At 47.4% G+C, this 70,216-nt stretch overlaps 1 protein-coding gene and 1 non-coding gene across 3 annotated transcripts; one reads left to right on the top strand and one right to left on the bottom strand.

Moving 5' to 3' along the window:
* The first annotated feature begins 20,858 nt into the window (after positions 1 to 20,858).
* On the top strand, positions 20,859 to 65,292 carry PKIB (cAMP-dependent protein kinase inhibitor beta). Of its 2 annotated transcripts, none has more exons than XM_038740871.1 (4): positions 20,859 to 20,959; positions 42,875 to 42,958; positions 57,965 to 58,139; positions 64,678 to 65,292. In XM_038740871.1, the coding sequence occupies exons 3-4, from the start codon at positions 57,992 to 57,994 to the stop codon at positions 64,761 to 64,763; spliced, it is 234 nt and encodes a 77-aa protein (XP_038596799.1). In that variant the 5' UTR covers positions 20,859 to 20,959; positions 42,875 to 42,958; positions 57,965 to 57,991; the 3' UTR covers positions 64,764 to 65,292. The 2 variants fall into 2 exon arrangements, with proteins under 2 accessions (XP_038596799.1, XP_038596800.1); XM_038740872.1 differs by having other exon boundaries at positions 20,874 to 20,911.
* A 1,306-nt stretch (positions 65,293 to 66,598) lies between these two features.
* Positions 66,599 to 66,736, bottom strand: LOC119923633. Its single transcript, XR_005448916.1, has one exon. It is a non-coding gene; the product is annotated as a small nucleolar RNA SNORA7 (small nucleolar RNA).
* Between the last annotated feature and the right edge of the window lie 3,480 nt (positions 66,737 to 70,216).

Here is a 70,216-nt window from a genome sequence, read left to right as displayed (position 1 = left end):
TACTTATTTAATGGGGTCATAATAATAATAATGATGGCATTTGTTAAGCACTTACTATGTGCAAAGCACTGTTCTAAGCCCTGGGGAGGATACAAGGTGATCAGGTTGTCCCACGTGGGGCTCACACTCTTAATCCCCATTTTACAGAAGAGGGAACTGAGGCCCAGAGAAGTGAAGTGACTTGCCCAAAGTCACACAGCTGACAAGTGGCGGAGCTGGGATTTGAACCCATGACCTCTGGCTCCCAAGCCCGGGCTCTTTCCACTGAGCCACACTGCTTCTCTATCTCCCTCTAGACTATAAGCTCCTCGTGAGCAGGGAACATGCAGAGAAGCAGCATCACTCAGTGGAAAGAGCCCGGGCTTTGGAGTCAGAGGTCATGGGTTCAAATCCCGGCTCCCCCACTTGTCAGCTGGGTGACTTTGGGCAAGTCACTTCACTTCTCTGCGCCTCAGTGACCTCATCTGTAAAATGGGGATTAAGACTCTGAGCCCCCCGCGGGACAACCTGATCACCTTGTAACCTCCCCAGCGCTTAGAACAGTGCTTTGCACATAGTAAGTGCTTAACAAATACCATCATTATTATTATTAATTCTGTTATAATTGCACTCTCCCAAGCCCTCAGTACAGTACTGTACTGTGAGCCCTCCATGGGACAACCTAATCCCCTTGTAACCTCCCCAGTGCTTAGAACAGTGCTTGGCACATAGTAAGTGCTTAATAAATGCTATCATTATTATTATTATTAGTAGTAGTAGTAAGCACTCAATAAATGAGAAGCAGCAGGTATTCTAATGCCCGTTTCCCCCACTCAAGACTGTAAGCTCGATGCAGGAAGGGAATGTGTCTGTTTCTAGTTCTGCTGTACTCTCCCAAGTGCTTAGTATATTCATTCATTCATTCAATCATATTTATTGAGCACTTACTGTGTACAGAGCACTGTACTAAGCGCTTGGGAAGTACAAGTTGGCAACATACAGAGACGGTCCCTACCCAACAGCAGGCCGTGCACACGTAAGCCCTCAGTAAGTCCGACTGACTGACTTACTGAATGATAGTTACCCTCCTCCGGGCTCGATTTGTACCAGAAAAGTGCTGAGACTCCCAGCAGCAGCAGGGCAATGCTCCAGGAACACACCACTAAATACCAAGGCGGAGAAGCTGCGTGGCCTAGTGGATAGAGAATGGGATATTTTATTTTGTTAATATGTTTGGTTTTGTTCTCTGTCTCTATATGTTGCCACCTTGTACTTCCCAAGCGCTTAGTACAGTGCTCTGCACACAGTAAGCGCTCAATAAATATGATTGACGATTGATTGATTCTGGACTGTGAGCCCACTGTTGGGTAGGGACCGTCGCTATATGTTGCCAACTTGTACTTCCCAAGCACTTAGTACAGTGCTCTGCACACAGTAAGCGCTCAATCAATACAATTGATTGATTGATTGATTGACTGGGAGTCAGTAGGATCTGGATTCTAATCCTGGTTATACCACTTGTCTGCTACGTGACCTCAGGCAAGTTGCTTCACTCCTCTGTGCCTCAGTTCCCTCATCTGCAAAATGGGGAATAAGAGTGTGAGCCTCATGGGGGACAGGGACTGTGTCCAACATGCTCCTCCTCCCCTTCCCATTGCCCCAATTCCCTCCCTTTTCTCTACTCCCCTCCCCACCCCACAGCACTTGTGTATATATGTACATATTTATTATTCTATTTATTTTCTTAATGATGAGCATATATCTATAATTCTATTTATACTGATGCTATTGATAATAATAATAATAACGATAATAATGATGGTATTTGTTAAGCACTTACTATGTGCAAAGCACTGTTCTAAGCGCTGGGGAGGTTACAAGGTGATCAGTTTGTCCCACGGGGGGCTCACAGTCTTCATCCCCATTTTACAGATGAGGGAACTGGGACACAGAGAAGTGAAGTGACTTGCCCAAAGTCACACAGCTGACAATTGTAAAATGGGGGTTAAGATTGTGAGCCCCACGTGGGACAACCTGATCACCTTGTATCCCCCCAGCGCTTAGAACAGTGCTTTGCACATAGTAAGCACTTAACAAATGCCATTATTATTACTATTATTATTATTATTATTATTAATTGGCAGAGCCGGAATTTGAACCCATGACCTCTGACTCCAAAGCCCATGCTCTTTCCGCTGAGTCACGCTGCTTCTCTACTTTTTTTGTTGTTGTTGTCTGTCTCCCCCTCTATACTGCGAACCCGTTTTTGGGTAGGGATTGTCTCTGTTGCCGGATTGTACTTTCCAACTGCTTAGTACAGCGCTCTGCACACAGTGAGCACTCAATAAATACGACTGAATGAATGAACTTGTTTCTTCCCCCTTGCTTAGTTCAGGCACATCAGCACATCATAAGCACTTAACAAATACCCCCTCTAGACTGTAAGCTTGCTGTGGGCAGGGAATGTGTCTGTTTATTGTTGTATTGTGCTCTCCCAAGTGCTCCACACACAGTAAGCGCTCAATAAATATGACTGACTGACTGACTGAATGAAATACTGTCAGAAAAAACGGTGGTAGGGCTACGAGCTGTCATGCCAGAGAGGCTGGATCTGAATCCTAGTAAGCCTGGCGGGAGCGAAGCACCACCCAGAGCATCAGACTTTGATTAATTCCACTACTGAGTTAGTTCCAGAAGTAGGTCTTCCTGTGGCTCAGTCAGCCTGCCAGTGTTCATTCATTTATTTATTCATTCAATCGTATTTATTGAGTGCTTACTGTGTGCAGAGCACTGTACTAAGCACTTGGGAAGTCCAAGTTGGCAACATCTAGAGACGGTCCCTACCCAACAGCGGGCTCACAGTCTAGAAGGGGGAGACAGACGAGAAAACAAAACATATTAACAGAATTATAGCTATATGCACATCATTAACAGAATAGAGTAGTAAGCATGTACAAGTAAAATAAATAGAGTCATAAATCTGTATAAATATACTCAAGCGCTGTGGGGAGGGGGGGCGATGGGGAGAGGATCAATCAATCAATCAATCAATCATATTTATTGAGCACTTACTGTGTGCAGAGCACTGTACTAAGCACTTGGGAAGTACAAGTTGGCAACATATAAAGTCCCTACCCAACACAGTCTCACAGTAGGCTCACAGTCTACAAGGGGGAGACGGAGAACAAAACCAAACATACTAACAAAATAAAATAAATAGGATATGTACAAGTAAAATAAATAAATAAATAAATAGAGTAATAAATAAGTACAAACATATATACATATAAACAGGTGCTGTGGGGAAGGGAAGGAGGTAAAATGGGGGGATGGAGAGGGGGACGAGGGGGAGAGGATGGAAGGGGCTCAGTCTGGGAAGGCCTCCTGGAGGAGGTGACCTCTCAGTAGGGCTTTGAAGGGAGGAAGAGAGCTAGCTTGGCGGCTGAGTAATAATAATAATAATGATGGCATTTATTAAGCCCTTACTAGGTGCAAAGCACTGTCCTAAGCATTGGGGAGGTTACAAGGTGATCAGGTTCTCCCACGGGGGGCTCACAGTTTTAATCCCCATATTCCAGATGAGGGAACTGAGGCACAGAGAAGTTAAGAGGCTTGCCCGAAGTCACACAGCTGGCAAGTGGTGGAGGCCGTCTGGGGTGCCTGCTTTCTAGGGGAGTGGAGGATCTATGTGGGATCTGGAGCAACTAAATAATAATAATATATGAGGTATTTGTAAAGTGCTTACCATGTGCCAAGCACTTTTCTAAATACTGGGGTAGATACGAGGTACTCTGGTTAGACACAGTCCCTGTCCCACGTGGGGCTCACACTCTTAGAACAGCAGCGTGACTCAGTGGATAGAGTCCGGACTTGGGAGTCAGAGGGCATGGGTTCAAATCCCGGCTCCGCCGCTTGTTAACTGTGTGACCTTGGGCAAGTCACTTCACTTCTCTGTGCTTCAGTTCCCTCATCTGTAAAATGGGGATTAAGATTGTGAGCCCCACATGGGACAACCTGATCACCTTGTATCCTCCCCAGCGCTTAGAACCGTGCTTTGCACATGGTAAGTGCTTAACAAATGCCAAAATTATTATTGTTACTGTTATTGAAAAGTAGGGTGCAAAATAGATTAATCAGTGTAAATCGGCCACAGGGCTTGAGTACCCAAGGTGGTGACGCAGATAGGAAAAATGACTCAGAGACATGAGTTCAGATAGAGCAGTTGGAAAGTGGCTACGTGCCTGTTCACCTCCCAAGAGAGGTACGAGTGGCAAGCAGCCCCGATCCCAGCCACTTCTTCCTCTTTTCAATCAATCAATCAATCAATCAATCAATCAATCGTATTTATTGAGCGCTTACTGTGTGCAGAGCACTGTACCAAGTTCTTGGGAAGTACAAGTTGGCAACATATAGAGACGGTCCCTACCCAACAGTGGGCTCACAGTCTAAAAGGGGGAGACAGAGAACAAAACCAAACATACTAACAAAATAAAATAAATAGAATAGATATGTACAAGTAAAATAAATCAATCAATAAATAGAGTAATAAATATGTACAAATATATATACATATATACAGGTGTTGTGGGGAAGGGAAGGAGGTAAGATGAGGGGGATGGAGAAGGGGATGAGGGGGAGAGGAAGGAAGGGGCTCAGTCAGGGAAGGCCTCCAAAGGATCTACACAAAGGATTCCCGAGTAGTGCCGCACGTGAGGCCTTGGCATTCCTAGACCCTAAGTTAAAGTACAACCGTTTGTTTGTCATGGTTTGGTCAGTGTTAAAAATCCCTTTTTACAAGATGTTATCAGGAGATAACGGTCAACACAGGCTGGGGACATTCCAGACAGAGAGAAGTCACTTTGGTTAATGTTACTTTGCACACTGTGCCCAAAATAAAGGGTTACTGTTGGTACGCACAAGATGGAGTCAGTCAGGCCAAGTTCGCTGGCGGACAGCAATTATTATTGTTATTATTATTATCTCCATTTTACAGGTGAGGCCCAGAGAAATGGTCCCACAGCAGATGAGTGGTGGAGCCAGGATTAGAACCTAGGTCCACCTGATTCCCAGGCCCGTGCTCTAGCCACTACGTCATGATGCTTCTTAATATGACAAGAGAGTGGGGCGTGCTTAACAATAATAATAATAATGATGGCATTTATTAAGCGCTTACTGTGTAAGGGAAGCAGCGTGGCTCAGTGGCAAGAGCCATTCCCCTTTCAGTGGCTCCCCTTTCTAGACTGTGAGCCCACTGTTGGGTAGGGACTGTCTCTATATGTTGCCAACTTGTACTTCCCAAGTGCTTAGTACAGTGCTCTGCACACGGTAAGTGCTCAATAAATACGATTGAATGAATGAATGAACAGCCCGGATTTGGGAGTCAGAGGTCATGAGTTCCAATCCCGGCTCCGCCACATGTCTGGTGCGTGACCTTGAGCAAGTCACTTAACTTCTCTGAGCCTCAGTTCCCTCATCTGTAAAATGGAGATGGAGACTGTGAGCCCCCCGTGGGGCAACCTGATCACCTTGTATCCCCCTGGTGCTTAGGACAGTGCTTGGCACATAGTAAGTGCTTAACAAATGCCATTATTATTATTATTACTATATGCAAAGCACTGTTCTAAGCACTGGGGAAGTTACAAGGTGATCATGTTGTCCCATGGGGGCTCACAGTCTTAATCCCCATTTTACAGATGAGGTAACTGAGGCACAGAGAAGTTAGTGACTTGCCCAAAGTCACATGGCTGACAATTGGCGGAGCCGGGATTTGAGCCCATGACCTCTGACTCCAAAGCCCCTGCTTCTCTAGATAATAATAGTATTTGTTAAGCGTTTACTATGTGCCAAGCACTGTTCTAAGCATTGGGGTTGATGCAAGGTGATCAGGTTGTCCCACATGGGGATGTCAGTCTTAATCCCCATTTTACAGATGAGGGAACTGAGGCACAGAGAAGTGAAGTCATACAGCAGATAAGTGGCGGAGCCAGGATTAGCACTCATGATGATGATGATGGCATTTGTTAAGTGCTTCCTATGTGCAAAACACTGTTTTAAGCACTGGGGGAGATACAAAGGCATCAGGTTGTCCCACGTGCCTGGAAAATAGTAAACACTCAACAAATAGCACAATTACTATTATTGTTACGAACACGCATTTTTTAAAGCAAACCACTCAGTGCTCTTATGTACAGCCTGTGGGAAAATGGGGAGCTGTGGAACACTAGAGGAAATGCAAGTAAATTCCTTTTGAAAACACAAATTAGGCTCAGTCTTTTTTACAATTTCCCTCTAGAGGATGCAACCTTACCTCTAATAAAGGAGCCCAGTGAATGCTAACTAATAGGAAAATCTACACACCTTGTTTAGAGTACAAAACAGGTACGGGCTCAGTGAGCATCGCTGGATTCTGAAAAAGAGAAATTATCCCAGACCGAATGAACTCTTTAAACAGGAGCAGTCGTTAGCACACAGCATCATCATTTCATTAAGGATCTGACAGCCGGCCTCATGAATTTTCGAAAACCTCATTCGGATCGCCTCAGCGAGGAGGGCTGGTCGGAGAACCGAAGCAGCCCGGATGAGAACTTGCCAGGGAAGCCACTATTTTATTTTAAGGAGCTGTTTTGAGGTTATTCCTTACTTTGACCTGGTTGGGTAGGGACCGTCTCTATATGTTGCCAACTTGTACTTCCCAAGCGCTTAGTACAGTGCTCTGCACACAGTAAGCGCTCAATAAATACGACTGAATGAAGCAAGAAGCAGCATGGCCTAGTGGCAAGAGTCCGGGCTTGGGACTCAGAGGTCATGGGTTCTAATCCCGGCTCTACCACTTGTCTGTTGTGTGACCTTGGGGAGGTCACTTCACTTCTCTGTGCCTCAGTGACCTCATCTGTAAAATGGGGATGAAGACTGTGAGCCCCACGTGGGACATTACTTTATTTATTTATTTATTACTCCATTTATTTATTTATTTTACTTGTACATATCTATTCTATTTATTTTATTTTGTTAGTATGTTTGGTTTTGTTACCTGTCTCCCCCTTTTAGACTGTGAGCCCACTGTTGGGTAGGGACTCTCTCTAAGTGTTGCCAACTTGTACTTCCCAAGCGCTTAGTACAGTGCTCTGCACACAGTAAGCACTCAATAAATACGATTGATTGATTGATTGATTGATTGACAACCTGATGACATTGTATCTACCCCAGTGTTTAGAACAGTGCTTGGCACATAGTGTTTAACAAATACTGTGATTATTATCATTATTATTATTATTATCAGCCAATTGATAGTATTCATTGACTGCCTATTGTTCATGGAGTACTGTTCTACAAGTTTGGGAGAGCACAGTAGTATCAGTGGACCTGACCCATGTTCTCAAAGTCGCAATGGCATTATTTATTGAGCACTCATTGCGGGCAGAGCCCTGTTTTAAGCACCGGGGAGAGTACAATATATCAGAATTGTTAAACCCATTCCCGACCCACAAGGAGTTTTCAGCCTAGAAATATTGGAATATTGGAAATACTGGAAAATTGGAATTGGGAGAAGGCGGTGAGATCATTTTCACCTTTCGCTCTGGAACTTCGCTTCTCTTTGGTATCCAGTCAATAATAATAATAATAATAATAATGGCATTTGTTAAGCACTTACTACGTGGCAAGCACTGTTCTAAGCGCTGGGGGGGGATACAGGGTGATGAGGTTGTCCCCCGTGGGGCTCAAAGTCTTAATCCCCATTTTACAGATGAGGGAACTGAGGCACAGAGAAGTGAAGTGACTTGCCCAAAGTCACACAGCTGACAAGTGGTGGGGCCAAGATTAGAACCCACGACCTCTGACTCTGAAGCTGCTGGTATTTACTGAGCACCTTCTGTAGGCAGAACACTGTCCTGAGAACTTGATGGAGTCCAGAAGAAGCAAAAGATTTATTCCCCCTCCTCAGGGATTTTACACGCTAATATGAGGAGACAGGAAGACGCAGATTATTTACAGTTTTGTACACGGCCGTAATTTATTTACATTGATGTCTGTCTTCCCCTCTAAATTGTAAACTTCTTGTGCGGCAGGGGACCTGACAACCTGCTTCATTAAAGAGCATCTCCCGAGGGCTTAGTATAGTGGTCTTCACACAATAAATCCGATTGATCGATTGATTGACAAAGAGTGGGATCAGGATGGTGAACAAAAATTTCACGGGTAAAAGGCTATAGAAGAAGGGTATAGAAGAATGAAATAGAGGGACAAAGGAGGGAATAAATAAAATGGTGTTCATGCCGCTGATTCATCTACAAAAATCTATGTGTGGATTTTTATATATACAATGTATGTATGTGTATTCATGTTATGATTATGCATTATTTATTCATTATGTATTGTATATTATTTATGTATTATTTATTTATATTATATGTAAATACATATACACACACACTGTGAGGATAGATGTACATGCATAATTGCTAAGAGAGCTTGGTGTAATTGAAGGTCTTGGGTGTCTGGGAATTGATCAAGGAAGCCTGTCTGTATATGGGATTTTAAATGAGCTTTGGAGATGGGATGAGTTATCATCTGGCTGATTTAAAGGGGGCCGGGAGAAAGGACAGTGCTCCCCTTTATCTGTTTACAGTTTTCTCCCCAGTTATATTTCCAGCATCCTGTTGGCAAACATCTCTCTCTTTCTCTCTCTCTCTCTCACTTGGCTCCTCTCTTCATCTCCAGTGATGACTCCTGGTAATTTCATTTCCAGGCAAAGCTGAACAACAGACATCTAATTGGACACGAGGAGCTATGGAGATTTGAGAACCTTCGGGGGAACTTCAAAAGACCGTGGAAAAAAAGATGCCAAGAAAACATGAAACCTAGATGACTCTTGATAGAGGGACTGTTTTGGAGGGATTTTTTCCAACTCTTTTATCTCAAAGGAGACTCCCTGAACAAAGCGAGGAGCAGAAGGGTGGTATGTTTGCTACAGGCAACAGGCAAACCAAACTAGATTCATTCAATCGTATTTATTGAGCACTTACTCTGTGCAGAGCACTGTACTAAGCGCTTAGACAGTAGTATTAGACCCCCACTTTTTCTTTCTCTTCTTATGGTATTTGTTAAGCACTTAATATGTGACAAGCACTGTACTAAGTGGTGGGGTAGATACAAGCGAATCATTCATTCGATTGATTCATTCAATCGTATTTACTGAGCGCTTACTGTGTGCAGAGAACTGTATTAAGCGCTTGGGAGAGTATAATATGACAAAAAACAGACACATTCCCTGCCCACAACGAATTTACAGTCTAGAGCGGGGGAGACAGACATTAATATAGAGAAGCAGTGTGGCTCAGTGGAAAGAGCACGGACTTTGGAGTCAGAGGTCATGGGTTCAAATCCCGACTTCGCCAATTGCCAGCTGTGTGACTTTGGGCAAGTCACTTAACTTCTCTGTGCCTCAGTTACTTCATCTGGAAAATGGGGATTAAGACTATGAGCCCCCCCGCCCCCCGTGGGACATCCTGATCACCCAGTAACCTCCCCAGCACATAGAACAGTGCTTTGTACATAGTAAGCACTTAATAAATGCTTTCATTATTATTATTACTGTAAATAAGTCAATGACAGATCCGTACATAAGTGCTGTGGGGCTGTAACGGGGGAAGAACAAAAGGAGCAAATCAAGCTGACACAGAAGGGAGTGGGGGAAGAGGAAAAAGGGCAGTTTAGTCAGGGAAGGCCTCCTGGAGGAGATGTGCCTTCAATACGCTTGTACTTCCCAAGCGCTTAGTACAGTGCTCTGCACACAGTAAGTGCTCAATAAATACGATTGAATGAATGAGTGAATAAGGCTTTGAAGGAGGGGGAGAGTCATTGTCTGTTGGATTAGAGGATGTTCCAGGCCAGAGGCATCAGTTTGGACACAGTCCCTGTCCCACATGGGGCTCACAGCCTTAATCTCCATTTTACAGATGAGGGAACTGAGGCCCAGAGAAGTGAAGTGACTTGCCCAAGGTCACCCAGCAGACAAGTAGCGCAGACTGCGATTAGAACCCAAAGCCCTTCTGACTCTATGTGTTGCCAACTCGTGCTTCCCAAGCGCTTAGTACAGTGCTCTGTACACAGTAAGTACTCAATAAATACGACTGAATGAATGAATGACTCCCAAAGCTGTGTTGTATCCACTAAACCACCTTAAAAGCCACTGTCTATTGAAAAAAGTTTCCCCACCCATGCACTTGGGAGGAAACTATATTTTTCCAGGACTGTAGTCAGATTTTCCTGGACACATTATTTTGAGAACAGTCTACCAGCTCTCTTGGATTGTACTCTCCCAAGTGCTTAGTACAGGGCTCTGCACGCAGTGAGCGCTCAATAAATACAATTGATTGATTGAGTGCTCAATAAATACCATTGATTGACTGGAGAGGAGGCTAGAGGTTTGCCCTTCTTTTGTTGATTCTGCAACTCCAGGATTGTAATTCAAACAAGTATCGAATTCCAGCAGAGTCTCTCTTCAAGAAAATACTGCTTTTCTCCTTCCTGGAACAGATGTAGGGTGATTTTAGGGCCGCACGGTTAGGATAAAATCGGTTTTGTGAGCTTGGATTTTCCCCTGATCCACAGTACTCTGGCATGGCAGTTTCTCAACGCAAACTTCGAAACACTTTGAAAAGAATTTGTTCTTGTCAAGGCTTCCCAACCCAGAATCGAGCTCAGAGGCCTCTGGATCAGCTGTCGGGCCCTGAGCTGGAAACCTTGGGAGTTACCCGCAGGTCACGGCTCAAAGGGAAAAAGAGACCTGAGTACTTAGAAACTAATCTCTGAACTGTTTACTCTGGAAATCCTGCTTTGTTAGGGCTAGAAAAAGGATTAGGGTTAGGGTGGTTAGGGTTAGGGAAGCAGCGTGGCCCAGTGGACAGAGCCCGGGCTTTGGAGTCAGAGGTCACGGGTTCAAATCCCCACTCCGCCAATTGCCAGCTGGGTGACTTTGAGCAAGTCACTTCACTTCTCTGGGCCTCAGTTCCCTCATCTGTAAAATGGGGGTGAAGACAGTGAGCCCCACGTGGGACAACCTGCTCACCCTGTAAACTCCCCAGAGCTTAGAACATTAATTCAATCGTATTTATTGAGCAACTACTGTGTGCAGAGCACTGTACTAAGCGCTTGGGAAGTACAATTTGGCAACATATAGAGACGGTCAGTGCTTGGCACATAGTAAGGGCTGTCAGCGTGGCTCAGCGGAAAGAGCCCAGGCTTTGAAGTCAGAGGTCATCGGTTCAAATCCCGGCTCTGCCACTGGTCAGCTGTGCGACTTTGGGCAGCTCACTTCACTTCTCTAGGCCTCAGTTACCTCCTCTGTAAAATGGGGATTAAGACTGTGAGGCCCACGTGGGACAACCTGATCACCTTGTAAATTCCCCAGCGCTTAGAACAGTGCTTTGCACATAGTAAGCGCTTAATAAATGCCATCATTATTATTATTATTATCGACAGGTAGGGGGCAAAATAAGTAAACCGGTGTAAATCGGCCGCAGGATTCGAGAACCCAAGGCGGTGACGCAGATAGGAAAAACGACTCGGAGATATGAGTTCAGATCCAGCGCTTAGAACAGTGCTTTGCATATAGTAAGCGCTTAATAAATGCCATCACTATTATAAAGCTGTAGAGGTAGGAAAGCTGACCGCTCTCCCGTTCACCTCCCGAGAGGTCCGAGGGACCAACAGCTCCGATTCCAGCTGCTTCATCCCTTTTCAATCAATCAATCAATCAATCTTATTTATTGAGCGCTTACTGTGTGCAGAGCACTGTACTAAGCGCTTGGGAAGTACAAGTTGGCAACATATAGAGACAGTCCCTACAGTGGGCCTCACAGCCCCTTTTCTTTGGTTCCCCATCAGAGCTACACAAAGGATTCCCAAGCGTGCGAAATTTTGGCACCCTGTTGTGAGATGTTAGCAGGAGACATCGCCCACACAGGATGGGGTCGTTTTAGACAGGGTGTAACCGCTTGGATCAGTGTCAGCCCTCCTCGATTACAGACTCTTCTGCTAGGCCTGCGCCTATTCCTCACAAATCGTGTTGCTAAACCTTGCATACAATGGAGTCGGTTATGCTAAGCCTTTAGGGAAAATGCAGTCAATGCCCCTTCTCCTGGAGTGTGCGGCTAGGGTGGACAACAGCGCTTAATAGATGCTATCATTATTAGTATTATTATTAGGGTTGGGCTGAGGGTAAGGATTAGGAAAAAGGAAAAAGACCGAAGTATCATCAATCGTATTTATTGAGCGCTTACTGTGTGCAGAGCACTGTACTAAGCGCTTGGGAAGTACAATTTGGCAACATGTAGAGACAGTCCCTACCCAATAGTGGGCTCAAAGTATCCAATTCCAGCACATCTCCCTGGCTTTCCCAGGCATTTAAAGGGACAGTAAAACACTGATGATTTCATTCAGAAGCTATTTTTGGAGTTAAAAGAGGAGTTTGGAAGCAAAGGCAGGAAAAGAAGATGGAGGGGGAAAGAATATGAGGATAGCGAACATAGGCCTGCGTGCCTGGAAAGATGGAAGAGTCGTGTCCTTTGCTTCCTAGGAGCCAGTGGGGCTTGGACTGTGTAACAATAATAATAATGATGATGGCATTTATTAAGCGCTTACTATGTGCAAAGCACTGTTCTAAGCGCTGTGTAGAATGAGCCAGGCTGGATCTGGCATGGAATCTGGCAGTAGGGCCCAGCTACCAGGAATAACAGGAATGATAATAATGATAATCGTCTTGTCTTATGCCGTGGAGTCGTCTCCGACCCATAGCGACGCCACGGACACATCTCTCCCACCTCTGTCTGCCATCTTTCTGCTAGAGGATCCAGAGGGTTTTCTTGGTAAAAAATCTGGAAGTGGTTTATGTTACCGAAAGTCTGGGGCAAAACCGGTGTAAATCGACCGCAGGGTTCGAGAAACCAGGGTGGTGACGCAGATGGGAAAAATGACGCTGATGACTTTATTCTGATGACTTGACACCTGCCCACATGTTTTGTTTTGTTGTCTGTCTCCCCCCTCTAGACTGTGAGCCCGTTGTTGGGTAGGGACCGTCTCTATATGTTGCCAACTTGTACTTCCCAAGAGCTTAGTACAGTGCTCTGCACACAGTAAGCGCTCAATAAATACGATTGAATGAATTAATTGAGCGCTTAATGTGTGCAGAGCACTGTACTAAGCGCTTGGGAAGTACAATTTGGCACAGTAAATACGATTGAATGAACGAATGAACAGCCCCGATCCTAGCCGCTTCTTCCCTTTTTATTTGGTTCCCCATCGAGCCACACAAGGAATTCCCCTGCGCACGAAACTTTGGCACCCTGTTATGAGGAGATGTTATCAGGAGACGTGGCCCACACAGGATGGGGTCGTCTCAGACAGGGCGTAGCCGCTTTGATCAGTGTCAGCCCTCCCTGATGACAGGATCTTTGGCGAGGCCGGCGCCTAGGCCTCACACATCCTCTTGTCAAGCCCTGCACACAATGGAGTCGGTTATGCTAAGCCTTTAGGGAAAATGCAGTCCATGCCGCTTCTGCAAACTGGGGTATGCGGCTAAAGTGGACAACAGTTTACCATTGCCTCCTTCGGTCCTCCGTCCCCTACATTCTACAGAAACTGCCCTTCCAAAGGTCACCAATGACCTCCTGTTTGCCAAGTCCAACGGCTCCTACCCTAACCTAATCCTCCTCGACCTCTCAGCTGCCTTCGACACTGTGGATCAGCCCCATCTCCTCAACACGCTAACCGACCTTGGCTTCACAGACTCCGTCATCTCCTGGTTCTCCTCTTATCTCTCCGGTCGTTCATTCTCAGTCTCTTTTGAGGCTCCTCCTCCCCCTCCCATCCCCTTAGTGTAGGGGTTCCTCGAGGTTCAGTTCTGGGTCCCCTTCTGTTCTCGATCTACACTCACTCCCTTGGTGACCTCATTCGCTCCCACGGCTTCAACTATCATCTCTACACTGATGACACCCAGGTCTACATCTCTGCCCCTGCTCTCTCCCCCTCCCTCCAGGCTCGCATCTCCTCCTGCCTTCAGGACATCTCCATCTGGATGTCCGCCCGCCACCTAAAGCTCAACATGTCGAAGACTGAGCTCCTTGTCTTCCCTCCCAAACCTTGTCCTCTCCCTGACTTTCCCATCTCTGTTGACGGCACTACCATCCTTCCCGTCTCACAAGCCCGCAACCTTGGTGTCATCCTCGACTCCGCTCTCTCATTCACCCCTCACATCCAAGCCGTCACCAAAACCTGCCGGTCTCAGCTCCGCAACATCGCCAAGATCCGCCCTTTCCTCTCCATCCATACCGCTACCCTGCTCGTTCAAGCTCTCGTCCTATCCTGTCTGGACTACTGCATCAGCCTTCTCTCTGATCTCCCATTCTCGTGTCTCTCCCCACTTCAATCCATACTTCATGCCGCTGCCCGGATTGTCTTTATCCAGAAATGCTCTGGACATATTACTCCCCTTCTCAAAAATCTCCAGTGGCTACCAATCAATCTGCGCATGAGGCAGAAACTCCTCACCCTGGGCTTCTGGGCTGTCCATCCCCTCGCCCCCTCCTACCTCACCTCCCTTCTCTCCTTCTCCAGCCCAGCCCGCACCCTCCGCTCCTCCACCACTAATCTCCTCACTGTACCTCGCTCTCGCCTGTCCCGCCATCGACCCCCGGCCCACGTCATCCCCCGGGTCCTGGAATGTCCTCCCTCTGCCCATCCGCCAAGCTAGCTCTCTTCCTCTCTTCAAGGCCCTACTGAGAGCTCACCTCCTCCAGGAGGCCTTCCCACACTGAGCCCCCTCCTTCCTCTCCCCCTTGTCCCCCTTTTCATTCCCCCCCATCTTACCTCCTTCCCTTCCCCACAACACCTGTATATATGTTTGTACATATTTATTACTCTATTTATTGATTTATTTTACTTGTACATATCTATTCTATTTATTTTATTAATATGTTTGGTTTTGTTCTCTGTCTCCCCCTTCTAGACTGTGAGCCCACTGCTGGGTAGGGACCGTCTCTATATGTTGCCAACTTGTACTTCCCAAGCGCTTAGTACAGTGCTCTGCACACAGTAAGTACTCAATAATGCGATTGATTGATTCATTCATTCATTCAATCGTATTTATTGAGCACTTACAGAGACAATCCCTACCCAACAATGGGCTCACAGCCTAGAAGTGGGGAGACAGACAACAAAATATATTAACAAAATAAAATAAATAGAATAAAAATATGGAATGCTTCACGAATTTGCATGTCATCCTTGACACTGGCCAAGCTAGGAACAGAACGGACAGGCCTCTGCTTGACTCTCCCTCCCATAGTTGAGACTGGTAGAGGACTGGAAACTCTCCAGGTTCGAATCTGAGAGGGAATAATTACAATGACAATAATAATAATGGTGGTATTTGTTAAGTGCATACTATGTGTTAAGCAGTGTTCTAAGCACTGGGGTAGATGCAAGCAGATCAGGTTGTCCCCCATGGGGCTCACAGTCTTCATCCCTATTTTTCAGATGAGGTATCCAAGGCAGAGAATGATAGTAATAATAGTAATAATGATGGTATTTGTTAAATGCTTACTATGTGCCAGGCACTGTGATAATGATGGCATTTATTAAGCGCTTACTATGTGCAAAGCACTGTTCTAAGCACTGGGGAGGTTACAAGGTGATCAGGTTGTCCCACTGGGGGCTCACAGCCTTCATCCCCATTTGACAGATGAGGGAACTGAGGCCCAGAGAAGTGAAGTGACTTGCCCAAAGTCACACAGCTAAGTGGCGGAGTCGGAATTCGAACCCATGACCTCTGACTCCAAAGCCCAGGCTCTTTCCACTGAGTCACGCTGCTTCTCAACTAAGTAGTGGGGTTGATACAAGCAGATCGGGTTAGACACAGTCCCTGCCCCGCGTTGGGTTCACGGTCTTCATCCCCATTTTTCAGATGAGATAACCACAGCGCAGAGAATGATAATAATGATAATAATAATTCTGGTATTTGTTAAGTGCTTACGGCAGATACAAACAAATCGGGTTGGACACAGTCCCTGTCCCACATGGGGCTCACAGTCTCAATCCCCATTTTACAGAGGAGGTAACGGAGGCACAGAGAATCATCAGAATAATAATTATGGTATTAAATGCTTACTATGTGCGCTAAGCAGCGTGGCTCAGTGGAAAGAACACGGGCTTGGAGTCAGAGGTCATGGGTTCTAATCCTAGTTCCGTCACTTAGCTGTGTGACTTTGGGCAAGTCACTTCACTTCTCTGGGCCTCAGTTTCCTCATCTGTAAAATGGGGATGAAGACTGTGAGTCCCCCGTGGGACAACCTGATTACCTTGTAACTACCCCAGTGCTTAGAACAGTGCTTTGCACATAGTAAGCACTTAACAAATACCAATATTATTATTATTCTCTGGGCCTCAGTTTCCTCATCTGTAAAATGGGGATTAAGACGGTGAGCCCCATGTGGGACAACCTGATTACCTTGTGTCTAACCCAGAGTTTATAACAGTGCTTGGCACATAGTAAGTGCTTAACAAATATCATCATTATTATTATTACATTGTGCTTTCTCCGCGCCCTAAGTGCTGGGGTGGATACAAGCAAATGGGGTGGGACACAGTCCCTGTCCCACGTGGGGCTCACGGTCTCAATCCCCATTTTATAGATGAGGAAACTGAGGCCCAGCGAATAATAATGATGATGGTATTTGTTCCACGCTTACTATGGGAGAACAGCATGGCTCAGTGGAAAGAGCCCGGGCTTGGGAGTCAGATGAAGTGGGTTCTAATCCCGCCTCTGCCACCGGTCTGCTGTGTGACCTTGGGGAAGTGACTTCACTTCTCTGGGCCTCAATTCCCTCATCTGTAAAATGGGGATTACGACTGTGAGCCCCTCGTGGGACAACCTCATCACCGTGTAACCTCCCCAGCGCTTAGAACAGTGCTTTGCACATAGTAAGCGCTTAATAAATGCTAACAAATGCTACCATTATTATTATTATTATTAAACCCACAACCTCCCATGGGAGCCACGCCCACAACAAGCCACACCATCACCTGGAGGTCACGCCCACAAACCACAAACGAGAAGCAGCGTGGCTCCGTGGAAAGAGCCCGGGCTTTGGGGCCAGAGGTCATGGGTTCAAATTCCGGCTCCCCCACTTATCAGCTGTGTGACCTGAGGCAAGTCACTTCACTTCTCTGCGCCTCACTTCCCTCATCTGTCAAATGGGGATGAAGACGGTGAGCCCCCCGTGGGACAACCTCATCACCGTAAGCCGTAAGAACAGTGCTTTGCACATAGTAAGCGCTTAATAAATGCCATCATTATTATTATTCTGTGGGCCTCAGTGACCTCATTTGGAAAACGGGGATGAAGACTGTGAGCCCCCCGTGGGACAACCTGATCACCTTGTAACCTCCCCAGCGCTTAGAACAGTGCTTTGCACATAGTAAGCGCTTAACAAATGCCATTATTATCATTATTATTACTATTATTATTAAACCCAGGCCCTCCCACGGGAGCCACGGCCATAGCAAGCCACCCCATCACCTGGAGGTCACGCCCACAAGCCATGCCCCCAGACCACCAGGTAGCCACACCTCCCCGATAGCCACACTCCCATTTATTAATAATCATGAATTATTAACAATAATTATCAATCATTATTATAATCATTATATAATATTAATTATATTTATATTATATTATATCATAGTATATCATAATAATTATAATTATATATTATGTATATAATTACATATAATTATAATTATAATAATATGTTATATACTGTATAATTATACTATATTAATATGATATAATTATAATTAATAATTATTATCTATTAATTATTGATAATTATTATAATAATGATGGCATTTGTTAAGCGCTTACTATGTGCAAAGCACTGTTCTAAGCGCTGTGGAGGATATCAGGTGATTAAGTTGTCCCACGGGGGGCTCACAGTCTTCATCCCCATTTTCCAGATGAGGGAACTGAGGCCCAGAGAAGTGAAGTGAGTTGGCCAAAGTCACCCAGCTGACGAGCGGCGGAGTCGGGATTTGAACCCATGACCTCTGACTCCCAAGCCCGGGCTCTTTCCACTGAGCCACGCTGCTTCTCTAAGCATTAAGTCACGCCTCCAGGTAGCCACCCTTCCCTATAACCACGTCCACCTGGTAGCCACGCTCCCAGACAGCCTCGTCCCCAGGCAGAGGGAAGAGCTTCAGAGCTGAGGATGGGGGGGGGGGGTGGGAGGAGACTCAATCAGTGCTATTTATTGAGCACCTACTGTGTATAGACCACTGTACTAAGCTCTTGGGAGAGTACGACACAACAGAGCTGATGGACAGATTACATGCCCACGAGGAGCTTACAGTCTAGAGGTGGGAGGCAGAGGTCAGTGAGAGCAAACAGTGGTATTTAGAGTGTACTTACTATGTGCAGAGCACTGTACTAGGTGCTTGGGAGCATACAAGCAATCAATCAATTGTATTTATTGAGCGCTTACTGTGTGCACAGCACTGTACTAAGCGCTTGGGAAGTACAAGTTGGCAACATATAGAGACGGTCCCTACCCAACAGTGGGCTCACAGTCTAGAAGGGGGAGACAGAGAACAAAACCAAAAACATATTAACAAGATAAAATAAATAGAATAGATATGTACAAGTAAAATAAATAGAGTAATAAATACATACAAACGTATATACATATATACAGGTGCTGTGGGGAAGAGAAGGAGGTAAGGCGGGGGGATGGAGAGGGGAGCAACAAGCAGCAGAGAAGCAGCGTGGCTCAGTGGAAAAAGCTCGGGCTTTGGAGTCAGAGGTCATGGGTTCAAAACCCCGCTCTGCCAACTGTCAGCTGTGTGACTTTGGGCAAGTCACTTCACTTATCTGGGCCTCAGTTACCTCAGATGTAAAATGGGGATTAAGACGGTGAACCCCTTGTGGGACAACCTAATCACCGTGTAATAATAATAATGATAGCATTTATTAAGCACTTACTATGTGCAAAGCACTGTTCTAAGCGCTGGAGAGATTACAACTTCCCCAGCACTTAGAACAGTGCTTTGCCCTTAATAAATGCTATTATTATTATTATTATTATTATGGACTGTGAGCCCGCTGTTGAGTAGGGACCGTCTCTATATGTTGCCGACTTGTACTTCCCAAGCGCTTAGTACAGTGCTCTGCACACAAGCGAAGCGACTTGCCCTAGGTCACAGAGCAGACAAGTGGCGGAGCAGGATTAGAACCCATGACCAGTGGCCAGGATTAGAGCAGTGCTTTCAACATAGTAGGCGCTTAACAAATGCCATCATTATTATTATTATTACGTCCCACACAGCCACGCTCCGGGATAGCTTCGCCTCTCAGAAGCCATGCCCCCAAGTAATAAAAATAATAATGATGCCATTTATTAAACGCTTACTACGTGCAAAGCACTGTTCTAAACACTGGGGAGGTTACAAGGTGATCAGGTTGTCCCACGGGGGGCTCACAGTCTTACTCTTGTGTTTATCTTTATCACAGTCTTGTGAGGCAGCGTGGCTCAGTGGAAAGAACCCGGGCTTTGGAGTCAGAGGTCATGGGTTCAAATTCCGGCTCTGCCAATTGCCAACTGTATGACTTTGGGCCAGTCACCTCGCTTCTAGGGGGCCTCAGTTCCCTCATCTGTAAAATGGGGATGAAGACTGTGAGCCCCTCGTGGGACAACCTGATCACCTTGTAACCTCCCCAGCGCTTAGAACAGTGCTTTGCACACAGTAAGCGCTTAATAAATGCTATCGTTATTATTAATCCCCATTTTACAGATGACTGAAGCACAGAGAAGTTGTGACGCCCAAAGTCACACAGCTGACAATTGGCGGAGTCGGGATTAGAACCCATGACCTTTGACTCCAAAGCCGCACATCCCCGATAGCCACCCCACCTGGAAGCCACGCCCCTAGACAACCATGGCCCCAGATAATAATAAAATAATAACAATAATAATAATAATAATGGCATTTGTTAAGCGCTTACTGTGTGCCAAGCACTGTTCTAAGCGCTGGGGAAGATACAAGGCGATCAGGCTGTCCCACGTGGGGCTCACAATCTTAATCCCCATTTTCCAGACGAGGTAACTGAGGCACCGAGAAGTTAAGCGACTTGCCCAAAGTCACACAGCTGACAGTCGGCGGAGCTGGGATGTCCACACTTCCCCCATAGCCACCCCCCTGATAGCCACCCCCCGCCCCCCAAGATCCTCATTCATCCATTCACGTGGCTCAGTGGAAAGAGCCCGGGCTTTGGAGTCCGAGGTCGTGGGTTCGAATCCCGGCTCCGCCACTTGGCAGCTGGGCGACTTTGGGCCGGTCACTTCACGGCCTCAGTTCCCTCATCTGGAAAATGGGGATGAAGACTGTGAGCCCCCCGTGGGGCAACCTGATCACCTGGTATCTACCCCAGTGCTTGGCACATAGTAAGCGCTTAACAAATACCAGCTTTACTATTATTCAATCGTATTTATTGGGCGCTTGCCCCCAGATCCCCACGCCTTAGACTGTGAGCCCACTGTTGGGTAGGGACTGCCTCTATGTGTTGCCAATTTGTACTTCCCAAGCGCTTAGTACAGTGCTCTGCACATAGTAAGCGCTCAATAAATACGATTGATTGATTGATTCTCGGTAGCCACGCCTCCAAATAATAAGTCCTCCTGCTAGCCACTTCTTCGGAAAGCCACGCCTCCAGGTAGCCACGTCCCCCAGATGGTAACACCTCCCAAATAGCCACCTCCCCCCCGCCCCCCAGAGAGCCATTTCCCCGGGGTCCTGCAGGGTGCCGGCTGTAGGCGTCCTGTACATAGCCCCTTAGGCCCTGCTCCGCTGCGGTCCGGTCCTGTCTGCGGTCCTGCCCCGGCGGGTAAGGGGGACGCTGGAGGGGGGCGCTTACTACAGTGCTCGGCACACGGTAAGCGCTTAACGGATACCGTCATCATCATCATCATCATTATATCCCCCTCTCCATCCCCCCATCTTACCTCCTTCCCTTCCCCACAGCACCTGTATATATGTATATATGGTTGTACATATTTATTACTCTATTTATTTATTTATTTATTTATTTTACTTGTACATTTCTATCCTATTTATTTTATTTTGTTGCTATGTTTGGTTCTGTTCTCTGTCTCCCCCTTTTAGACTGTGAGCCCACTGTTGGGTAGGGACTGTCTCTATGTGTTGCCAATTTGTACTTCCCAAGCGCTTAGTACAGTGCTCTGCACATAGTAAGCGCTCAATAAATACGATTGATTGATTGATTGATTGATATATTATCATTCAGTCAATCAATCGTATTTATTGAGCGCTTACCGTGAACTATTATTATCATTCATCCATTCCATCAACCGTGTTTCTTGAGCGCTCACCGGGTGCCGAGCACTGTACTAAGCGCTTGGGACGTCCAAGTCGGCAGCAGATAGAGACGGTCCCCACCCAACCACGGGCTCACCGTCTAGAAGGGAGGAGACAGACAATAAAATAATGATAATAATAATAATAATAATGGCATTTGTTAAGCGCTTACTAAGTGCAAAGCACAGTAAAACAAAACATGGAGACAGGTGGCAAAATTGTCAATTAGAATTAGAGCTCTATGCACATCACGAACAAAATAAATGGGATAGTAAATATGTACAAATAAAATAGGGTAATAAGTGTACAAATAGATATATAAAAGTGCTGTGGGGAGGGGATGGAGGTAGGGGTGGGGAGGAGGGGAGGAAAAAGGGGGCTCAGTCCGGGAAGGCCTCCTGGAGGGGGTGAGCTCTCAGTAGGGCTTCGAAGGGAGGATGGGTAAAAATATAATAATAATGGCATTTATTAAGCGCTTAGTAGGTGCAAAGCACTGTACTAAACTCTGTGGAGGTTACAAGGTGATCAGGTTGTCCCACCGGGAGCTCACAGTCGTCATCCCCATTTTCCAGATGAGGGAACTGAGGCCCAGAGAAGTGAAGTGACTTGCCCAAAGTCACGCAGCTGACAAGTGGTGGAGGCGGGATTAGAACCCATGACCTCTGACTCCCAAGCCCGGGCTCTTTCTACTGAGTCACGAATTGGTGGATCCCTGTCCTCTCCCCTCATCCCAGCTCCCTCCCCTGCTTTACCCCTAATCCGGCCCCGGCGCCCCTTCCCCGACTCATCACTGTGGTGTTGGGTAAGCGCTTACTATGTGCCGGGCACCGTACTAAGCGCTGGGGTGGCTACGAGCCCATCGGACCGGACCCAATCCCTGTCCCCACGTGGGCTCCGGGTCTCAATCCCCATTTTCCAGATGAGGTCACTGAGGCTCAGAGGAGTGAAGTGACTTTCCCAAGGTCACACAGCAGGCAAGACCCTCGACCTACCTGCGCCTGGGAAGGACGCCTCTTCTCTTCCTCTCCCTTTTCCCCTTCCCCTCCGCCCGGGGACAACTCGCCCCCAGAATAGCGTGGAAAATCTTATTTTGGGGGGCAAAGGGGGGTCTGTGCCTGCTCTGCCACCTGTCAGCTGTGTGACTTTGGGCAAGTCACTTAGCTTCTCTGTGCCTCAGTTACCTCCTCTGGAAAATGGGGATTAAAACTGCGAGCCCCCCCGTGGGACAACCTGGTCACCTTGTAACCTCCCCAGCGTTTAGAACAGTGCTTGGCCCATAGTAAGCGCTTAACAAATACCATCATTATTATTATTATTATTAAGAGGAGGGGGCGTCTCGAGTGGGCATGGGCAGATGGGTTGCCAGGGAATTATCAGTTGGGAGGTTTTTTTTTAATTGAGCTTTTATCTTGGGCAATTATTCCACCAGCCTCCTGAAACAAAATCATGCATTCAGTCGTATTTATTGAGCGCTTACTGTGGGCAGAGCCCTGTACTAAGCGCTTGGGAAGTACAAATCGGCAACATATAGAGATGGTAGAGAAGCAGCGTGGCTCAGAGGAAAGAGACCGGGCTTGGGAGTCAGAGGTCATGGGTTCAAATCCCGGCTCCGCCAACTGTCAGCTGTGTGACTTTGGGCAAGTCACTTCACTTCTCTGTGCCTCAGTGACCTCATCTGTAAAATAGGGATTAATCAATCAATCAATCGTATTTATTGAGCGCTTACTGTGTGCAGAGCACTGTACTAAGCGCTTGGAAAGTACAAGTTGGCAACATACAGAGACAGTCCCTACCCAACAGTGGGCTCACAGTCTAGAAGGGGGAGACAGAGAACAAGTGAGCCCCCCGTGGGACAACCTGATCACCTTGTAACCTCCCCAGCGCTTAGAACAGTGCTTTGCACATAGTAAGCGCTTATCAGATACTATCATTATCATTATTATTATTATTAGAAGGGGTTGGATTTGCACATAGTAAGCGCTTATCAAATACTATTATCATTATTATTATTATTAGAAGGGGTTGGATGGGTCATGATTTGTGGGTTAGGGTCATCCATGAACGGGTCTGATCGTCTTCCCTGAATTTAATAATAATATTAATGATAATGGTATTTGTTAAGTGCCTACTACATGCCAAACACTGCTCTAAGCACTTATGTTGATTAATCAATGATGGGATGCAGCCCAAGAGGGAAAAAGGAGAGTTAGCTCTAAGAGACTGTGAGCCCGTTGTTGGGTAGGGACCATCTCTATATGTAGCCAACTTGCACTTCCTAAGCGCTTAGTACAGTGCTCTGCACACAGTAAGCTCTCAATAAATTGGATTGAATGAATGAATGAAAGAGAGGGCCCATCCCTAGTCATGAGGATGGGTTTCCAGGACAACCAGCACGCATTTCTTCAAGCCTCCTGGTCCTGCTAGCTTTCGTTTTTGATGTCCGTCTCCCCCCTCCAGCCCGTGAGCCAGTTGTGGGCAAGGATTGTCTCTGTTTATCGCAGTATTGTACTTTCCAAGCGCTTAGTACAGTGCTCTGACGCAGTAAGTGCTCAATAAATACGATTGAATGAATGAATCCCAGGCTGGAAGGATGATAGGGTAGGTCTGGGATCGGGACAGCATCGCTCAGATTTTGATGACTAAAATATTCTTTGGGGTTTGGGACTTGTTAAAAAACAGTCTCCCTTTCAGGAGAATGTATTACCTACAAAGCTTTGGGAGTTCCAATTCTTCAGTGCTAAATTGGGCAAGAAGTAAAGCTTTAAAACTCTTTTCTCCTCTGAAAGAGTAGGTGCCCTTAGTGAAAGAAATCATTTTTTTTTGTTCCCTGTGTCATTGTCAACTACATAACCTAGAAGTCCCTGTGGCCCTCCCACCTCTTTCCCGGGAATGTAACCTTATTCTAAGTCTCTTTGGAGTAATATAGTTAATTAGGGACGTGGGAGAAGAAAATTCCTTTTTTCTTCCCGGTTCCTCAGTGATTTTAGCTCTGTTATATCGCATCCTCCCAAGTGCTTAGTACAGTGCTCTGCATGCCCTAGGTGCTCAGTACACATGCTCGATTGATTAAGCGTGTTATTCTGATTTCATCTTCAGTAGTTTCCTTCTGAAGAATGCAGTGTGCTGTGGAAATGTAGCCACACTAACTCTATAAGCTGTGAACTACTATCCACACTTTGTCACCTTGCGACCATTAAGGGATCTAAAAGTGGAAATGTACATTTTCCAATTTTTAAAGTGTGGCAAGAGTAATTCCTCGCTCTGCGAAGATGTTGATGATGGTATTTGTTAAGCGCTTACTATATGCGAAACTGTTCTAAGCACTGGGTTAGACACAAGGTGATCAGGTTGTCCTACGTGGGGCTTACAGTCTTAATCCCCATTTTTCAGATGAGGCCCAGAGAAGTTAAGTGACTTGCCCAAGTTCACACAGCTGACAAGTGGTGGAGTCGGGATTTGAACCCATGACCTCTGACTCCCAAGCCCGCACTCTTTCCACTGAGCAACACAGGCTTATTTGGGAAAAAGATCTTAGAAAGAAAATATTCCTTATTAAGAGTATTTTGGACCTACTGCGGAAACAAATGTGGATTCTAGCAGACCTACAGTTTTTTCAATGCACACATGAAGGGGAAATACCTGGCAAAATGTTGGCAGAGATGTTTGACACACTTGGAATGGTTTCAGTACCGGTTCCTTTGAAAATAAAATTCCTGTAGCCCATCTCTCATGCGAGGGTGCCTTCCTAGGAGTGAAAAAAATGAAAGATTCTGTTGGGAATTTTGACATCCTAGCCCCCAGCTCTACCCCCTTACCTTGCCGTCCCGCCAGATTCCTGTGGGGAGGAAGGAAGGTTACCATCACGCCTGGGCCACAGCTGTCAGTCAGGCAGACTCCTAGCCCACACCGTCACACGGTTAAAAATCCCCAGTCACCATGGGCACAAACAAATGGCATTTCAGCTAGTCTGGAAAAATGGCAAGAAAACAGAAGCATCTGCCTCCCTTTCTTGTGCTGGGTGGAAAACGAGACTGATTCTGTTTGTGCCTTTAAGAAATGTTGGGATGGATACTTTGGATTGTGGTTTGTGGGTTTTAGTCCCATGCCAACTCTGCTGTTGAGTTTCCGCTCCTCTTCAACCCTCTAGACTAGAAACTCGTTAGGGGCAGGGAATGTGTCTGCTAATTCTGCTGTATTCCACTGAACGATCGATTGCTTGAACCCCCCTCTTTATTCCCTTGTGCTGGCAGCCGATTTTGAGCTTTTTTCTCACCACCGTTCACAATCCCCTTCTCCACTGCCTTCCCTCTGGGCTCCCGATTCAATCATTCCCTTGGAGGTTGGGGTGGGAGAGAGGGAGGAGGTGGTTTGCTCGTACGTGTGGTCATTCCGTCCGTTATCGGTCTCTTTGGTGCTTACGAAAGGACAGTCCTTTGCCGTCTTCTCAGTACGCCCACAGCCAACTGTCTCTGTTCTAACTACTAAGGAAACTCTAAAATTGTCCTCCAACAGTGGTTCTGTTGAAGCCAAGCCTGAAAAGTGCAGTTCTAGTAAGGGTCTCCTCCCCTACTTCCCAGGATGGGCCTGAGGAGAAGCAGAGCTCAGGAGGCAGAGAAAACTATCGTCTCCCACCCGTTAGACTGAAAACTCCTTAAGGGCAGGAAGCACATTTTTTAAAACCTGTACTTAATAATAATAATAATCATGGTATTGGTTTAGCACTGGGGTGGATGCAAGCAAATCAGGTTGGACACAGTCCCTGTCTCCCATGGGGCTCATGGTCTCAGTCACCATTTTACGGATAAGGGAACTGAGGCAAAGAGAAGTGACGTGACTTACCCAAAGTCACACAGCAACACACTAAGCTATGCTGCTATTCTGGCTACACCACTTCTCTCTATACTATTCGTATTTCTTCTTTCTGTCCCCTGAGTGTTTAGTCTAGGGCTTTTCTCCAAGCGGGCGCTTGGACAATCCTAAGGGATGGTATTGGGTAGGGACTGTCTCTATATGCTGCCAACTTGTACTTCCCAAGAGCTTAGTACAGTGCTCTGCACACAGTAAGCGCTCAATAAATATGATTGATTGATTGATCTGTGAAGTGCCGACCCTGTGCCAAGCACTGTACTAGCAGTTAAAGTAGATACAAGATGATCAGATTAGACCCAGTCCCTGTCCCAAATGTGGCTCACCTTCTATGTGGTATCGAGTACCCAGGAAACGGAAACCCAGTGAAGTTAAATGACTTGCCCAAGGTCATGCATCAGGAGTGTAGTAAGCTTTTACGGCAGTATGCATTTGAGTAATAGTAGGATCCTAAGTTACTGATTAAACTCCTTGTGGGAAGGGAACATGTCTGCCCACTCTGTTATATTGTACTCTCCCAAGCACTTAGTACAATACTCTGCACACATTAAGCGCTCAACAAATAGCACTGACAATCAGCGGTATTTCCCGAGAGGTAACTGGGTGCAGAGCCCCAGACTAAGCCTTTATAAGTGCTTAGTGATTAAGCACCGCCGTGCGACTCCTACAACCCAAGGAGGATTTATAATCCCTCTCTCTCTTGAGATCCTGAATGGTCATCCCAGCTGGGATGGCAACCTACCCCTGGCAGATCTACTAGACTGTCAGCCCTTTGTGGGCAGGGAATGTGTCTGTTATGTTGTTCTATTGTCCTCTCCCAAGCGCGTAGTACAGTGCTCTGCATACGGTAAGTACTCAATACATACCACTGACTGACTGACTTGAGGATAGGGGCCAAGGACCGCATCACTGGACTCTTCCAGTGCTCTGAACAAAGTGCTCAGTACAGTGCTTGGCCCTAGGAGGTGTGCAGTACAGTGGACCCTACAGAAGCCAATGCCGTGGTCCACAGAAAACTGAATTCAGTCGCCACTCAGGACATGAATGGAAAGACCCCAGAAATCTCCCCCATTCTGCCAGCTGCTGGCCTGGAAGCTCGTTATGGGCAGGGAAAGATATCTGGCAACTTTGTCGCATTTTCCTCTCCTAAGCGCATAGTACAGTGCTCTGCGCTCGATAAGTACCATTGATCGATCGATTGATTACAAGGCTTTGTACTCTGTTGGTATCCGATGCCCTGGACCCAGAATAGTATTCATTTATTCAAGAAAGAGGCCAGGGCAGTGGTTTGCTCCCCTACTACAGTGCTTTGCACATTGTAGACGCCCAAGACAGTGGTCTACATTCAGAGGCTCCCTAGGACAGTGCTCTGTGGTAGTAATAAGGCTCTGCAGTAGTAATAATAATAATTTTGGCATTTTTATTATATTATTATTATGGTAGTAGACACTCAACAAATACTTCTGATGAAGATGATGACTGTGAGAGAATTTCATGCCTTAGGAATTCGATTAAAGCTTTTATCTGGGGAGTTTTGTCGTTGAGCTTCCTGGGCAGTTGGGGCTGGCCGACTTAATAATAATAATCACTGTGGTATTGGTTAAACGCTTACTGTGTGACCAGCACTGAACTAAGTGCTGGGGTGGACACAAGAAAATTGGATTGGACACAGTCCCTGTCCCACCCGGGGCTCTAAGTCTCATTCCCCATTTTAGAGACGAGGTAACTGAGGCCCAGAGAAGTGAAGTGACTTACCCAAGGTCATACAGCAGACAAGGGGTGGAGCAGGGATTACCACCTATGATCTTCTGATTCCCAAGCTTGGGCTCTCTCCACTATGCCTTACTGCTTCCCTACTAGGCCCTACTGAGAGCTCACCTCCTCCAGGAGGCCTTCCCAGACTGAGCCCCCTCCTTCCTCTCCCCCTCGTCCCCCTCTCCATCTCCCCCATCTTACCTCCTTCCCTTCCCCACAGCACCTGTATATATGTATATATGTTTGTACATATTTGTTACTCTATTTTACTTGTACATATCTATTCTATTTATTTCATTTTGTTGGTATGTTTGGTTTTGTTCTCTGTCTCCCGCTTCTAGACTGTGAGCCCACTGTTGGGTAGGGACTGTCTGTATATGTTGCCAACTTGTATTTCCCAAGCGCTTAGTACAGTGCTCTGCACACAGTAAGCGCTCAATAAACACGATTGATTGATTGATTGATTGATTCCCGTGTGGCAGAAGGTTGTATGACCTTGCTACTCCAAACCGCAGAACGCTCTGCGGAAGTGTCCCGTTGGGAAAGGCCTGGCAGCTCCAGCTCAGCCCGCTGCGGTGACTGGGATGTTCCTGGGCCTCAGAGGATGCTGGGAGTGGATTTCTGGGAACAACGCTCCCTTTGAAAAGTCCCTCCAAGGTACATTTTCTTCAATCCATCAGTGGTATTTATACCAAGTACAAGTCAGCAACAGATAGAGATGGTCCCTGTCCAACAACGGGCTCACAGTCTAGAAGGGGGAGACAGACAACAAAACAAAACACGTAGACAGGGGTCAAAATCGTCAGAACAGAGTTATAGCTAAATGCACAACATTAACAAAATAGAACAGTAAATATGTCCAAGTAAAATAAATAGAGTGATAAATCTGTACAAATATATACAAGTGCTGTGGGGAGGGGAAGGAGGTAGGGCAGTGGAGGGATGGGGAGGATGAGAGGGAAAAGGGGGCTCAGTCTGGGAAGGCCTCCTGGAGGAGGTGAGCTCTCAGTAGGGCTTTGAAGGGAGGAAGAGAGCTAGCTTGGTGGATGTGCGGAGGGAGGGCATTCCAGGCCGGGGGGAGGACGGGGGCTGGGGGTCGACGGTGGGACGGGTGAGAACAAGGCCCAGTGAGGAGGTTAGTGGCAGAGGAGTGGAGGGTGCGGGCTGGGCTGGAGAAGGAGAGTGCTCCTTCTATACTCCTAGCACTCCTAGTACTCCATGAAGAGCACTGTACTAAGTGTTTGAGAGAGTACGGTAGAGTTGGTAGGAATGATCCCTGCCTTCACGGGGCTAACAGTGTACACTAGTAGAGAAGCAGCATGGTTCGGTGGAAAGAGCACAGGATTTGGAGTCGGGGTCATAGGTTCGAATTCCGGCTCTGCCAATTGTCAGCTGTGTGACTTTGGGAAAGTCACTTCTCTGTGCCTCAGTTGCCTCATCTGTAAAAAAATAGGGTTTAAGACTGTGAGCCCCCTGTGGGACAACCTGATCTCCTTGTAACCTTCCCAGCGCTTAGAACAGTGCTTTGCACATAGTAAGCGCTTAATAAATGCCATTATTATTATTATTATTAGTGGAAGAGTTTACGATGTAGCATATTTCTACCCAAAGGGAAATGGTAAAATTTCTGGGCAGGAGTGGGAGGTAGGCCGGGAAACGGTTGGCTGAGGTTGGCCCTAAATGCTCTGAGGATTGGCCCTAAATGCTCTGTCCCTGATTTCTGATAAGCCCTCAAGGTCCTGTTCCCAAAAGGTGGAGACCCCCCGGGGGAGGATGGAAGAGTCAGGGTACCCATCTGCTTGGCCGATTATCTTGTCTCTACCCCAGTGTTTAGGACGGTGCCCGACACCCAGTAAGTGCTTAACAAATATCATAAAAAAAAATAGCTAGAGGCACAAGGAGCATTTACTCCACTGAGGGGAGTAAATTTTCTCTTCCTGATGCCAGTGTGTGTGGAACAGGTAATGCCATGTAAGTCTGGCGGGATAATTGATCCCCGGCTATATGTCGGGTGGCATGAAAGGACTTAATGAGGGTCCAATATAACTGGCCTTTTTTGTCCAAACAACATAAAACAACATAAAAAGGCATAACCCATAGCCACGTTTGCCATTGAAGGGAAAAGATAAACAACGTCTTCTTTGGATTTAAACTGTTGCCAGCGGAGAGCCCTTTGGAAGGTTTCTGAATTGAGTGGATTCCATTTTACCTTGCAGATTGGGGGGAAAATTATTGTCGGTTTAGCCAACCCTTATTCGGGGCTGGGGTGAGGGCTCAATCCTGTTAATACCTTACTCACTCCTGGGGACTTTTAGGGGCTTCGCATTTGTCTGGGCAGTGAGGAAAGCCAGGCGGCAAGGAGTCCATTACCCAATCATTCATTCATTCAATCGTATTTACTGAGTGCTTACTGTGGGCAGAGCACTGTACTAAGCACTTGGAAAGTACAGTCTGGCAACAAATAGAGACAATCCCTACCCAGCAACGGGCTCACAGTCTAGAAGGGGGAGGCAGACAACAAAATGAAACAAGTAGACAGACTAAACAAGTACCTAGGTGAGGCCTAGTGGTTAGAGCACGGGCCTGAGCGTTAGAAGGACCTGGGTTCTAATCCCGGCTCCTCCCCATGTCTGTTGTGTGACCTTGGGCAAGTCACTTCACTTCTCTGGGCCTTGATTTCCTCATTGTAAAAGGGGAATTAGTACTCTGAGCCCCATGCCCAAGCTATCTTGTATCTACCCCAGCGCTTAGGACAGTGCCTGACACATAGTCAGTGCTTCACAGATGCCATTTAAAACAGAAAATAAAGCATGTTTTAAGGGGAAACTCCAGGTGAGAACAGGCTGCGTGGTTATGGTTCAGTGGTATTTTTTCCATTATTCATTCATTCAATCATTTATTGAGCACTTACTGTGTGCAGAGCACTGTACTAAGCACTTGGGAAGTACAAGTTGGCAACATATAGAGACGGTCCCTACCCAACCACGGGCTCACAGTCTAGAAAGGGGAGACAGACAACAAGACAAAACACGTAGCTGGGTGTCAAAACCGTCATTATGGAAACACCTAGGGTATTCTTTTGGGTGGAATCAATCGACTTTCGTGCTCGTCCTGGATAATTAAGGAGATTGTTGGTGATTGCCCGTCATCCTTTTGTATTGTATTTGTTAAGCGCTTACTATGTGCAAGCACTGTACTAAGCACTGGGGTAGAGACGAGCTAATCAGGTTGGACACAGTGCCTGTCTCACATGGGGCTCACGGCCTTAGCCCCCATTTTCAGCTGAGGTAACCGAGGCCCAGAAAAGCCAAGTGACTTGTCCAAAACACACAGCAGATGAGTGGCGGGGCCGGGATTAGAACCCGAGGCCTCCTGACTCCCATCCTCGTCATCATCCATTAAAAATAAGCAAAAGGAAGCATTTCCCCACCCCAGCAGGAGGTGAGCCCATGTAATCTGTGCCCACAGAAAGCCGTGCAGTCAGATCCACTAGCAGATTCCAGAGAGATTTTAGATAGATCCATGGGTGAGCCATCCATGCTAGGTCACTGGATCACAGATTGGAATGTTAGGGATGGAGGGGGTGTGGGATGATCCATCTCGAACGTTGGGGATGACTGCTGGTTGGATTTTTAAATGGCATTAATTATATCTATTGAGCACTTACTAAATGCAGAACACTGTACTGAGTGTCACGAGACCCAATTCATACCAACCGGGACCTTCCTGGACTGGGGGAGCCTCGGTGACATGTAATACAGTCAAACCACACCTCTGATCACCAAGGTGACTGTGGAAAGGTTTTTACTTAGTTTCACCAACGTGCAAGGAAGTGACACGTGCAGACACTCACTCACTCACTCCACTCCACCAAGGGTCCGATACCAGTCCGGTGGTCAAGGGAACCCGTTCTGCCAATACTCCTGCTGCTTGCTTGCTTCTGCTCTGGGCATTTTCCTCTGCTTGCCTCTTCGTGTGTGTTCCCTGTGCTCAAAATGAGTGCCTTTTATCTGTCTTGGGGCGTCCAGCTGTGGCTCCCCGTGGCAGTCATAGATTAGTCCAGGCCCGTTACAGGCCCACAATCACCTGCCTCAGGTAGAGCCCAACAGCACCTTCGCCAGTCTCTTCCTTCTTAATAATAATAATGATGATGGCATTTGTTAAGCGCTTACACTGTGCAAAGCACTGTTCTGAGCGTTGGGTGGATGCGAGGTGATCAGGTTGTCCCACGTGGGGCTCATTTTCTTAATCCCCATTTTCCAGATGAGCCCAGAGAAGTGAAGTGACTCGCCCAAAGTCACACACCTGACAAGCGGCGGAGCTGGTATTAGAACCCATGACCTCTGACTCCCAAGCCCGGGCTCTTTCCACTGAGCCACGCCGCTTCTTGTTGTTCTCGGGATCACAGACAGTCACCAATAAGGCAGCTTGTTGTGGGCTTACCACATCAAGCAACTCTAGCCTTACGCTGTCGAGTCATCTCTGATCCATAGCAACGCCATGGACACATCTCTCCCAGAACGCCCCACCTCCATCTGCAATCGTTCTGGTAGTGGAGCCACAGAGTTTTCTTGGTCAAAATCCAGAAGTGGTTTACCATCGTCTCCTTCCACGTGGGAAACTCGAGTCTCCGCCCTTGATGGTCTCCCGTGTCACTGCTGCCCAGCACGGGTGGTTTTGACTTGTAGCCGATTGCCTTCCCCTTGCTAGCCCCTGCCCAAGCTAGGAAAGGAATGGACAGACCTCTGCTTGACTCTCCCTCCTGCAGTCGAGACTGGTAGAGGACTGGAAACTCTCCAGGTGTAACCCTGAAAGGGGACTAAGCAACCGGGAGAGTAATAATAATAATAATATTGGTACTTTAAACGAACTTACTATGTGCCAAGCACTGTTTTAAGCACTGGGGTAGATAAGAGTATAATAGAACAGAATTGGTAGATATTTATTCATTTATTGAGCACTTACTGTGTGCAGAGCACTGTACTAAGTGCTTGGGAAGTACAAGTTGGCAACATATAGAGATGGTCCCTACCCAAACAACAGGCTCACAGTCTAGAAGGTAGATATGTTCCCTGTCCACAAGGAGCTGGCATTCTAGCGCTTACTATGTGCCAGACGCTGTACTAAACAATTAAACAGTCAATCAATGGTTTGTATTAAGTACTTATTACTCATTCATTCGTTCATTCATTCAATCGTATTTATTGAGCACTTACTGTGTGCAGAGCGCTGTACTAAGCACTTGGGAAGTACAAGTTGGGAGAATATAGAGATGGTCCCTACCCAACAACGGGCTCACAGTCTAGAAGTGGGAGACAGACAACAAAACGAAACATGTGGTCAGGTGTCAAGTCATCAGAATAAATAGAGGTAAAGCTAGATGCACATCATAGACAAAATAATGTACAAGTAAAATAAATAGAGTAATAAATCTTTACCAACATATATACAGGTGCTGTGGGGAGGGGAAGGAGGTAGGGCGGGGAGCATGGGGAGGGGGAGAGGAAGGAGGGGGCTCAGTCTGGGAAGGCCTCCTGGAGGAGGTGAGCTCTTAGTAGGGCTTTGAAGGGAGGAAGAGAGCTAGCTTGATGGATGTGCGGAGGGAGGGCATTACAGGTCAGGGGTAGGATGTGGGCCGGGGGTCGATGGCGGGACAGGCGAGAACGAGGCCCAGTGAGGAGGTTAGCGGCAGAGGAGCAGAGGGTGCGGGCTGGGCTGGAGAAGGGGAGAAGGGAGGTGAGGTAAGAGGGGCGAGGGGATGGACAGCCTTGAAGCCGAGGGTGAGCAGTTTTTGCCTGATGCGTAGGTTGACTGGTAGCCACTGGAGACTTTTGAGGAGGGGAGTAACATGCCCTGAGCATTTCTGCACAAAGATGATCCGGGCAGCGGCATGAAGTATAGTCTGAAGTGGGGAGAGACAGGAGGATGGGAGATCAGAGAAGAGAATGATGCAGTAATCCAGTCGGGATAGGATGAGAGATTCAACCAGCAGGGTAGCGGTTTGGATGGAGAGGAAAGGGCAGATCTTGGCGATGTTGCGGAAGTGAGAATGGCAGTTTTTGGTGATGGATTGGATGTGAGGGGTGAACGAGAGAGCAGAGTCGAGGATGCCACCAAGGTTTGCGGGCTTGTGAGATGGGAAGGACGGTAGTGCCGTCAATAGTGATGGGAAAGTCAGGGAGAGGACAGGGTTTGGGAAGGAAGATAAGGAGTTCAGTTTTGGACATATTGAGTTTTAGATGGCAGGCAGACATCCAGATGGAGATGTCTTGAAGGCAGGAGGAGACACGAGCCTGAAGGGAGAGAGAGAGAGCAGGAGCAGAGATGTAGATTTGGGTGTCATCAGCGTAGAGATGATAATTGAAGTCGTGGGAGCGAATGAGTTCACCAAAGGAGTGAGTGTAGATAGAGAACAGAAGGGGACCAAGAACTGACCCTTGAGGAACCCCTACAGTAAGGGGATGGGAGGGGGAGGAGGAGCCCGCAAAAGAGACTGAGAATGAACGGTGGGAGAGAAGAGGAGAACTGGGAGAGGATGGAGTCAGTGGAACTGAAGCTGGATAGCGTGTTGAGGAGAAGGGGGTGGTCCACAGTGTCGAAGGCAGCTGTGAGGTTGAGGAGGATTAGAATAGAGTAGGAGCCATTGGATTTGGCAAGCAGGAGGTCATTGGTGACCTTTGAGAGGGCAGTTTCTGTGGAGTGTAGGGGACGGAAGCCAGATTGGAGGGGGTCGAGGAGAGAGTTGGCGCTGAGGAATTCGAGGTAGTGGGTGTAGACGACTCGTTCAAGGAGTTTGGAAACGAATGGTAGGAGGGAGATAGGGCGATAACTAGAAGGTGAGGTGGGGTCAAGAGAGGGTTTTTTATTATGTGCAGAGCATTGTAATAAGCACTTGGGAGAGTAATAGTAATAATAATAATGTTGGTATTTGTTAAGCATTTACTATGTGCCAAGCTCTGTTCTAAGCCCTGGGGAGGCTAGAAGGTGATCAGGTTGTCCCACATGGGGCTCACTGTCTTCATCCCCATTTTCCAGATGAGGAAACTGTGGCACAGAGAAGTTAAGTGACTTGCCCAAGGTCACACAGCTGACAAGTGGCGGAGCTGGGATTCGAACCCACGACCTCTGACTCCCAAGCCCATGTTCTTTCCACTGAGCCACACTGCTTCTGCATCAGCAGACACGTTTCCTGCCTTTAATGAGCTTGCAGTTTAGAGGGGGAGACAGATATTAATATGAATAAATGAGTGACTTATAGTAAATAATTTAAAGATATGTACGTAAGCGCCGTGGGGTTGGGGCACACTGAGGTATATACAAGCAAATCATAGTCCACATCCTCCGTGTGACTCACAGTCTAAATCCCCATTTTACAGATGGGGGAACTGAGGTATTAAGAAGTTCAGTGACACCCAGCAGACAGGTAGTAGAGTCAGGATTAGAACCCAGGTCCTCTCACTACCAGGCCCATGCTCTTTCCACAAGGCCATGCTGCTTCAGGAGGACAACTAGCATTTGATTCTTCTGAGCATCCTGGGGCTGCTGATGGATATAGACTGTATTTTTAGGTCGGATGGACTTATAGCTCTCCCAGTAATAGAATTTGTTCATGGTCTCAGCTTGGCTCAGTGGAAAGAGCCCGGGCTTTGGAGTCAGAGGTCATGGGTTCGAATCCAGGCTCCGCCAAATGTCAGCTGTGTGACTCTGGGCAAGTCACTTCACTTCTCTGGGCCTCAGTTCCCTCATCTGTAAAATGGGGATGAAGACTGTGAGCCCCCCGTGGGACAACCTGATCACCTTGTAACCTCCCCAGCGCTTAGAACAGTGCTTTGCACATAGTAAGCGCTTAATAAATGCCATCATTATTATGATTACCATGACCGCCGCCATCATCATCTTCAAAGAAACAATTTTCTTGGGTCTGACGAATGAAGAGAGTGGGCAACAGCAGGATATTCAAGTAGCCCAGTGGAAAGATCCGGGCCTGTTTTTGGATCCAGGCTCTAATATTTGCCTGCTGTGTGACCTTGGGCAAATTGCTTAACCTCTCTGGGCCTGTTTCCTCATTATAACTCCTTATTCTTCTGGCTGTGAGCCCCCTGGGGACAGGGGAAGTAGTTGATCTGATGATCTTGTATCAACTCCAGCACTGAGTACAGTGTTGGCACATAATAGAAGCAGAGTGGCTCAGTGGAAAGAGCCCGGGCTTGGGAGTCAGAGGTCGTGGGTTCTAATCCCAGCTCCACCAATTGTCAGCTGTGTGGCCTTGGGCAAGTCACTTTACTTCTCTGGGCCTCAGTTACCTCATCTGTAAAATGGGGATTAAGACTGTGAGCCCCCCGTGGGACAACCTGATCACCTTGTACCCTCCCCAGTGCTTAGAACAGTGTTTCTAATAGGGAAGCAGTGTGGCTCAGTGGAAGGAGCCCGGGCTTTGGAGTCAGAGGTCGTGGGTTCAAATCCTGACTCCACCACTTGTCAGCTGTGTGACTTTGGGCAAGTTACTTAACTCCTCTGGGCCTCAATTCCCTCATCTGTAAAATGGGGATGAAGACTGTGAGCCCCACATGGGACAACCTGATCACCTTATATCTACCCCAGCGCTTAGAACAGTGCTTGGCACATAGTAAGCGCTTAACAAATACCAACATTATTATTATTATTATTAAGAGTGCTTTAGCTTTAGCACATACCTTAATTACTCTCCTTATTACAGTTATATTTTAATGGTATTTGTTAAGTGCTCACTATGTTCCAGACACTGAGGTAATCAGGCTGGAACTAAGCTAAGCAAGCTAACCAAGCTAATCAGGTGGGACACTGCCCATGTCCCACGTATTAATCCCCATTTTACAGATAAAGTTACTGAGGCACAAAGACGTTAAGTGACTTGCCCGAGGTCACACAGCAGACAAGAGGAAGTTTGTTATTATTATCAGCTGAAGTGAAGGAAATGTAAGCCAAACAAATAGGAAAAAAACACCATTTCTTTTTTTAAAGACACAGAGAGTCAAGACTTCAGAAGGACCTGGATTCTAATCCTGAATCTGCCACTTGTCTGCCCAGTGGGTGCTCAATAAAGAATAATAATAATGATGGCATTTATTAAGCACTTACTATGTGCAAAGCACTGGGAGGCTACAAGGTGATCAGGTTGTCCCACGTGGAGCTCATGGTCTTAATCCCCATTTTACAGATGAGGTAACTGAGGCACAGAGAAGTGAAGTGACTGGTCCAAAGTCACACAGCTGACAAGTGGTGGAGCCTGGATTTGAACCCATGACCTCTGACTCCAAAGCCTGTACACTTTCCTGTGGGGGTTCCCCAAGGTTCAGTGCTTGGTCCCCTTCTGTTCTCAATCTACACTCACTCCCTTGGTGACCTCATTCGCTCCCACGGCTTCAACTATCATCTCTACGCTGATGACACCCAGATCTACATCTCTGCCCTCTGCTCTCTGTGGCATCATTGTCTGCTCTCTCCCCCTCCCTCCAGGCTCGCATCTCCTCCTGCCTTCAGGACATCTCCATCTGGATGTCCGCCCGCCACCTAAAGCTCAACATGTCGAAGACTGAGCTCCTTGTCTTCCCTCCCAAACCTTGTCCTCTCCCTGACTTTCCCATCTCTGTTGACGGCACTACCATCCTTCCCGTCTCACAAGCCCGCAACCTTGGTGTCATCCTCGACTCCGCTCTCTCATTCACCCCTCACATCCGAGCCGTCACCAAAACCTGCCGGTCTCAGCTCCGCAACATTGCCAAGATCCGCCCTTTCCTCTCCATCCAAACCGCTACCCTGCTAATTCAAGCTCTCATCCTATCCCGTCTGGACTACTGCACTAGCCTTCTCTCTGATCTCCCATCCTCGTGTCTCTCTCCACTTCAATCCATACTTCATGCTGCTGCCCGGATTATCTTTGTCCAGAAACGCTCTGGACATATTACTCCCCTCCTCAAAAACCTCCAATGGCTACCGATCAATCTGCGCATCAGGCAGAAACTCCTCACCCTGGGCTTCAAGGCTGTCCATCACCTCGCCCCCTCCTACCTCACCTCCCTTCTCTCCTTCTACTGCCCAGCCCGCACCCTCCGCTCCTCCACCACTAATCTCCTCACTGTACCTCGCTCTCGCCTGTCCCGCCATCGACCCCCGGCCCACGTCATCCCCCGGGCCTGGAATGCCCTCCCTCTGCCAATCCGCCAAGCTAGCTCTCTTCCTCCCTTCAAGGCCCTGCTGAGAGCTCACCTCCTCCAGGAGGCCTTCCCAGACTGAGCCCCTTCTTTCCTCTCCCCCTCGTCCCCCTCCCCATCCCCCCGTCTTACCTCCTTCCCTTCCCCACAGCACCTGTATATATGTATATATGGTTGTACATATTTATTACTCTATTTATCTATTTATTTATTTATTTTACTTGTACATTTCTATCCTACTTATTTTATTTTGTTGGTATGTTTGGTTCTGTTCTCTGTCTCCCCCTTTTAGACTGTGAGCCCACTGTTGGGTAGGGACTGTCTCTATGTGATGCCAATTTGTACTTCCCAAGCGCTTAGTACAGTGCTCTGCACATAGTAAGCGCTCAATAAATACGATTGATTGATTGATTGATTTCCACTGAGCCACGCTGCTTCTCTAGTATGTATTACTACTCTACTAAGCCCATATCCCCTCTTTCCCTCCTCTCCCATTCCCCGATATTCATCAAATCCCTTCTTTCTTGCGATTCCCCCAGTTTGCACAAAATCCATTCTTTCCCCCCCATCTCCCGTTCCTGTCCCAAACAAGGGCTCTAGATTGTAGACTCCCCCTGTGGACCGTAAACTCCTTTGTGGGTAGGGATAGTAGCTGCCGACTCGGTTATACTGAACTCTTCCTAGCACTTAGTACAGTGCTCTGTGTAGGTAAGTGCTCAATAATCAATATGATTGATTGATCGGTTTATTCAATCATATTTATTGAGAGCTTACTCTGTGCAGAGCACTGTACTAAGCGCTTGGGAAGTACAAGTTGGCAACATGTAGAGACGGTCCCTACCCAACAACGGCCCAACTTGTACTTCCCAAGTGCTTAGTACAGTGCTCTGCACACAGCAAGCGCTCAGTAAATACAATTGAATGAATGAACGGGCTCACGGTCTAGAAAACGGGCTCACAGTCTAGACATTGAGACCCAATGAAAAAAATGGCAAAATCAATGATTGAACTAAACAAGAACAAGCAATGAAGTTGTAAAGAGGCTTCAGGCCATCACCACTAGCGAAGGGTTATTCAGGTTTCTCAATCCATCAGTGGTATTTATTGATTGCTTACTTTATGCAGAGCACTGTACTCAATGCTTGGGAGATTACACTACAGTTAGAGGACGTGATCCATTCATTGAGCATTCTACTCTGTGCAGTGCACTGTGCTAAGCACTTGGGGAGGGTCGATAAAGTGAGCAGACGTGATCCCTAATACTATCACTACTAATAATTTATTTTCATTCAATTGTATTTATTGAGTGCTTACTGTGTGCAGAGCACTGTACTAAGCGCTTGGGAAGCCCAAGTTGGCAACATGTAGAGACGGTCCCTACCCAACAGTGGGCTCACAGTCTAGAAGGGGGAGACAGACAACAAAACATATTAACAAAATAAAATGAATAGAATAAATATGTACAAATAAAATAATTAAATAGAGTAATAAATACGTACCAACATATATACATATATACAGGTGCTGTGGGGAGGGGAAGGAGGTAAGGATGGGGAGGAGGGGGCTCAGTATGGGAAGGCCTCCTGGAGGAGGTGAGCTCTAAGTAGGGCTTTGAAGGGAGGAAGAGAGCTAGACTATAATAATTATTATTATTATTATTGTGGTACTTGTTAAGCGCTTACTATAGGCCAAACACAGTTCATTCATTCAGTCGTATAGTATTAAGCACTTATTGACCACAGAGTACTGTGCTAAGCCCTTCTAAGCGCTGGGGTAGATAAAAGTTGGACACAGTCCCCATCCCCCGTGGGGCTCGCAGTCTTAATCCCCATTTTCCAGATGAGGTCACTGAGGCCCAGAGAAGTGACCTGACTTGCCCAAGATCACACAGCAGACAAGTGGCAGAGGCGGGATTAGAACCCAAGTCCTTGTGACCCCCCCAGGCCCGGGCTCTTTCCAGTATGCCACGCTGCTTCTCACCCTCAAAGAACTGACCATCTCCAGTCTAGTAATGAGCTCCCATACAGTATCTAATCAATCAATCGTATTTATTGAGTGCTTACTGTGTGCAGAGCACTGTACTAAGCGCTTGGGAAGTACAAGTTGGCAACATATAGAGACGGTCCCTACCCAGCAGTGGGCTCACAGTCTAATGATTGCCAAGGGTGTGGCTGCCAGTCAATCAGTGGTACTTACTGAGCGCTTACTGGGTGCAAGAGCGCTGTACTAAACGCTTGGGAGAGTGTGGTAGAACAGAGTTGGGAGACACATTCCCTGCCCACAAGGAGCTTCGTCTAAAGGGGAGGACAGACATTAATAGAAATAAATAAAAGAGAGCTAGGTGCCTAGATGCTGTGGGGCTGAGCCCCTTCCTTCCTCTCCCCCTCGTCCCCCTCTCCATCCCCCCCATCTTACCTCCTTCCCTTCCCCACAGCATCTGGATATATGTATATATGTTTGTACATATTTATTACTCTATTTATTTATTTATTTTACTTGTACATGTCTATTCTATTTATTTTATTTTGTTAGTATGTTTGGTTTTGTTCTCTGTCTCCCCCTTTTAGACTGTGAGCCCACTGTTGGGTAGGGACTGTCTCTATATGTTGCCAATTTGTACTTCCCAAGAGCTTAGTACAGTGCTCTGCACATAGTAAGCGCTCAATAAATACGATTGATGATGATGATGATGAGGGAGGGATGAACAGAGGGCACAAATCCAAGTTCTGCTATGCCTTCCGGCCCCGACGCTGGGCTAGAGCTGGCGGCAGGGACGGGGTCAATTGTGGCATCTGTTATTTGCGGTAATAGTTAAGCACTTAATATGTGCCAGGCACTGTACTAAGCACTGGGGGAGGAGCACGTATGTATATATCTGTAATTTTACTATTTGATGGTATTGACACCTGTCTACTTGTTTTGTTGTCTTTTAGACTGTGTCTTTTAGTCTTTTAGACTCCCCTTTTAGACTGTGAGCCCACTGCTGAGTAGGGACTGTCTCTATATGTTGCCAACTTGTACTTCCCAAGCGCTTAGTACAGTGCTCTGCACACAGTAAGCGCTCAATAAATATGATTCAGTGATTGATTGATTGATTGATTGTCTGTCTCCCCCTTCTAGGCTGTGAGCCCGTTGTTGGGTAGGAACTGTCTCTGTTGCCGAATTGTACTTTCCAAGCGCTTAGTACAGTGCTCTGCACACAGTAAGCGCTCAATAAATACGATTGAATGAATGAATGAATAGATACGATTGAATGAATTGAATTGATGAATAATTTTATGTATTTATATCAGAGTACAGTACAGCAGAGTTGGCGGACGAGTTCCCTGTCCATGACGAGCTTACAGTCTAGCGGGGAAGAGAAACATTACTGTCAATCAGTAATTTATAGTTATGTGCGTAAGTGCTCTGGGGCTGAGGCGAATATCAAATTCCCAAAGATCACAGATCTAATAATAATAGCAATGCAATGCTAGAGGCAAAACACTGTACTAAGCACTTGGGAAGCCCAGAGCAGTCAGTCGTATTTAATGAGCGCTTACTGTGTGCAGAGCACTGTACTAAGTGATTGGTAGAGCTCAATAAAGCAAGCATAATGATAGTAATGATTATGGTATTCGTTAAGCACTTACTGTGTGCCAGGCATTGTACTAAGCGCTGGGGTGGATACCTGTATATATGTATATATGTTTGTACATATTTATTGTTCTATTTATGTTACTTGTACATATTCTATTTATTTTATTTTGTTAATATGTTTTGTTTTGTTGTCTGTCTCCCCCTTCTAGACTGTGAGCCCACTGTTTGGTAGGGACCATTTCTATATGTTGCCAACTTGTACTTCCCAAGCGCTTAGTACAGTGCTCTGCGCACAGTAAGCACTCAATAAATACGATTGAATGAATGAATGAATCGATGTCTGTTTATTTGTATTGATATCTGTCCCCCCATCCCCTGTTCTGTGAGCTTGTTGTGGGCAGGGATTGTCACTCTTATTGCTGTATTGCACTTTCCCAAGCGCTTAGTACAGTGCTCTGCACACAGTAAGCGCTTAATAAATACAGTTGATTGAATGAATACAAGCAAATCGGGTTGGACACAGTCCCCTGTCCCTCTTGGGGCTCACAGTCTCAATCCCCATTGTCCAGATGAGTTAGCTGAGGCCCAGAGAAGTGAAGTGACTTGCCCAAGATCAGGCAGCAGAAAAGCGACGGAGCCGGGATTAGAACCCATGACCTTCTGAGTCCCAGGCCCCCTGCCCTGTCGGTGGGGTGGAAGGGTGGTGGTGGCAATGTGGGGGCCAGTGGGCTTGGAAGCTTGGTGATCCGCTCAGCTCGCCAGCTTTCCGGTTCATTCATTCATTCATTCAATCGTATTTATTGAGCGCTTACTGTGTGCAGAGCACTGTACAAAGCGCTTGGGAAGTACACGTTGGTAACATATAGAGACGGTCCCTACCCAACAATGGGCTCACAGTCTGGAAGGGGGAGACAGCCAACAAAATAAAACAGGTGGATAGGTCTCAAGTCGTCAGAACAAATAGAATTAAAGCTAAATGCACATCATTAACAAAATAAATAGAATAGTAAATATGCACAAGTAAAATAAATAGAGTAATAAATCTGCACATTCCGGTTGACCCTAACCATTCCCTCCTGCAGGAAAGACCCAGGAGGGCGGAACAGGAGGAGCCTTGTCCGGCATCCGGCTCCGGAAAGATCCGCAGCTCTTCACCGGGAGCCGTTGTAAGTTCTCTTTCCCTCCGGATCTTGGGGGGACTGAATATGGAGGAGGAAACTGAGGCCCAGCATGGTTGATTGGATTGGATTAAGATTAAAATTGGATTCCAGACTGTAAACTCGCTGTGGGCAGGGAATGTGTCTGTTTATCATTGTATTGTCCTCTCCCAAGTGCTTAGTACAGTGCTCTGCACAGGGACTGTTTCTATATGTTGCCAACTTGTACTTCCCAAGCGCTTAGTACAGTGCTCTGCACACAGTAAGCGCTCAATAAATACGATTGATGATGATGAAAGTATGCTCTCAATAAATACGATTGAATGGAATTAATGGATTGGGCAAGGTCACAGAGCAGGCCGGGGGCTAAAGTGGATTTACAACTCCCTCATTCATTGATATTTTTTGAGCACTGACTGTATGCAGAGCACTGTACTAAGCGTTTGGGGGAGTATCCCAGCTCTTGCCACTTGTCTGCTGCGTGACCTTAGGCAAGTCACTTCACTTCTCCGGGCCTCAGTTCCCTCATCTGTAAAATGGGGATTAAGACTGTGAGCCCCATGTGGGACAGGGACTGGGTCCAACCCAGTTCGCTTGTATCCACCCCAGCACTTAGTACGGTGCCTGGAACGTAGTAAGCATTTAACAAATACCACAATTACTACTATTATTATTACTCCAGGAGGAAGTAGAGGAATTGAGGGAGGGGATCCTACAGGTTTCAGAAGTGGGATGTCTGGGGAACTCAGAGTGCAGGAGTTCTAGAGGGTGTTTTCTATTCATTTTATGAATGATGTGTATATATCTATAATTCTATTCATCTATTTCAATGCTACTGACGCCTGTCTACTTGTTCTGTTTTGTTGTCTGTCACCCCCTTCTAGACTGTGAGCCCGTTGTTGGGTAGGGACCGTCTCTATATGTTGCCAGATTGTACTTTCCAAGTGCTTAGTACAGTGCCTCTGCACACAGTAAGCGCTCAATAAATACCATCAAATGAATGAATGAAGAGGGGGCACTGTGAGGGACTGGAGATTTCCCCTTTGTCACACATAAGTTTCCTCAGTCTGTGGCGCCGTCCGTCCGTGTGGTCCGTGGAGTCGGTGGTAAGGAACAGGCTTCCGTGTTTGCATTCCCATTCTTAGCCAGCTCTCCCAAACTCAACCACATCCCCCCACCGCCCCCCTTCCCGTCGGCTCCAGCCAACCTCATCTGACGACTGGTCGCCTGGCCCGAAATTCCCTTTTCCAAGGAAACAGGAACCGACCTCTCACCGAGAGCAAAAATTGTTTGATATGTCAGCGGCCCTGATAATAATACCAGCACTGTTCTAAGCGCTGGCTGGGATACAAGGTGATCAGGTTGTCCTACGTGGGGCTCACAGTCTTCATCCCCATTTTACAGTGAAGTGACTTGCCCAAAGTCACCCAGCTGACAAGCGGCGGAGGCAGGATTAGAACCCATGACCTCCGACTCCCAAACCCAGGCTCTTTCCACTGAGCCACGCTGCTTCTCTAATCCACAGACTCTCATTCTCGTTGTGAAGGGAAAAGGTGACATTAATTGCAGGATGGCAAAAATGCGTTGTCTCATCCATAGGGCAGGTCCAGATTCCTGGTTTCTTATTCTTCAATCAATCAATCAATCAATCAATCAATCAATCAGTGGTATTTATTGAGCGCTTACTTTATGCAGAGCACTGTACTGAGAGCTTGGGAGAGTACCATACGACAGAATTAGCTGGCACGTTCCCAGCCTGAAACAAGTTTACGGTCTAGAGGGGAAGACAGACATTGACATGAATAAATAAGTCACTTCTAATATATAATTTAAAGATATGTACACAAGTGCTGTGGGGTTGGGTTAGGGTGGATATCAAATGTCCAAAGGTAATAGATCCAAGTGCATCAGACACAAAAGGGAGAGCGAGCCGGGGAAAAGAGAGTTTAATCAAGGAAGGCCTCTTGGAGGATATGATTAGCGGCCATCTCTGGGAGAGAATAACAATAACAATAATAATTATCGTATTTGTTAAGCGCTTGCTATGTTCCGAGCACTGTTCTAAGCGCTGGGGTAGATACAAGGTAATGAGGTTGTCCCATGTGGGGCTCGCCATCTTAATCCTCAGTTTACAGAAGAGGCAACTGAGGCACGGAGAAGTGAAGTGGATCGCCCGAGGTCACATAGGAGACAAGTGGTGGAGCGGGATTAGAACCCATATCCCCTGACTCCCAAGACTGTGCTCTTTTTGCGAAGCCATGCTGTTTCGAGAGCCAGGGACATTTGGGGTTCATTCCAAGTTTTCCTCGTGTCCTGCTCCCTGGCATGGGTCACTGGCATAGCAAATTAGCTAGTTTTCATTCATTCATTCATAATCGTATTTATTGAGCGCTTACTGTGTGCAGAGCGCTGTACTAAGCACCTGGGAGAGTGCAATATAACAATAAACAGATACATTGCCTGCCCACAACGAGCTTACAGTCTAGAAAGGGGAGTTAGGCTTTAATACAATGATATAGTTTTCTGTTCCAGAGTTTCCTAAGGCCTTCTCCAGTAACCATCAATCAGTGGTATTTATTAAGCGCTTTACTGAGGGCAGAGCACTGAACGTAGCGCTTGGATGACTGCAAGGTCGTGGGTTCTAATCCCGGCTCCGCCACTAATCTGCTGTGCGACTTTGGGCAAGTCACTTAACTTCTCTGTGCCTCAGTTCCCTCATCTGTAAAATGGGGATTGAAACTATAAGCCCCATGTGGGACAACATGATTACCCTGTATCTACCCCAGCGCTTGGAACAGTGCTGGGCACATAGTAGGTGCTTAACAAATACAAAAATTATTATGATTATTATTATTATTATTATTATTATTACAGTAGAACAGAGTTGGTAGACATGTTGGAACTTGACAACCTTTCTGGCTGAATTTGCCAGGAATGTCCCTGGGATTCTTAAGCCTCTAGACCCTAAATTCATTGTGGGCAGGGAATGGGTCTATTATATCATTATAGTGTACTCTCCCAAACGCTTAGTACAGTGTTCTGCACGTAGTAAGCTTGCAATATAGACAAATGATTGATTGATTGATTGGCTGGCCAGTCAGTAGGACGCTGAGCTGGGCTGGGGTTTCGGCGAAGGGTCTTAATGTGATTCCTGCATTGGCGGTGGCCTGTGAAGTTACCTGTCAGGGGACTGTTGTCCCCATGCTAAATGAGTGGGTGTGGGCAGAGCGCTCTACTGAACGCTTGAGGAAACTACGGAAGAAATCGAAGGTGTATCCCTGCCCCTGGGTATCTGACAAAGGAACAGGGAAGACAAGGAGACATAAACTCGCAAATATAGCACAGTCAAAAGTGAAAGAAAATGTATAAGTGATAGACACAGGTGAATGTGTAACAAAGTATAAGTGCATGAGGGTGGAAGTGGCTGATAGGGTTAATTTCTCTGTGCCTCAGTGCCCTCATCTGTAAAGTGGGGATTAAAACCGTGAGCCCCATGTGGGACATGGACTGTGTCCTACCTGATTCTTTGTATCTACCCCAGTGCTTAGTACATTGCCTGGCACATAGTAAGCACTTAGCAAATACATTATTATTATTATTATTATTATTATTATTATTATTATTATTATTATTATTATTATTATTATTATGTGGAAGGGATTCATTAAGAAAGGCTTCCTGGAGGAGGTAGCTTCTAAATAGCATTTTGGGAGAAGGAGACGGGCAGTTTGGTGAGGCTGAAAGGGGAAGTGGGAAAGATGTGGTGATTGAGGCCTGAATTCTGGAGAAAATCCCCACCTTCCCTAATAGTAAGGCAGCTCACAACCATTCATTCATTCATTCAATCATACTCATTGAGCGTTTACTCATTCATTCATTCAATCGTATTCACTGAGCGCTTACTGTGTGCAGAGCACTGTTCTAAGCGCTTGGGAAGTACAATTTGGCAACAAAGAGAGACAGTCCCTGCCCACTGTGTGCTCAGAGTCTAGAACGGAGGAGAGAAACATCAGAACAAGTAAACAGGTATCAATAGCATCAATATAAATAAATAGAATTATCGATACATACACACATCAGAGCAAGTAAACAGGCATTAATATAAAAAAATAGAATTATGAATGTGTAAACAAGTGCTTTGGGCCTGGGAGGGTGGTTAGAGCAAAGAGGGCGAGTCGGGGCGATGGGAAGGAGAGGGAGAGCTGAGGAAAGGAGGGGCTCAGTCTGGGAAGGCCTCCTGGAGGAGGTGAGCCTTCAGTAGGACTTTGAAGGGGGAAAGTGTGACTATTTGGCGGATTTGAGGAGGGAGGGCATCTCAGGCCAGGGGAAGGACATGGGCCGGGGGTCGACAGTGGGACAGGTGAGAACGAGGCCCAGTGAGGAGGTTAGCGGCAGAGGAGCGGAGGGTGCGGGCTGGGCTGGAGAAGGAGAGAAGGGAGGTGAGGTAGGAGGGGGCGAGGTGATGGACAGCCTTGAAGCCCAGGGTGAGGAGTTTTTGCTTGATGTGTAGGTTGACCGGCAGCCACTGGAGATTTTTGAGGTGGGGAGTAACGTGCCCAGAGCATTTCTGTAGAAAGATAATCATTGTGGGAAAAGAAAGGCCTAGGAAGAAGAGGTTTCAAGTCTTTCATTGACAGGTCCGGGAGGCGGGAGGAGAGGGGTGCAGCACAACACTTAACAGGGGGACAAACTGCTGGCATGTTATGAAGAAACCACCTCTCGATGCTGAGGGGGAAAGTGACATGGACTTCCCCCAAGGAGCTTCTCCCACTCGCACCCCAATAAAAGCAACATGTTTGTCCTCTTCCTCTTTTTTGTGGTATCTGTTAAATGCTTACTATGTGCCAGGCACTGTATATTAAGCACTGGAGTAGGTACAAGCTACTCAGGTTGGATACAGTTACTCAGGTTGGATATAGCCCCTTGTTCTACGTGGGACTCACAGTCTTAATCCCCATTTTCCAATGAGTTAACTGAGACACAGAGAGGTTAAATGACTTGCCCAAAGTCACACAGCAGACAAATGGCAGAGCCGGGATTCGAATCCAGGTCCTCTGACTCCAAGGCCGTGCTCTCTGCACTATTAGGCCACATTACTTCCTTTGTCCCTCACTTTAATTAAACCCTCAGCTGCCCCGGACTCATCCCCACTGAAGGCGGGAGGGGCGAACTGTTTGAGTCCTGCCTGCAAGGAAAGCTGAGGGCGGGGTGGGAGGCAATCAATCAATCAGTCAGTGGTATATATTGAGTGCTTACTGTGTGCAGGGCACTGTACTAAGCACGTGAGAGAGGACAATTCAACAGAATTAACAGGCACATTCCCTGCCCACGATGAGTAGGTCAGAGAGGGAGACGGCTCTTTGGAGGGTCAACTATCAGTTTGAGGGTTCGGGGGTGTGGAGTGTGTGTGTGTGTGTGTGTGTGTGTGTGTGTGTAAGACAGAGACCAAAAAAAAGAGGGGGAGAGAGAGACAGAGACTGAGAGACAGAAAAACCAAAAAACAGAGAGAGACAGAGACTGAGAAAGAAACAGAGAAAGAAAGAGATAGAGACCAAAAAAGAGAGAGAGACAGAGACTGAGAAAGAGACAGAGGCTGAGAAAGAAACCAAGAGACCAAAAAAGAGAGACAGAGACTAAGAAAGACAGAAAAAAACAGAGAGACAGACTGAGAAAGAGACAAAGACAGAAAAAACAAAAAACAGAGAGAGACAGAGACTGAGAATGAGACAGAGACCAAGAAAGAGGTAGAGAGACCAAAAAAGAGAGACAGACAGAGATTGAGACAGACCAAAAAAGACCGAGATTGAGAAAGAGACAGAGACCAAGAAAGAAGCAGAGACCAAAAGGCAGAGACAAAGACAGAGACAGAAAGAGACAGACCAAAAAAGAGAAAGACAGAGATTTGAGAAAGAGACAGACTGAGAAAGAGAGAGGCCAAAAATAGACAGACTGAGAAAGAGCCAGAGAGACCAAGAAAGAGGCAGAGACCAAAAAAGGGAGAGACAGAGACTGAGAAAGACAGAGAGACAGAGACTGAGAAAGAGCAAGAGAGACCAAAAAAGAGAGACAGAGACTGAGAAAGGGACAGAGACCAAGAAAGAAGCAGAGACCAAAAAAGAGAGACATACAGAGACTGAGAAAGAGACAGAGACCAAGAAAGAGGCAGAGACCAAAAAAGAGAGACATACAGAGATTGAGAGAGAGACAGAGCTCAAGAAAGAGGTAGAGTAAAAAAAGAGAGACAGACAGATTGAGAGAGACAGAGACCAAGAAAGAAGCAGAGACCGAAAAAGAGAGACAGACAGAGATTGAGAGACAGAGACAGAGAAAGAGACAGAGAGACCAAAGAGAGAGAAGAGAGACAGAGAGAGCAAGAGAGAGAGGCACCCCTCCCCCCCTCAACAACCAGACACAGGCCGGGAGAGAGATGGTGATTTTCTGGTGATTTTCCCTTTAGAGATGATAGATGAGCTCTTGCCACAGCAATAGCTGTGGCAGATGGGAGCGGAAGAGGGAAAGAGGTGGGCGGCCGAGGGGAAGAGAGGAAGGAGGAAGCAACAAGGAGAAACGGGTATGACTGAGGTGCAGCCAAGGCCGGTCTCCTTGGGCAAGCCTGTCGGGGGCAAGCCAGGGCAGTGGGGGACGATTCCACTCTGAGTCATTCTCCATCCATCTCTCTATCTCTCTGTCTCTCTTCATCCCGCCTGGGCCGGGCAGAGCTCGCCAGCTGGGCGTGGGTGGAGGCGGAGAGAAGTTTCATTTGGAAACAGCGGACAGAAAAGCATTTCATTTTGGCCGAAGTTGAAGCGGGTCCCCCGTGACGCCGGACGGCGGGCCGTTCGGGACCGAGAGGCGACCTTGGCTACCAGGCCCGATTCCAAGAAGGCTCTCAGGACCTGCCAGAGGCATCCGTCCGGGAAGACCTCAGTCCAGCGGAGTTCTAATCCCGGCTCTGCAACTTGGGACTTTGGGCAAGTCACTTCACTTTTCTTTTTAAATGGTACTCAATCAATCAATCAATCAATCGTATTTATTGAGTGCTTACTGTGTGCAGAGCACTGTACTAAGCGCTTGGGAAGTACAAGTTGGCAACATATAGAGACGGTCCCTACCCAACAGTGGGCTCACAGTCTAAAAGAGTGGGCTCACAGTCTAAAAGCCTACTCAATAATAATGATGGTATTTGTTAAGCGCTTACTATGTGCGAAGCAGTGTTCTAATCACTGGGGGGATTCAAGGTGATCAGGTTGTCCTAAGTGGGGCTCACAGTCTTAATCTCCATTTTACAGAAGAGGTAACTGAGGCCCAGAGAAGTGAAGTGACTTGCCCAAAGTCACACAGCTGACAAGTGGCAGAGCCGGGATTCGAACCCATGACCTCTGTCTCCCAAGCCCGCGCTCTTTCCACTGAGCCACGCTGCTTCTCTAATAATGGTGACATTTGTTAAGTGCTTACTATGTGCCAAGCACTGTTCTAAGGTGAGCAGGTTGTCCCCTGTGGGGCTCACAGTCTTCATCCCCATTTTCCAGATGAGGGAATTGAGGCACAGAGAAGTTAGGTGACTTGCCCAAAGTCGCACGGCTGATAAGTGGCGGAGCAGGATTAGAACCCGTGACCCTTGATTCCAAAGCCCAGGCTCTTGCCTCCTACTATGTGCCCAGCACTGTACTAAGTGCTGGGATGGTCACAACATCATCAGGTTGGACGCACTGTACTAAGTGCTGGGATAGTCACAAGATCATCAGGTTGGATGCAGTCCCGGTCCCCCATGTGGCTCACAGTCTAGGTGAGTAGGATTTCATTCCCATTTTACAGATGAGGAACTGAGGCCCAGAGAAGTGAAATGACTTGCCCAAGGTCACACAGACAAGTGGCAAGAGTCTGCATTAGAACCCTGGTCCTCTGACTCCTAGGCTTGTGTTCTTTCCACTAGATCATGCTGCTTCTCCATTTTCTTTTCGTTGTTTTTGCTTTAAGATGTTTGTTAAGCACTTACTATATGCCAGGTGGTACTGGACTAAACGCTGGAGTAGACATAAGGTAATGAGTTTGGACACAGTCAACATCCCATATGGAGCTCCTAATATTAACCCCCACTTTACAAATGAGAGAACTGAGGCACAGAGAAGTGAAATGACTTGCTCAAGGTCACACAGCTGACAATTGGCGGAACCAGAACTAGAACCCAAGTTCTTCGGACTCCCGGGCCTGTGTACTGGCCTAGCCACTGTAAAAGGGGGATTAAATGTCTGTTCTCCCTCTCACTGAGCCCCAGGTGGGACGAGAGCTATGCCCGACCCGATTACCCTGTATCTATCCCACACTTAGTTGCCCTGGGCCTCAGTTCCCTCATCTGTAAAATGGGGATTAAGACTGTGAGCCCCATGTGGGACAGGAACTGTATCCAACCTGATTCTTTTGTATCTACCCCAGCGCATAGTACAGTGCCTGGCACATAGTAAGTGCTTAACAAATACATTATTATTATTATTATTATTATTATTATTATTATTATTATTATCATCATCATTATGTGGAAGGGATTCATTAGGACAGGCCTCCTGGAGGAGGTAGGTTTTAAGGAGAGTTCTGGGGGAAGGAGATGAGCAGTGTGGTGAGCCTGAAATGGGAAACGGGAAAGATGTGGTAATTGAGGCCTGAATTCTGGAGAAATTCCCCATCTTCCCTAACAGAAAGACAGCTCACAGCCCAGAGCATAGTGCTTGGTATTTTATAAGTACTTAATCAACCAACCAATGGTATCATTTGGGAGAGTACAGCGCAATAGAGTTGGTAGACACATTCTTTGTTAGCAGAAAGCGTATGGTCTTGACACAGATATTATTGTTATTATTGCTAATAATAATAATAATGCACGCTGAAGTGGCGGGGGTGGGGGAACGGGATGAGGAGATGAGTGATCAATCAGTGAAGGCCTCCTGGAGGTGATGTGATTTCAGAAGGGCTTTAAAGATCAGTAGTGGGCAGAATGCGAAGTGGGAGGGAGATATAGACAAGATGGTAGGGGTGAGTAAGGAATTCATTCATTCACTTGGTCCTATTTGTGGAGCACATACTGTGTGCTAAGCACCGCACTAAGAGCTTGGGAGAGTACAATGTAGCAAGAAACAGACACATTCCTGCCCACAACGAGCTCACAGTCTAGAGGGAGAGACAGTCAGTAGTATAGATAGATAAATAAATAAATAATAAATTGATCCCACTGTTGGGTAGGGACTGTCTCTACATGTTGCCAACTTGTACTTCCCAAGCGCTTAGTACAGTGCTCTGCACACAGTAAGCGCTCAATAAATACGATTGATTGATTGATTCTGAAAACGACTGCTAGATACAGTGGTAGAGGAGCTGTCTCTAGACTGCAGCATGGCTCAGTGGAAAGAGCACAGGCTTTGGAGTCAGAGGCCGTGGGTTCAAATCCCGGCTCCGGATTTGTCAGCTGTGTGACTTTGGACAAGTCACTTCCCTTCTCTGGGCCTCAGTTCCCTCACCTGTAAAATGGGGATGAAGACCGCGAGCCCCACGTGGGACAACCTGATTACCTTGTAACTACCCCAGCGCTTAGAACAGTGCTTTGCACATAGTAAGAGCTTAACAAATATTTGAAAAGTAAAAAGTAAGTAGACTGTAAGCTCACTGTGGGCAGGGAGCATGTCTGGCAACTCTATTATAGTTTACTCTCCGAAGTGCTTTGTATGGTGCTCAGTAAATACCACCGATGATTGAAATGATGAGTAAAGTTTGCAAACTGGGCTACAGTGGGAGAGGAGAAAGGATAAGTAGAAGGGAGAGCTTATTGAATGCCTTAAATCCAATGGGGAAGAGTTTGAAGCAGAGATGGCTGGGCATCCATGGGAGGTTTTGGAGGCGTGGACGAGATGTGCCCAGAGAGATGGTTTAGAAAAATCTGGGTAGCAGAACCATGACCATCATCAACGATATTTATGGAGTGCTTATAAGGTGCTGTACTAAGCACTTGGGAGAGTACAGCACAACAGAGTTGGTAGACTAGTTCCCTGCCCACGACGAGCTTACAGTCTAGAGGGGAATCAATCAATCAATCATATTTATTGAGCGCTTACTGTGTGCAGAGCACTGTACTAAGTGCTTGGGAAATACAAGTTGGCAACATATAGAGACAGTCCCTACCCAACAGTGGGCTCACAGTCTACTGTAACTTATAATTATGAGTGTAAGTGCTCTGGGGCTGAGGCGAATATCAAATTCCCAAAGATCACAGATCTAATAGTAATAGCAATGCAATGCTAGAGGCAAAACACTGTACTAAGCGCTTGGGAAGCACAAAGCAGTCAGTTGTATTTAATGAGCGCTTACTGTGTGCAGAGCACTGTACTGATTGGTAGAGTTCAATAAAGCAAGCATAATGATAGTAATGATTATGGTATTCGTTAAGCACTTACTGTGTGCCAGACACTGCACTAAGCGCTGGGGTGGATACCTGTATATATGTATATATGTTTGTACATATTTACTACTCTATTTTACTTGTACATATTTATTCTATTTATTTTATTTTGTTAATATGTTTTGTTTTCTTGTCTGTCTCCCCCTTCTAGACTGTTAGCCCACTGTTGGGTAGGAACCGTCTCTATATGTTGCCAACTTGTACTTCCCAAGCGCTTAGTACAGTGCTCTGCACACAGTAAGCGCTCAATAAATGCGATTGAATGAATGAATGAATGAATGAATGAATACAACCAAATCAGGCTGCACATAGTCCCTGTCCCTCACAGGGCTCACACTCTTAATCCCCATTTTACCGATGAGTTCACTGAGGCTCAGAGAAGTGAAGTGGCTTTCCCAAAGCCACACAGCAAAGTGGCAGAGCCGGGATTAGAACCCATGACCTTCCGACTGCCTGTGCTTTATCCACTATGCCATGCTGCTTCTCTAAATGATGGTATTTAAGTACTTACTATAATAATAATGATGGTATTTGTTAAGCGCTTACTATGTGCCAAGCACTGTTCTAAGCTCTGGGGTAGATACATGGTAATCAGGTTGTCCCTCGTGGGGCTCACAGTCTTAATCCCCATTTTACAGATGAGGCCACTGAGGCACAGGGAAGTGAAGTGACTTGCCCAAAGTCACACAGCAGACAAGTGGGGTAGCCTGGATTAGAACCCACGACCTCTGACTCCCAAGCCCGGGCTCTTTCCACTGAGCCACGCTGCTTCTCATGAAGCGTGTGCTTCATTTCTAGACTGTGAGCCCACTGTTGGGTAGAGACCGTCTCTATGTTGCCAACCTGTACTTCCCAAGCACTTAGTACAGTGCTCTGCACACAGTAAGCGCTCAATAAGTACGATTGAATGAATGAATGAATGAATGAATTCCCTGGTTTCATGGAGTTCACATGCTAATACTCTGACAAACATCAAAGTATTTACAAACAGAGTAATTAAAATAACTGACTGTACAGTTGAATAAATATAAATGCATAAGTGTCTTGGCTGAATCTAAATAAATGCCTCAGTGCTAGAGATGGCTGATGAGTTTATAATGACGTGGATTGCTGGCTGTTAATCCGGGAAAGGCGTATCATCATCATCATCAATCGTATTTATTGAGCGCTTACTGTGTGCAGAGCACTGTACTAAGCGCTTGGGAAGTACAAATTGGCAACATATAGAGACAGTGCCTACCGAACAGTGGGCTCACAGGCTTTAAGGAGGGCTTTGAATTTGGGGAGGTCTTTGGTCTGTGGGACCCAGAGGCCCCTGCCCCTCGTCTACCCTGTCACCTCGAATAGCAACAAGGCCTAGTGGAAAGAGTACCGGCCTGGGTTTAATTCCAGTTCTGCCCCTAGTCTGCCGTGTGACCTTAGTCAAGTCACTTCACTTCTCTGGGCCTCAGTTTCTTCCTCTGTGAAATGGGGATTCAATACCTTTACTCTCTCCTACTTAGACAGTCCCATGTGGAGCAGATACTGTGTCTGACTTAATTAACCTGTACGTACCTCGGTGCTCCCCTCTCTAAGTTGCACCTGGAGAGTTTCCAGTCCTCTATCAATCAATCAATCAATCAATCGTATTGAGTGCTTACTGTGTGCAGAGCACTGTACTAAGCGCTTGGGAAGTACAAGTTGGCAACATATAGAGACAGTCCCTACCCAACAGTGGTCTCACAGTCTAGAAGGTCTCGACTATGGCAGGGAGAGTCAAGCAGAGGTCTATCCACTCCCTTCCTAGCTTGGGCAGTGGCTAGCGAGGGGAAGGCGATCTGCTACAAGTCAAAACTCATCCGTGCCAGGCAGCAGCATCACAGGAGAGGGTCGAGGGTGGAGACTCGAGTTTCCCGCATGGAAGGAGGTGATGGTAAACCACTTCTGGATTTTGACCAAGAAAACTCTGTGGCTACACTACCAGAGCGATTGCAGATGGAGGTCGGGTGTTCTGGGAGAGATGTGTCCACGGCGTCGCTGTGGGTCGGAGACGGCTCGACAGCATAAGACAAGACCCCAGTGTTTAGAAGAGTGCTTTACAGTTGAAAGTGCTTAACAAAAACCATAAATAAATAAATAAAAGGGAAGCCACAACCCTCAGAACTCTGGGGTGGGCTGCCCCGTGTGACTCGATCATTCAGTCCGTTGATGGTATTTATTGAGCGCTTCCCGTGGGCAGGGCATTGTACTAAGCACTTGGGAGAATGCAATACGACAGAGTGGGTAGACACAATCTCTGCCCCCGAGGAGTTTACAGTCTACTGGGGCCTCTCCCTGAGGCCTGGTCTCGATCGTGGGTCGATTCTGGACCCGGAAGGTTCATGCTGGGCGACCCGTGCTGTGGCAGAGTTCCAGGAGGGCCTGGGAAGGGAAGGGGAGGAGGAGGAAGCTGTTTTGCTTCAAAGTATCTCATTTCAGACAAACAGAGACTAATTCGGTTCCTGAAATGGGAGCCGCACGAACAGTGCCGTGGGGGCTTCTGGAGAAGAGGACAAAAACCCGCCCAGAGAGAAATAGGGCCGATGCCGACCACTGCAAAGCGAGCAAGTTATTTCCCATGGATGAGGTCTTCTGGGTGGAGGTGACCTTGGCACCTCTCCCCAACCCAGAATGCCTTCTCTTTTCACTCTCCCCTCAGCTTCCCCAACCCAGCCCCCTCTCTTTCTAGACTGTAAGCCTGGTGTGGGCAGGGGTTGTCTCTCTTTATTGCTGAATTGTATTTCCCAAGTGCTTAGTACGGTGCTCTGCCCACAGTAAGCACTCAATAAATATGATTGAATGAAAGGACCCGTAAAAACATCCCTCCTCGAAGTCTTCCCTCTTTTTTTATGGTATTTGTTAAGTGCTTATTATGTTGTACTAAGCGCTTGGGTAGGAACAGGTTAATTAGGTTGGACACAGTCCCTGTCCCACAAAATAATAATCATGAGTAATCACGGTTCTTGTTAAGTGCAAATTATATGCCAAGCACTGTCCTAAACACTGGGGTAGATACAAGTGAATCAGGTTGGATACTGTCCCATGTGGGGCTCACAGTCATAATCCACATTTTCCAGATGAGGAAAGTGAAGCACAGAGAAGTGAAGCGACTTGCCCAAGCTCACACAGCAGACAGTTGGTGGAGTCAGGATTAGAACTCAGGTCCTTCTGACTCCCAGGACTGTGCTCTTTCCACTAGGTCACGTGGCTTCTCTTCCCTATGTCATTCCGTCCTTTGCCGACTTCTCAGTCCTCTACCTCCACTGCCGCCTCAGCGCTAAGCACTCTTGTCTTATTTGTCATTGATTTGTCATTGATTTGTCATTCAAGGCCCTACTGAGAGCTCACCTCCTCCAGGAGGCCTTCCCAGACTAAGCTCCCTCCTTCCTCTCCCCCTCTCCATCCCCTCTGCCTTACCTCCTTCCCTCCCCCACAGCACCTGTATATATGTATATATGTTTGAACGTATTTATTGCTCTATTTATGTATTTATTTTACTTGTACATATTTATTCTATTTATTTTATTCTGTTAATATGTTTTGTTTTCTGCCTCCCCCTTCTAGACTGTGAGCCCACTGTTGGGTAGGGACCGCCTCTATATGTTGCCAACTTGGACTTCCCAAGTGCTTAGTACAGTGCTCTGCACACAGTAAGCGCTCAATAAATATGATTGATGGATTGATTGATTAATTTTGTCTATCTAAAGAAAAATGTGTTTTACGTCTACTCTCCTGCTCTTTAGACTCCTGCATGTTCAGCAATTCCTGTGAACTGTCTCCCCTCTTAACCCGTAAAACCACCTAAACTCCTGACTCCTGCGCTCTGCCCAGACGATTTTTCTACATCAACGTTCGGTCGATGTTTCCCCACTCCTCCAGAACTTCCCGTGGTTGCCCAACCACCTCTGCATCACAGAGAAACTCCTCACCATCGGCTTTAAAGCTCTCCATCGCCTTGCCCCTCTTACCTCACCTTGCTGCTCTCCTGTTTCCTCTCCTGCGCTTTTCTAATGCTAGCTTCTCACTGTACCTTGCTGTCATCTATCACGCCGCCGATCTCTCGCCCACGTCCTGCCTCTGGCCTGGAACAGCCTACCTCTAAATATCCAGCGGACGATGATTCCCCCCCACTTCAAAACCTGATTGAAGGCCCATCTCCCCGAAGACTAAGCCCTCCTTTCCTCTCCTCCCACTCCCTTCTGTGCTGCCTCAACTTCCTCCCTTTATCCATCCCCTCTCACAGCCCCAAGGCACTTACCTGCATTCTAGACTGTAAGCCCGCTGTTGGGTAGGGACCGTCTCCATATATTGCCAACTTGAACTTCCCAAGCGCTTAGTAAAGTGCTCTGCACACAGTAAGCGCTCAATAAATACGATTGATCGATTGATTGACTCCCAAGACTTGGCGGGGGGATGGTTGAGCTGGGAGGTTGAGATGATAACCGGCCTCTGTGACCCCAGTGGCACTGACCCCAGTGTCTGCCCGTCCGTCCGTCCGCCTGGCTCCCCACTGACTGGCCGCTTCTCCTCCCCACCCCGCCCTGTTCCCACAGCGGTGGCTATGAGGCGGGGGCTGAGCGATGCCGGATGTGGAGCCGGCGGCCCCTGACTTTGCCGCCTCGGGCCGCGTGGGCCGCCGCAACGCCTTGCCCGACATCCTGGGCCCTTCTGCCACCGCGGGAGCCCCAGACCTGCCCGCCAAGCTGGCCGGACTTGCCGGGGCCCAAGGTAACGTCGGACACAACCGTGGGTCGCTTCTTCCCGAGTATGTGTGTGTGGGTTGGGAGAGGCCCTGGTTTCCTCAGCCCCCTTCCCGCTCCTCCTGGGCAGCCAGAATTTGGGCTTTCTGGGTGGATGTGGCCAAGCGGTCCTTGCCCGAACCCTGATTTCCACTTCCCGGGAGCAGGCACGGTTCCTCTTTCTTTCCTGGGTTCTTCAAGTCTCCGTCCTCTCCCAGCACACATGCCCCTCACCCCTTCCCCACCTCCATGCCGGGCCCTGCCCCATCTCTGAATTCCACCACTGGAGATCCTGGGGGCCCAGGAGAATCAATCAATCAATCGTATTTATTGAGCGCTTACTGTGTGCAGAGCACTGGACTAAGCGCTTGGGAAGTACAAGTCGGCAACACATAGAGACAGTCCCTACCCAACAGCGGGCTCACAGTCTAGAAGAGGAGAAGAGCAGGACCTGCTATAATAATAATAATAATAATAATAATGGGATTTGTTAAGTGCTTACTATGTGCAAAGCACTGTTCTAAGCTCTGGGGAGGTTACAAGATGATGAGGTTGTCCCACGGGGGGCTCACAGTCTTAATCCCCATTTTCCAGATGTGGTAACTGAGGCACAGAGAAGTTAGGTGACTTGCCCAGGTCACACAGCTGACAATTGGCAGAGCCGGAATTTGAACCCGTCACCTCTGACTCCAAAACCCGGGCTCTTTCCACTGAGCCACGTTGTTTTGCTAATCCCAGCTCCAACATCCCAGCAGGGTGACGTTGGGCAGATCACTTCGCTTCTCTGGGCCTCAGTTACCTCATCTGAGGTCCGGAAGAGGTAAATAGGAAACTAGGATCAAGACTGTGAGTCCTATGTGGGACAGGGACTGTGTCCAGCACAATTAATTTCTATCTACTCCAGCATTTAGAACAGTGCCTGGTACATAGTAAGTGCATGACAAATACCACAGTCATTATTATTATAATTATAATTATTAATTATTAGTATTATTCTCCCAGCCAAGATGCCATGGCAGTGGAGCTGACTTTTCTCTAAGCAACCTAGGTAGTCTGATTTCCATATTCATTCATTCATTCAATCGTATTTATTGAGCGCTTACTGTGTGCAGAGCACTGTACCAAGTGCTTGGGAAGTACAAATCGGCAACATATAGAGACGGTCCCTACCCAACAACAGGCTACATATTAACCAACACCCAGGGGCCATTGGGGGCCTGTGTCAACCAACCAATCAATGGTATTTATTCATTCATTCAATCGTATTTATTGAGCGCTTACTGTGTGCAGAGCACTGTACTAAGCACTTGGGAAGTACAAGTCGGCAACATATAGAGACGGTCCCTACCCAATAGCGGGCTCACAGTCTAGAAGGGGGAGACAGAGAAGAAAGCAAAACAAGTAGACAGGTGTCAAAACCATCAGAATAAATAGAATTATAGCGATATGCACGTCATTAACAAAATAAATAGAGTAATAAATATATACAAGTAAAATAAAGTAATAAATATGTACAACTATATACAAGTGCTGTGGGGAGGGGAAGGGGGTAGGGCGGAGGGAGGGGGCAATGGGGAGGGGAGGAGGAGAGGAAAAAGGGGGCTCAGTCTGGGAAGGCCTCCTGGAGGAGGTGAGCTTTCAGTAGGGCTTTGAAGGGTGGGAAAGAGCTAGTTTGGCACATGTGTGGAGGGAGGGCATTCCAGGCCAGAGGGAGGATGTGGGCCGGGGGTCGACGGCAGGACAGGTGAGAAGGAGGCCCAGTGAGGAAGGTAGCAGCAGCAGAGGAGCGGAGGGTGCAGGCTGGGCTGGAGAAGGAGAGAAGGGAGGTGAGGTGGGGGGGGCGAGGGGATGGACAGCCTTGAAGCCCAGGGTGAGGAGTTTTTGCTTGATTCGTAAGTTGACAGGCAAGCACTGGAGATTTTTGAGGAGGGGAGTGACATGCCCAGAGCGTTTCTGTACAAAGATAATCCGGGCAGCAGAGTGAAGTATAGACTGAGGATGGGAGATCAGAGAGGAGGCTGATGCAGTAATCCAGTCGGGATAGGATGAGAGATTGAACCAGCAAGGTAGCGATTTGGATGGAGAGGAAAGGGCGGATCTTGGTGATGTTGTGGAGGTAACAGATTGTGGACTGGCAGATTGTGGTGACGGATTGGCTGTGTGGAATGAATGTGAGAGCGGAGTCAAGGATGACCCCAAGTTTGCCTGCTTGTGAGATGAGAAGGATGGTAGTGCCGTCTACAGTGACGGGAAAGTCAGGGAGAGGACAGGGTTTGGGAGGGAAGATAAGGAGCTCAATCTTAGACAGGTTGAGTTTTAGATGGAGGGCAGACATCCAGATGGAGATGTCCTGAAGGAAGGAGGAGATACGAGCCTTCAGTATCATACCAGCTTGTTCGTAACCTTTGGCAGCATGGAAGAGAGCTCTGTAATTCTCATGGGCTGTGCTTTCTGTGTGCAGAGCACTGTATTGGAGAAGCAGCATGACTTAGTGGATTGAGAACAGGCCCGGGAGTCAGAAGGACCGGGGTTCTGATCCCAGCTCTGCCACTTGTCTGCCGGGTGACCTTGGGCAAATCACTTCATTTCTCTGGGCCTCAGTTACCTCATCTGTAAAATGAGGATTGCAACTGGAGCGCCATGTGGGACATGGACTCTGTCCAACTGGATTTGCTTGTATCGATCTCAATGCTTAGTATAGTGCCTCGCCCATAGTAAGTGCTTAACAAATACCACCATCGATTAATTACTAAGTTCTTGGGACTCTAAGCTCATTGTGGGCAGAGAACGTGTCTACCAACTCTGTTACATTGTACTCTCCCAAGTACTTAGTTCCGTGTTCTGCACACCGTAAACACTTAATAAATGCCACTGAATGATTGTGGGTTTTTTAAATCATATTTTTTAAGCCAGCACTGCACTAAATACTGGGGTAGATAGACGCTAATCAGATCGGACACAGTCTTTGTCCCACATGGGGCTCACTGTCTGAATACCTATTTTACAGATGAGGGAACTGAGGCACAGAGAAGATATGTGACTTGCCCAAGGTCACACAGCTGGCAGAACTGGGATTACAACTCAGGTCCTTCTGATTGCCAGGCCCGTGCTCTAGCCACTATGCTGCTTCTCTATGCATCAGTTGGGAGAGTACAACAGAGTTGGTATTCACTATTCCAGTCGACCACTTCTAGAAGCCAGGAGAGACGGAGTAGCTGCTGGAAGGGAAATGGAGTGAATAGTAATAATAATAATAATGGTATTTAAGTGCTTACTATGTGTCAAGCACTGTCCTAAGCACTGGGGTAGATACAAGCTAATCAAGTTGGACATAGTCCCTGTCCCATGTGGGGCTCACAGTTTTACCGCCATTTTACAGATGAGCGAACACAGAGAAGATAAGTGACTTGCCCAAGGTCACACAGCAGACGTGTGGAGAAGTCGGGATTAGGACCCTGGTCTTTCTGCTTCCCGGGCCTATGCTCTGTCCACTAGGCCATGCTGGAAGGCAGAGGTGACCCGCAGTCTATCGGGAGACTTTCATCGTGCAAAGTGGATTCTGAGAGACCCCCAGAAGAAACAAGAGAGGGAAATGCAGAAGGGTTCGGCGTCTTGGGAAACGTGGGAAATTGGAAGGGAAATGCAGTATCGTGTTGGACTACTTTAAGACCCAATGTATCTTGGAAGAGAATATTGAGACTTAGTCATATCTGGTACCACCAACAGTGGCAGAGGAATGGTCAGTGGGGGAGAAAAGGTGAGAAAGGCTAATGAGAAGACAGATGGTGAGCACGCGGGAAGGAGAGAAATCAAGACAAGAATAGCAGAGAAGATTAGGGATTCTGTGGGTCAGGAAGGAGAGATGGAAGAATAAGTAGGAGATGTCCGCAGGGGGTGAGAAGAGAAATCAGAGAGTCCGGACAAGAATAACAGAGAGGGTTAGGGATTCTATGTCCCGGGAAGGAGGAGGGATGTAACAGTAAGTCGGAGATGCACACAGGTGGTGAGGAGAGTAATCAGTCCGGACAAAAATAGTGGAGAGGATTAGGGAATCTGTGGGTCAGGAAGGAGGAGAGATGGGAGAATAATTAGGAGATGTACACAGGGGGTGAGAAGAGAAATCAGTCCTGACAAGAATAATGGAGAGGATTAGGGATTCCCTGCATTGGGAAGGATGAGAGATGTTGGAAATAAGTTGGAAATGCACTCAAGTGGTGAGAAATCAGAGTCCAGAGAAGAATAGTGCAGAGAATTAGGGACTCTTTGGGTCAGGAAGGAGGAGAGATGTAAACGGTAAGTCGGAGATGCCCACAGGTGGGGAGAAGAGAAATCAGAGTCCAGACAATAATAATGGAGAGGATTAGGGATTCTATGGGTCAGGAAGGAGAAGAGATGCAACAATAAGTCAGAGACACGCATGAATTAGCAGGAGGGAAGGGACACTCTCTAAAGTATGAACTATGAAGCGTTGGCGTCAATCAGTCAATCATATTTCTTGAGTGCTTCCCACATGGAGAGCACTGTACTAAGCGCTTGGGAGAGTACAGTACAACAGAATTAGCAGACATGTTCCCTGCCCATAATGAACTTGCAGTCTAGAGAGGGAGACAGATTAAAGTGCTTAGTACAGTGCTCTGCACACAGTAAGCACTCAATAAATACGATTGAATGAAATAGCCGGTCTCTTGCAACCAGCGTGACTCTAGACCGTGGGCAGGTAATGTGTCCATTTATCGTTATATTGTACTCTCCCAAGCGCTTAGTACTGTGCTCTGCACACCGTAAGTGCTCAATAAATTCGATTGATTGGGAGTCAGAGGGAGGGGGAAGAGAAAGACAAATGGAACCAGAGAGAAAATCTACTGGGGGGGGGGGAGGGGGGGCAAGGGGGCCAGTGTGTGTTTCTGTGTGTGTGTCTGTGTGTGTCTGTGTGTCTGTGTGAACACCAGGGTTTGATTTGAGGGAGAGGTGGGGTGTTTGTGGATCGGAGGCCATATGTATCGGGCTAGTAGGGAGCCAACAGTCTGACCTGTTCTTCCACGCAACCCTTCTAGACTGTGAGCCCGCTGTTGGGTAGGGACCATCTCTATATGTTGCCAACTTGTACTTCCCAAGCGCTTAGTACAGTGCTCTGCACACAGTAAGCGCTCAATAAATGCCATTGAATGAATGAATGAATGAACCCCAGCAGAAGAAAAGAGAAACACTGTGGCTTAGTGGATAGAACGCAGGCCTGGAAGCCAGAAGGACCTGGGTTCTAATCTCGACTCTGCCACATGTCTGCTGTGCGACCTTGGGCAAGTCACTTCACCTCTCTGGGCCTCAGGTATCTCATCTGGAAAATGAGAATGAAGACTTTGAGCCTAATGTGGGACAGGGACTGGGCTTGTATCCACTCCAGAGATTAGAATAGTGCTTGGCGCATAATAAATGCTTAACAAATACCAAAGTTATTATTAATGAACATTTTGTCTGAAGCCACCGGACCGAATAATAATAATAATAATAATAATAATAATAATAATAATAATAATAATGACATTTGTTAAGAGCTTACAATGTGCAAAGCACTGTTCTAAGTGCTGGATAATAATGATGGTATTTGTTAAGCACTTACTATGTGCAAAGCACTGTTCTAAGCGCTGGGGATACAAGGTGATGAGATTGTCCCACAGTTTTAATCCCCATTTTACAGATGAGGGAACTGAGGCATAGAGAAGTGAAGTGGCTTTCCCAAGGTCACACAGCTGACAAGTGGTGGAGCCGGGATTTGAACCCATGACCTCTGACTCCCAAGCCTGGGCTCTTTCCACTGAGCCACGCTGCTTCTCAGCTGTTTGTCTCTCGGTCAGAATGACCGTCGACAAGAGAAGCTTAACCTTTCCCCTGCCCCAGCTCAGCCTGACCCCAGTAATAATAATAAAAATAATAATGGTGGTATTTGTTAAGCGCTTACTGTGTGCCAGGCACTGTCAATCAATCAATCAATCATCTTTATTGAGCGCTTACTGTGTGCAGAGCACTGTACTAAGCGCTTGGGAAGTACAAGTTGGCGACATATAGAAACAGTCCCTACCCAACAGTGGGCTCACAGTCTAGAAGGGGAAGACAGAGAACAAAACCAAACATATTGACAAAATAAAATAAATAGAATAGGTATGTACAAGTAAAATAAATAAATAGAGTAATAAATATGTACAAACATATATACATATATACAGGTGCTGTGGGTAAGGGAAGGAGGTAAGACAGGGTGGATATAGAGGGATGCACTGTCCTAATCACTGGGGTGGATCCAAGCAAATCGGGCTGGATACAGCCCCTTGTCCCATGTGGGGCTCACAGTCTCAATCCCCATTTTACAGATGAGGAAAATGAGGCTCAGAGGAGTGAAGTGACTGGCCCAAGGTCAGACAGCAGACAAGTGGCAGAGCTGAGATTAGAAGCCATGATCTTCTGACAGCTAGGCCTGTGATCTATCCACTACGCCGGCAGTGAACCTGACCTCTTTTATTTTTTCCTTGCAGATGGAGGAGCGGAAGGTAGAGAGAGCCCTCCCACCCCTTCCCAACCACCAAGTCCAGAGATGGAGGGGAAGAGCAGTGGCTCCTAAAGGCTAGAAGCCCCTCCGTCTCCCACTCTTCCCCGCTCCCGCAAGAGATGTCTCCGGGGCCCGGTGGACTCCATGCCCCGAGATCTGGCCGTGACCGTGGGGCACCCCAAGAGGACTCTGGTGCCCGCTTCTGATGGGAGACCACCGCCGGAACATTCCCCGCCTGGATTGTCCACTCCTTCTCTCCTGCCGGGACCAACCCCAAAGCGAAGCCCCTTCCACCTGCAAGACAGAAGATGGGGATGGATGGAGTGTGGCGGGCTCCGGCCTTTCCCGAGGGAGAGGAAGCCCAGCCCAGCCTCGTCGCTTGCATCTGGGAGTCGGCATTAGCCTGACGGCTCTCCGTGTCCGCTCTGTCGGGGGGACGCCGGGCTCTGCGGGGTGGAGAGGGAGTCCCCCGGGCGGGGGTTCAGGAGGAGGGCCCCAGCTAGGCCGATAAAGATCTGGCAGCGAAGGCCAACTCAGACCGGCCGGGGCTTCGGGTCTGGAGAGGGAAGGACTGGGGGCAGGAGAGGAGACATTCATTCATTCATTCAATCATATTTATTGAGCGCTTACTGTGTGCAGAGCACTGTACTAAGTGCTTGGGAAGTACAAGTCGGCAACATTATAGAGACGGTCCCTACCCAACAATGGGCTCACAGCCTAGAAGGGGGAGACAGACAACAAAACAAAACATGTAGACAGGCAACGCCATGTCCCTCCCCCCAGACCCGACCCCTCCCTGGACAGTGTCAGATGTTCCCCAGAGATAAGAAGCAGCGTGGCCTAGTGGCTACAGCACGTGCCTGGGAGTCAGAAGCCATGGGTTCAAATCCCGACTCCACCACTTGTCTGCTGTGTGACCCTGGGCAAGTCACTTCACTTCTCTAGGCCTCAGTTCCCTCATCTGTAAAATGGGGATGAAGACTGTCAGCCCCCCGTGGGACAACCTGATCACCTGGTAACCTCCCCAGCGTTTAGAAGAGTGCTTTGCACACAGTAAGCACTTAATAAATACTATCATTATTATTATTATTATCTCTCGGCCTCAGTTCCCTCATCGATAAAATGAGGATTGAGACTGTGAGTCCCATGTGGGACAGGGACTGTGTCCAACCTGATTCATTCATTCAATCGCATTTATTGAGCACTTACTGTGTGCTGAGCACTGTACTAAGCGCTTGGGAAGTACAAGTTGGCAGCATATAGAGACGGTCCCTACCCAACAGTGGGCTCACAGTCTAGAAGGACGAGCTTGTATCCACCCCTGCGCTAAGTACGATGCCTGGCACACAGTAAGCGCTTAACAAATATCAGAGCTGTTATTATCTAGGACTAGCCCACCCTCGCCTTACCTCGGGGCCATTTTGTCCAGTGGGCCTTTATTGCTTCGATGCCCAGCGGGCGACAAGACCTCCCTTTTCCTTCGGGCCGACGCTCGTGGCGTGAGTGGTGTGGGTCGGCCTTGCCATGGGAAGAGATGATCCACCCTGGATCCAACAGGTTGGCATCTTTTCATCCCCAGGGACTGTCCCATCCCCCTCACACACCCCTCTCAGGCAATCTCCAAGCATCTGGTCCCAGTCCATCCATCAGTCAGTAGTATTTACTGATACTAAGGGCTTGTATTATCTTATGCCGTTGAATCGTCTCCGACCCATAGCGACACCATGGATAAATCACTCCCAGACCGTCCCGTTCTCCATCTGCAATCGTTCTGGTAGTGGATTCATAGTGTTTTCTTGGTCAAAATAGGGAAGTGATTTACCATTACCACCTTCTGCTCAAGTCAACTTGAGTCTCTGCCCTCGACTCGCTCCCTGTCGCTGCTGCCCAGCACGGGGTGAGTTTTGGCATGTAGCAGATTGCTTTCCACTCACTAAACACTGCCCAAGCTAGGAATGGAATGGACAGGCCTCTGCTTGACTCTCCCTCCCACAGCCGAGACCGGTAGAGGACTGGAAACTCTCCAGGTGCGACCCTGGAAGGGAACTAAGGGCTTGGGAAGAGTCCAATCCATCAGAATTGGCGGACACGTTCCCTGCCCGCAAAGAGCTTCCAGTCTAGAGAGACCCCAGGCTAACGCCTTGTCAGAAATGGGCCCCCACGGGGTGAATCAATCAATCGTATTTATTGAGCGCTTACTGTGTGCAGAGCACTGTACTAAGCAAGAGGCCCAAGGCTGAGCTCTGTGGTAAGAATTGGCCATCCCAATCCTCAAACCTGCCTGGTGTCCTGCGGTGTCCCCGCCCAGCCCAGCCTCCGTCTCCAGGGATGGGGATGCCCGTTTCTTGGAGACACACAGAGAGGCTGCTGCGTCTGGCAACTTCACCGCCCTCGCCCTGGTATTCACTGATTGAGGAGCACAGCCCTGGGTGTCAGAAGGATCCGGGTTCTAATCCCAGCTCCGCCGCTTTCCTGCTGTGTGACTTTGGGCAAGTCACGTCACTTCTCTGGGCCTCGGTTCCCTCATCTATAACATGGGGATTAAGTCTGTGAGCCCCACGTGGGACAGGGAGTGTCCAACTCGATTTACTGGTATTTGCCCCAGCGCCTAGTACAGTGCCTGGCCCCTAGTAAGTCCTTAACCAATACCACAGTTATTATCAGTATCATTATTATGGATGGCAGACAGTTTGATCTGATCAAGATCCAGTCAAATAATAATAATGATATTTATTAAGTGCTTACTAGGTGCAAAGCACTGTTCTAAGCGCTGGGGAGGTTACAAGGTGATCAAGTTGTCCCACGGGGGGCTCACAGTCTTCATCCCCATTTTTCAGATGAGGTCACTGAGGCCCAAAGAAGTGAAGTGACTTGCCCAAAGTCACACAGCTGACAAGAGGCGGAGTTGGGATTTGAACCCATTACCCCTGACTCCAAAGCCCGGGCCCTTTCCACTGAGCCACGCTGCTTCTCTGCTGCGGCGGCCCCTGGAGACACAATCGATCTGTGTCTTATTTAATTAAGATTTATTCAATCTTATTTTATTAAGATTTAATAAACTTAAATCGATAAGTTTACTGAGCACCTATTAAGTGCAGAGCATTGTACTGAGCGTTCAACACTGTAATTAGCGCTCCCTTCCCTGTTGTCCCACAAAGCTGCCCCGTGGGGCACGCCCGGCAAGCGGCGATGAAGTTGTTGGGAAAAGGGAAATAGGGAAATCCAAGCGTGAGTGCGGTTGTGACACCAGTGTGCCAAGTTATCCTCCTTGTAGACCGTGGAAATGTTGAGTACACATCCATGGTGCCCTAGGCTGGGCTACAGCGCGTAAAAAGGGACCACTATGGACATCAAAGTAGTGGCCCACTGCTTTCAACCTGTCAAAGGTATTTACTGAGTGCTTACTGTGTGCAGAACCCTGCACTAAGCACTTGGGAAAGTACAACACTATAGAGGTGGAAAACACAACAAACAACTTGAGGCAGTGTGGGCTTTGAAACACTCATCATCTAAGAGTCAAGACACCTCGGTCTTACTCCAGGCTCCGCCGCGGGCCTGCTGGGTGACATTGGGCAAGTCGCTTAATGTCTCTGGGCCTCGGTTTCCTCATCTGTAAGCTGGGAATAATACCATCTCCTCTCCCTACCTCACAGGGATGTTGTGAGGCCGAAATAAAATCGCCGACGGGAAGGCGCTTTGAGAAAATGAAAAAACACCTTGCAGATTCAAGGGGGTGATGGTGTTGTGGATTATGAGTCAACGGAGAAGCATCGTCGCGGCGTCGCTCTGCTCGGGATTTTTTTGCCAGTCAGTGACGCAGACTTCTGTTCTAAAACAGTCCCCTGCTAAGAGCAGTGACACTGTAGGCAGTGTTTTTAATAGCTTGGGAAATTAGATGCTGGCAGGTGCTCCCGATAACATTTTCTAGAGAAATGTCACTACGACCGTCAACCTCGATTCCAACCGAGAAGCCGTGTGGCCTACCGAAAAGTGCAAGGTCCTGGGAATCAGAGGTCATGGGTTCAAATCCCTGCTCCGCCAATTGTCAGCTGTGTGACTTTGGGCAAGTCACTTCACTTCTCTGTGCCCCAGTTACCTCATCTGGAAAATGGGGATGAAGACTGTGAGCCCCCCGTGGGACAATCTGATCACCTTGTAACCCCCCCAGCGCTTAGAACAGTGCTTTGCACATCGTAAGTGCTTAATAAATTCCATCATTATTATTATTATCCCCAGCGCTTAGAACAGTGCTTTGCACATAGTGCTTAATAAATGCCATTATTATTATCCCCAGTGCTTAGAACAGTGCTTTGCACATAGTAAGTGCTTAATAAATGCCATTATTATTATTACAGTCACCTGCAAAATGGGGAGTCAGTATCTGTCCCTCCTACTTGCTCGTTGTGGGCAGGGAATGTATCTGTTTATTGTTGTAGTGTACTCTCCCAAGTGCTTAGTACAGTGAGCGCTCAATAAACATGATTTCAGGAATGAATTATCTTGTATCTACCCCAGAGCTTAGTACAGTGAGTGCTCAATAAATATGATTTCAGGAATGAATTATCTTGTATCTTGTAGAGAAGCAGCATGGCTCAGTGGAAAGAGCCCGGGCTTTGGAGTCAGAGGTCGTGGGTTCAAATCCCGGCTCCACCACTTGCCAGCTGTGTGACTTTGGGCAAGTCACTTAACTTCTCTGGACCTCAGTTACCTCATCTGGACAATGGGGATTAAGTCTGTGAGTCCCCCGTGGGACAACTTGATTACCTTGTATCTACCCCAGCACTTAGAACAGTGCTTTGCGCATAGTAAGTGCTTAATAAATGCCATCATTATTATTATTATTATTATTACCCCAGAGCTTAGTACAGTGCCTGGCACACAACAAGCGCTTAACCGATATAATTGAAAAAACAAAACAAAGCAAAATTTTTCAATCCTTACAGTTAGGAGACCTTGGCAGAGTCACTGAGGTATCTCTGGCCTTTCTCTAAGGCCCGGCTCAGAGATAGCTGCGTTGCCTTTCGATTCAGCAAGTCTGACGTTCACAGCAGAAGCAGTGAGGCCTAGAGAAGCAGCGTGGCTCAGTGGAAAAGAGCACGGGCTTTGGAGTCAGAGGTCATGGGTTCGAATCCCGACTCCACCACATGTCTGCTGTGTGACCTTGGGCAAGTCACTTATCTTCTCTGAGCCTCAGTTACCTCATCTGTAAAATGGGGATTAAGACTTTGAGCCCCACGTGGGACAACTTGATCACCTTGTATCCCCCCAGCGCTTAGAACAGTGCTTTGCACATAGTAAGCGCTCAGTAAATGCCATCATTATTAGTGGAAGGAGCAGGGGCTTGGGAGTCAGAAGGACCTGAGTTCCAAACCCGGCTCCGCCACTTGTCTGCTGTGTGACCCTGGGCAAGTCCTTTCACATTTTTGTGCCTCAGTTACCTCATCTGTTAAATGAGGATTAAGACTGTGAGCCCCATCAGCGCTTAGAACAGTGCTTTGTACATAGTAAGCGCTTAACAAATACCA

Source organism: Tachyglossus aculeatus, chromosome 2, assembly GCF_015852505.1.
Source record: "Tachyglossus aculeatus isolate mTacAcu1 chromosome 2, mTacAcu1.pri, whole genome shotgun sequence".
NCBI lineage: Eukaryota > Metazoa > Chordata > Mammalia > Monotremata > Tachyglossidae > Tachyglossus > Tachyglossus aculeatus.
Note: the sequence above shows the minus strand (reverse complement) of the source record. Positions and strands in the feature narration are given on the sequence as shown.

Bases quoted from the DNA above. Each gene is read 5' to 3' on its own strand.
- PKIB (XM_038740871.1), top strand. From the start codon at position 57,992: ATGCCGGATGTGGAGCCGGCGGCCCCTGACTTTGCCGCCTCGGGCCGC. The intron at 58,140-64,677 runs GTAACGTCGGAC...TTTTCCTTGCAG, and splicing joins CGGACTTGCCGGGGCCCAAG to ATGGAGGAGCGGAAGGTAGA.